Source organism: Mytilus californianus, unplaced genomic scaffold (assembly GCF_021869535.1).
Source record: "Mytilus californianus isolate M0D057914Y unplaced genomic scaffold, xbMytCali1.0.p SCAF_8, whole genome shotgun sequence".
Lineage (NCBI taxonomy): Eukaryota > Metazoa > Mollusca > Bivalvia > Mytilida > Mytilidae > Mytilus > Mytilus californianus.
Window position 1 is genome coordinate 18,896,842 of NW_026262734.1, and position 72,089 is coordinate 18,968,930.

The window sequence follows — 72,089 nt, forward strand, 5'->3', positions numbered from 1 at the left end:
AATCAGCAAATTCTAGATTTTTTATATTTTTCAAATGCTCTTAATCCCATAATCGATTAGTTTTCCCGACTATTTTAATTCGGTCACTGTTTTTTTAGCCTTACGTACACAAATGCTCATTTTGTGTACCAAAATATGAGTAATGCATTTTTGATTATTTTTTGGTCCTTCGTAAAAAGAGATCATCGATTATAAAGTTTTTTTATCCTGCAATCAGCAAAATATTGAACAAATGACAGGTACACAAATAAAGATCCCCTGTTACCAAGCTTCCATGTTGAAAGCGGTTATGTGGATATTTCTTTTTGAGTAACAGTTCATTTTGGTGTTCTCTTCGGGGTCCGCGTTTAAACTATGCCGATTTCTTTGAAAATTAGAGACAACGATTTAGATTTTAACAACTAAAGTTTAAAGTGTTGGTTGTGAAATCAGCGAAACTCTGTTTCTAAAGCTCATACACATAAATTTTATATTTTTCGACAATGTACATTTATTGTTTATATAAATATTTCGATTTCTCTTAAACGAAGGAATATATAAAGTTATAAGTGATTGAAAAACGCCATGGCTGCAAACGATAAATTACAGAGAAAAAGTCAACAAAACACAACATAGAACACTCAACACTGAGCAACAACACAAACCACATCAAAATTGCCGTACTCCGAGTAATCCGATCCTGTGCAACATCTATACCCTCTGATAGTTTTAATTGAAGAATACGTTTGTGTGTATACGGTTAACACGTTTAAGCTGCTCGCACAATCATTATTAGACACACAATAGAGGGACAGGAGATACAAAAGGGACATTTCAACTCACAATCGGAGATAGACAAGTTTAATCGTCAGTAACTGCGAGATATCTTAAATGTATCTAAGATCTCCATTTTTCTTTCTTTTTTTTTTTTTATTGTTTTGGTTCTATTGTTGTGCCTTTACACAACTGGGTGTTGTTAATCGCTCACAAATTTTCATTCCCGCCACATTCTTTAGGTGTCTGTCTCAAGTCAAGATTCAGTTATTTAGTGGTTTGCGTTGGTTCAATACTGTTATATAGAGATTGCTTTATCTATATCTATATGCATATTTATTATAAGAAAAATCTAAACTATCCTTTTGCCTGACGATAAATTTATTTTGGCATTGCATAAGTCATGTCTTCTTTAACCGTCTCGTTAAAACACTAAATCCCTAGGATGTTTGTTGATAGTTTTATTCTCTTATGCATTTGTTAGTATTAACTATTAATGGCTTTTAACTAGCTTTCAGTAACTTCGAGTTCTCTCAAATAGTACTTTTATGTTGATTTGACCTGTTAAAACAATTTTTAATATGTTTTTGTAATTCCATGTTTGCTTGTTTTTGTGTTATTCTGGTCTCACTGTTTTTGATATTTACAACGTACCATGAACAACAAATGTTCACCTATATTTGTTTACTTTTGACAAATTGTGACTTGGAATGAGAGTGGTCTCATTGGCACTCATACCACATCTTTTGATATCTTTATACCGTTTCCGTTAATTGCATTGTTAGATTTAGTCGTCATTTTTCTCGTGTTAAACTGTCATCTCGCATATGGCGACCTATGCTTTCTGATATCCACGTCATATGAACTCTGATAGAACATTTCCTTTTTCAGGTTATTCTTATATTTCAACCCAATTCATAATAACGAAAAACTATAAGAAGACAAAAAAAACTGTCTTTTGAAAACAACATAGAAACCAAATATAGAGCATGACGAAAAATATAGAGAAGCTCGTGTACGAGGAATGCCTTATATGAAATGAACAAGCCGACACGAAGAGGGAACAGTTGGTGTTTTTCTTGAAGCAGTGGGTTTTAACAAACAAGATTTATCCTTGCTCAAAAAGCTTCTAATATCTAGGTTGTCTATCCTTATTTATGAGACAACATAGATGTTTGAATTAAGGTTTGAAATGGGAATATGTCAGACAAGTCTAATGCAAGAGAAAGGAGACTTGTATACACTCTAGACCTTTTAATATCAACATCTGAATCATACGGCTCCTAGAGTGTATGTAGTTTGCAATAACTCTGAAGCCCGGATTCATGTCATTGTTCAATGTTCAGGTTACCTGCAACAACGTGACCAACTGGATAATATACGAGTATTAGAGGTGCAATTAAGTAATAAAATCATGAAACACGTTTAAATGCATTTAAATTGGTATAAGTATAATATATCATTGTACTGATCTTGAAATTTAAAGTAGAGAAGTATTTTCGATTGAACTGATATATGATGAAGGATATTACCTGTTTGTGGCATCGAAATCGTTGTTTGCAAAAGCAAGTCTTAGAAACATTTTCCCCCCATTTTAGCTCTTCCAATGCAACCAGTCTGAAATTCTAAAACGTCTGAATGGCAATATTTGAAATGCTAGCTGTAAGTGAGTATTGGTTTGTAATGGGATTTCAAGTAGTGGTTTCCAATCATAACTTGTACAGAAAATGAGAGTTTAAGGTTGCTCGGTTGTCTTTCATCATCTCGGATTCTGAAATACCTGATAACAATCTGTCTAGACCTTTAATGAAATGTGCAAATTTCGAGAAAAGAAGGTGATTCATACGTTAGACTTTTCAAATTAAGGTACATAGTTTGTCTTCCTCCATTTTTGGATTTTGAAATACCAGAAAACAATCGGTCTAGATCTTTAATAAAATGTGCTACTTTTGAGAGTAGTAGGTAATTCATGTGTAAGAATTTTCATTTCAATATAGAAAATGACATGACATATTCATGGTTGTATTTTACAAAAAAACAGAATACTTTTGTTTGATTAAATTTTTTCTAACTTTGCCACATAAGGAGAGGCAACTCAAATGTAAGGGCAGATAATTCAGATAAAGTTACTTTCACAATATAATGTGTTAGGAGTTTACCTATTTCATTATGTAGCAATAAAACAGGGCCCGTGACCCCATCTTTTCTGTTTCTTATCTGAAAGCATAATATTAGAGCTATTTTCTGATATTTTATCTCAAAATTCTATGGTGTAGTTTCGTTTTATGGCAGAAAATTAGGTTTTCCATGCATGATCTATACAAAATCTCTCAATTTTGCAAAACCTGTAGCGTAAAAATAAGCCCCGTGACACATTCCTTTTATAATTTTTTTTTAAAAAAGCATGATATAAACTACGTTTTGGCAAATTTTAAAAAAATTCTATGGAATATAATTTAGACACCCCATCTACCTTAATACAGAAAATGACATTTTTATTATAATGACGGATGTATTTTACAAAAAAACAAAACAACCCAGAATATCTCTGTTCGATTCAATTTTATCAATTATGTCACATAGGGGGAGACAACTCAAATTTAAGGGAACATACTTTCGATAAAGGAACTTTTACAATAGAATGTGTTAGGAATTGTAAGGGAACATACTTTCGATAAAGGAACTATTACAATAGAATGTGTTAGGAATTAACCTATTTTATTATGGAGCAAGAAAACGAGTCTGGTGACCCCCATTTTTTGTTCTTATCAGAAAGCATATTATTAGAGTTATCTTATCATATTTAAACAAAATTCTATGGTGCAGTGCACGTTTTATGACATACTAGATTTTCCATGCATTATCTATACAAAATCTAACAATTTTGCAAAGCCTGTAGCGTGAAAATAAGCCCGGTGACCCATACTTTTTATTATATTTTTGAAAAAAAAGCATGATATAAACTACATTTTGACAAATTATTTAAAATTCTATGGATGTTAATTTAGACCACCAAAGCTACCTTAAAGTTTTAGTGAATTAGGCCTCTTACGGATATGACGCATTTAAATTTCTTCTGTATTTATCTCTGTTTTTCATATATACATATAACCATGATGTAAACCATTTTAAGAAAATCATTCATATTAGTAAATGCTAATTTTTTTAATATTACCGATCCTGAGAAAAACTTTTCTTTTAGTGACTATCAGTTCAAAGTCGTATACCTTTAATATTTGCTACATAATGAATATTTGGTTCGATAGAAAAGTGCTAAGGAATTGTTCAAATCGATGAATCATGTACATTCTGAAAGATATATTAATGATTAAGTAATATTGCATTAACAAATTAAATAGAGACTCCATGTAAACTGATGTAATAAAAATAAAGTGTATTGCTGGATTTATGCAATTACCGTTTTTGTACCGTAGTAGTCTTCAGTTTAGTAAACGATAGGTACTACATGTAATAATGTGGCACTCACTAATTCAAAACAACCTAAAAGATGAATAACGTAAATTTGATTTCTATAAAATAGTCAACAAATATTTCTTTCTCTTTTTTTTATAAACAAATCTTAAATTTCCCAAAAGAAAATCGTCTACCATATCAATTAGGTTAAATTTCTACATACAAACGAATCAATAATATCTATATTAATTGCTTGTTGGTTTTAAAATTTATTGTTATTTATCTCTGTTTTTCATATATATATATAACCATGACGTAAACCATTTCCAGAAAATCATTCGTACTAGTAATTGCTAATTTTTTTATTTTTTTCTGATCCTAAGAAATAATATTTTTTAGTGACAATGAGTTCAAAGTCGTATACCTTAAATAGTTGCTACATAATGAATATTTAGTTCGATAGAAAAGTGCTAAGGAATTGTTTAAATCGATGAATCATGTACTTTCTGAAAGATATATTAAAGAATTCGTAATATTGCAATAACAAGTTAAATAGAGACTCTATGTAAACTGTTGTAATCAAAATAAAGTGTGATGCTGGCTTTCTGAAATCACCTTTTTTGTACAGTAGTCTGCTGTTTAGTAAATGATCGGTACAACATGTTATAATGTGGCCAGTGGCGGATCCAGAACTTTGAATAAGGGGGCCCGCTGACTGACCTAAGGGGGTAAGGGGGGCACTCCAGTCATGCTTCAGTGATTCCCTATATAATCAACCAAATTTTTCCAACAAAAGGGGGGGGGGGGGGGCGGTGCGGGCCCCCAGGGTACCTCTGGATCCGCCTATGGCGGCATTCACTAATTAAAAACAACCTTAAAGATGAATAACTTAAATTTGATTTCAATAAAATAGTCAACAAATATTTCGTTCTCTATTTTTTTATGAACAATACTTAAATTTTCCAAAAAGAAAATCGTCGACCATATCACTTAGGTAAAAGTTCTACATACAAACGAATCAATAATGTTAATATTAATAGCTCGTTGGTTATTAATACAATGTTTGTTTATTACTCGGTTCTTCATATATATATATATATATATATATATATATATATAACCATGATGTAAACTATTTCCAGAAAATCATTCGTATTAGTAAATGCTAACATTTTGAATATTACCGATCCTGAGAAATAATGATTTTTTAGTGACTATCCGTTTAAAGTCTTATACCTTAAATATTTGCTACAAAATGCATAATTTATTTGGTTCGCTGGAAACGTACTAAGGAATTGTTCAAATCGATGAATCATGTACTTACTGAAAGAAATTTAATGAATCCGTAATATTGCAATAACAAGTTAAATATAGACTCTATGTAAACTGATGTTATAAAAATAATGTGTGTTGCTGGCTTTCTGAAATCACCGGTTTTGTACAGTAGTAGTCTTCAGTTTAGTAAACGTAAGGTACTATATGTAATAATGTGGCATTCACTAATTCAAAACAACCTAAAGGATGAAGATATTAAATTTGATTTCAATAAAATAGTCAACAAATATTTCTTTCACAATTTTTTAAATAAACAATATTTGAATTTCCCAAAAGAAAATCGTCTACCATATCACTTAGGTAACATTTCTACATACACACGAATCAATAATGTTTATATTAATAGCTTGTTCGTTTAAAATTTATTGTTATTTATCTCTGTTTGTCATATATATATAACCATGATGTAAACCATTTCCGGAAAATGATTCGTACAAGTAAATGCTAAATTTAAGAAATTTACCGGTCCTGAGAAATAGTTGCTACATAATGAAAATTTGGTTCGATAGAAAAGTGCTAAGGAATTGTTCAAATCGATGAATCATGTTCTTACTGCAATATATATAAATGAATCCGTAATATTGCATTAACAAGTTAAATAGAGGCTCTAAGTAAATTGTTGTAATCAAAATAAAGTGTGATGCTGGCTTTCTGAAATCACCGTTTTTGTAGAGTAGTCTGCTGTTTAGTAAACGATAGGTACAACATGTAATACTGTGGCATTCACTAATTAAAAACAACCTTAAAGATTAATAACTTTAATTTGATTTCAATAAAATAGTCAACAAATATTTCTTTCTCAATTTTTTTATAAACAATACTTGAATTTCCCAAAGAAAATCGTCGACCAAATCACTTAGGTAAAATTTCTACATACAAAAGAATCAATAATGTTTATATTAATAGCTCGTTGGTTATAAATACAATGTTTGTTTATTATTCTATTTTTCATATATACATATAACCATGATGTAAACTATTTCCAGAAAATCATTCGTACTAGTTAATGCTAACATTTTGAATATAACCGATCCTTAGAAATAATGATTTTTTGGTGACTAACCGTGTAAAGTCGTATACCTTAAATATGTGCTACAAAATGCATATTTGGTTCGATGGAAACATACTAAGGAACTGTTCCAATCGGAGGAATCATATACATTCTGAAAGACATATTAGTGCTTTAATAATATCACAAAACAAGTAAGATAGAGACTCCATACAAACTGTTGAAATAAACAAAAGCATGTTGCTGGCTTTATTTAATCACCAGGTCTTTGTTTATACTTTTTTATGTTTTTTTTTCTTTTTTCACTTCGAACAGTTTTTGACATGTCCTCCCTCCATCTGGTTTGAAGTTATCTGGATCGAATTTATACCAGCGATAGACCTCATAATGAAGTATAACCAGATGACCTAGTGTAGGATTTCATCATTCCTATTTGAAGTTATCTTCCTTTTGTTGTTTTTTTCACCAATGCCCATCTTGTTGATTTCGAAGATATCGAGACCTTACTTGGACAAAGGTAGAATTCATCTTGAAGTATTACCAGATGAGGTAGGATTTCATCATCCCTTTTGAGAGTTATATCCCCTTGAAAAATATTCTATATTTGCATTTTCTTAAAAAATATTACAGATAGAATCGATTTAAAAATAGCTATATCGATTTTAAAATGGCAATATTAATAAATATAAACCATTGTTTTGTTATCAACTATTATAAGAGTTGTTTCCCTTGAATATTTATACACAATTTTTAAAACATTATACTGAAAATCTAATGCAGTGGAGACTTGGGGTTTTCGCCAATAATCGTTAGTTCATGTGACCTCTCATTTGCATCCAAAGTCAAAGGTCATAGACGGCAAAACGTTTTTACGCTGACATTTGAAGCTTACATTTTAAGAAAACTATTAGAAATGGCTGCATGCATACTGTGTATATGATGTTTTCTCTTAACAAGCTCTACATATAATACAGTAGGTCCAAAACTGTCCGACTATCCTTTGAAAAGTTACTACGAGATGATTTTTAAAAGAATAGTGTTTTGTGTTTATCTTTAAAAAGGCAACATATATCGTGATCAGTATTTTAAGACCTTCAATTTGATGCATATTTCAAGGTCATGATAAAATTAGATCTTGATATTCAAAGTGTATTTTGATCTTGACCTTGTGAAATCTGAAAGGTAAAGTGGTCCTGAGTTTAAGGATGGTAGTTTTTATGACAACTGGTTCTTAAGTTTGGTATTGCATCATATATAGATATAAGAAGATGTGGTATGAGTGCCAATGAGACAACTCTCCATCCAAGTCACTTTGTATAAGTAAACCATTATAGGTCAAAGTAAGGTCTTCAACACGGAGCCTTAGCTCACACTGAACAGCAAGCTATAAAGGGCCCCAAAAAATGACTAGTGTAAAACCATTCATACGGGAAAACCAACGTTATTATCTATAAAAAACGAGAAACGAGAAACACTTATGAACCACATCAACAAACGACAACTACTGACCATCAGATTCCTGACTAAGGACAGATACAAACAAAGACAGCGGGTTTAAACGTTTTAATAGGTACCAACCGTCACCGTGAAACAATAGTGTAACATCACAACATATAAAGACACTCTATAGAATATCAATTGAAATGCCTTAAGGTAGCTCGGATGTCTTCCTCCATCTTGGATTTTGAAAAAGCAGATAACAATCGGTCTAGATCTTTAATTAAATGTGCAAATTTCAGGAGTAGTATGCAATTCATGTGTAAGACTTTTCGTGTTAATATAGAAAACCATGTTTTTTTTTAACATATATACGGCTGTATTTTACAAAAATCAGATTATTAGGTCTTTCCACTTTTCCGTGGAAAGACCTATTGATTATGTTCTGATTTTTAGGTATTTCCACCTTTCCGTGGAAAGACCTTTTGATTTTGTTCTGATTATTATTATTATTTTTTTTTTTTTCCGCCTACTTTTTTTTCCTTGGCTGTTTTTTTGTTTTGCAAGATGTCGCTTAGACATATGGTATATGATATCGAACAGTTAATACGCTTTTGAAACTGACACCGCGTAACCAAAAACTTTTCCATGTAAGAGTTACCTCCCCGAACATGTTATTACTTATACGTTGCAACCGCATAAGAAACCGACTAATTTATTTTACCAAATTGCTCGTTATGTCCTCAGGATGATTTGATTAATTTTGACCGAAGCTATCCGGAGACTCCATATGAGAGTTATTTCCCCTTATGCATTTGATATAAGTGATGTGCATTTGTTACTGAAAAACCATAACTTATAGAGATCTGAGGTCTTTTGATTTGAGGTCCTCGGTCCAAAAAAAAAGAAAATAAGGTCAAGGTCAAAGGTCAAGGTCATATTCTAAATTTTGTTTTTGGCTTGTTATCACTTATTTTCAAAGATTGTATAAGATATCGACAAAATTTTTTTACAGAATTGTTAGTTGCGACATGTCGTAACACGTAAATTTTAGTTGAAAGGGTATGTAGACATTTAATGGGAGTTTTCGCCCCTTTTATATCTAATATTAGCTGTATGGTAATATAACTCATTAACAATATATAGTAGAGACCTAGAGTGTTTTGATTTGAGGCCCTTGTTTCATGACCTTGAAATTGGGGTCAAGGTCAAAGTTTGATTTGACGTTCTAGATTTTGACCTTTGCTTTAACTTTTAATGTATGCCTGATAAAGCTTACTTTGTGCATTAAGTTGAAAGCCATATGACCTTGAAAAAATCAACCGGAAATGACCTTTTGTAAACCGGAAGTAGCTATTTCTTGTCCATATTTAATGTAAAAGTACATAGAACCATATATTTTTGGAATCAGTGTCAAGTAAACTATCAAATGATACCGGAAGTGCCCTTTTTCAAACCGGAAGTAACAAATTATCTCCCTTATTTCAAACAAAAATGTATAGAAACCATATATTTTTAAATTCAGCGTATAATAAGCTATCATTTGGCGCTGAAAATTACATTTCTAACCGAGTTTTAATATTTTTCACATCAAAATATATCGTTTCGGGTGGAAAGACCTTTTAATTTTTTTTTTTTTTTTTTTTTTTCTTCCGCCTAATTTTTTTTCTTCGCTGTTTTGATGTTTCGCAAGATGTCGCTTAGATATTTGGAATATGATATTGTACAGTTTGTACGCTTTTGAAACTGACACTGCGTAACCGAATACTTTTCCATGTAAGAGTTATCTCCCCAAACACTGTTTTTCTTGTTATTTCTAAAACTTCGCAACCGTATAAGAAACCGACAAATTTATTTTTTCAAATTGCTCGTTATATCCTCAGGATGTTTCATTTAATTTTGACCGAAGCCCTATAGAGATTCCATATTAGAGTTCTTTCCCCTTTTGTATTTGATATAAGTGAAATGTTTTTGTAACTGGAAAACCATAGGTGATAGAGGTCTAGGGTCTTTTGATTTGAGGTCTTTGGTCCAAAAAAATGAAAATGAGGTCAAGATCAAAGGTCAAGGTCATGTTCAAAATTTTGATTTTGGCTTGTTATCACTTATTTTCAGAAATCTTATAAGATATCGACAAAATATTTTCACACAATTGTTAGTTGCGACATGTCGTAACACGTAAATTTTAGTTGAAAAGGTAAGTAGACATTTAATGGGAGTTTTCCCCCTTTTATATCTAATATTAGTCGTATGATAATATAACTCAATAACAGTATATAGTAGAGGCCAATAGTCCTTTGATTTGAGACCCTTGTTTCATGACCTTGAAATTGGGGTCAAGGTCAAAGCTTGATTTGACGTTCTAGATTTTGACCTTTTCTTTAACTTTTAATTGATGCATAATGAAACCTATAGGACTTTGTGCATTAAGTTGCAAGTCATATGACCTTGAAGAAATCAACTGGAAATGACCTTTTGTAAACCTGAAGTAGCCATTTGTTGTACTTATTTATTGTAAAAGTACATAGAACCATATATTCAAGTAAACTATCAATTTAGACCGAAATTGACATTTTTCAAACCGAAAGTAATAACTTATCTCCCTTATTTAAAAAGAAATGTGTAGAAACTATATACTTTTAAATTAAACGTACAATAAGATAATATTTGGCACTGAAAATTACATTTCTAACCGAGTTTTATTATTTCTAACATCAAAATATATCGTATCGGGTGGAAAGACCTTCAATTGTTCTCCGAACAATTGGTTTTTGATTTTTTTTTTATTCATTTTTTTTTTAAATTTTGCCATATAAGTGTAGATAACTCAGATTTAAGCATATTATTAGAGCTATATTCTCATATTTTACCTTAAAATTCTATGGGCGTAGTTTTCTTTTTATCACCCAAATTTGGGTTTTCCATACATAATCTATACAAAATCTGACAATTTTGCTCATCCCGTAGCATGATAAAAGCACGGTGACCCATTCTTTTTATTATATTTTTTAAAAAAGCATGATATAAACTACATTTTGACAAATTATCAAAAAATTCTATGGATTTAAATTAAGACCCCCATCTACCTTAACTCAATCAAAAAACATATTAGCACAAGTGAATATACACTGAACGAATAATTTGATATATGATACAATGTAAATACAATATCTGATTATTCATTGTGACCTCTTTGAACTATGGAATTGTACCATTTTGTGTTACAGTGTTGTACTTCAAAAGCAGATCATTTTTCACTAAGCAGATTTGGGGTATTAGTTGTCGTTTTAGAGATAATACAGACCTCCAAAAATTAATTGGATGGGGTTATTTAGTGCAAAAATCAAACTTTCTAGAAGACTGTGTTGTTCTTTATTGTTTCTAAATAATAAAATGCCTGTGCCAAGTCAGGAATTTGACAGTTGTTATCCATTCGTTTGATGTGTATTGAGCTTTTGATTTTGTCATTTGATTATGAACTTTCCGTTTTGAAATTTCCTCGAAGTTTGGTCATTTTCCTTTTTTTTCAAATGAAAGATTATCAAATCTATATTATAAATATAATATTTAAATTCAAACAGTTAAGTGACGTTAAAGATGTGACAAGACGCGACCTATTAGTAATAACAAACTGTCCTTTAAATTATAGTAGCACATTTAAATATAATGGTGGGCTAATGAAAATGTCAAACGTTGGCAATAAATCAAGCTCAACTCGCTTTAAATTGATGAAGGTTACATATGTTCCATTTGTCGTAATTACAAACCCGTTTTCTTTTCATGAATGTGACCTACCGAATAAGAGTATTTACAGGGTTTGTAATAACATGAGCAACACCACGGGTGCCATATGTGTTGCAGGATCTGCGTACCCATCCGGAGCACCTGAGATCACTCCCATTTTTTGGTGGGTTTCGTCTTTAGTTTCTATGTTGTGTCTTGTGTACTATTATTTTTCTGTCTGTCTTTTTCTTTTTTAGCCATGGCGTTGTCAGTTTATTTTGATCTATGCGTTTGAATGTCCCTCTTGTATCTTTTGCCCCACTTTTACAAATAACTGTTTTCCTCTGCAAGGTTCAAAAAAATTTCTTACAAAGTAGGAACAAAAACTGATTAAAGATACCATGATTATAATAGTTTACGCTAGACGCGCATTTGGTTTACAAAAGACTCACCGGTGACTATCGAATAAAACAAATTGTAATGTCAAACTTAGTCCGAAGTTGAAGAAAAATTGAAGATTCAAAATTCAGAGAGGTTTTGCAAATTATTTATTACTGTGATAAATAGTCCTTATTTTAGTATTGGCTCTGGACGAATTTATATGTGGGCGCGGTTTCCTTTCGAGACGCCACCTCAATTTTCGTTCATTTTTTTTTTTAATATCTGTTTAGCAGAGTATGGCCAATATATTTGAATTGTTGTACTCATAATCTTGTCATCTTCTTCTCTAATGTGACTACACCGAATTAGACTTATCATCGAATTTACATTTACTTGAGCAACACGACGGGTGCCATATGTAGGGCAGGATCTTCTAACCGTTCCGGGGGCACATGAAATACCCTTGAATTTTGGTGGAATACAATTACGATAACATCAAACATACATGTAGCAGCTAACCTTACATAACTAGATAAGATAAAAGCATATTAAACAAGATATGTTAGATATCCATTGCTGACTATGCGATATGGATTTTACTCAATGTAGAAGGCCGTACTGAGACCTATAATTGTTAACTGCTGTGTCATTATGTCTTTTGTGGAGGGTTGTGTCATTGACAACCATATCACATCTTCTTATTTTTTTATATCCACTATAAACCAATTACAATTTAATCTTGTCGCGTACGTCGGACGCAAGTAACTGTAGTTTTCTTTTACAAGCTCTTGGTCGATACTATGACTGTTGGTTAGTTCCTCAATGTATTATCAACTCAGTAGTCAATGCATCGGTAACGGCATGATTAGTTATATAATTTCAAGTCCAAACTCCTCTAGTCAAAGTTGTTCCTTCAATTATTTTGCTATTATTTGAAGGTTCTTTTTTATCATTTTGGGTTTTACCGTTACTGATGAGAGTTAATCCAGAAAATGATTTCATATTTGAATATACATAATACGTTTTAAAATATTTGACTCAATGGAAACAACACAATTGTTCAAAATCGTGTTGATAAGATTATTATTGACGTTAACTATGTTAACACATGATCAATTTATTTGTTATAGTTATCTACAAACTAACAGAAAAGTTTATTTAACTTGATAATGTATAAACCTACACTTTCTGAAAATATCGGGGTGTAAACATAGTATAAGCAATATTGTTTTCCGCGTTAAACTTGATTATATAGATGCTATCTATAATAGTTATGTTCACCACAATCGAGCTTAAAACCTTCTTACAACAAACTCTAGAACGAGTTATTAGTTTCTTAGTCTGAATGTTTTATATGAACATGATGAATACACATATGATACCTCAAATTTAGTATACCTGAAAATTGGAGTCAACAGTACATTACTCGAGGTTAAAATCGTATAAACCAATTAACAACGATTAAGAAGATTACCGATTTGTTTTTGTATTCGTATGAAGCAGAATTTCTTTCAGAACCTTCTAAAAGACAAAAAGAAAAAACACCTTGCGAAATTCTTTAACTTTACTTTCAGATATATTGATGATGTGCTATCACTGAAAACCCCATAATTCAGCCAATACTCATATATCTCAGTGGACTTGAAATTAAGGATACTACTGATACTAGAAGGACTGCTTCATACCTTGATCTTTTCCTCAATATTGACACAGATGGACGACTTCACACTAAAATCTATGACAAACGGGACGATGTCAACTTCCCAATTATCAATTTCCCATTTCTCAGCAGTAACATATCCTCTGCCCCATGGTATGGTGTTTACATATCTCAGTTGATACGTTATGCTCGAGCATGTTCACACTATACGGACTTCATATACCGGAGTGTACTCCTTACGCAGAAACTGCTCAAACAAAGTTATGAGGAGGAAAGATTAAAAATGAAGCTCCGAAATTTTTAAGGACACCATCACGAATTGGTTGATCCATATCATGTATCTTTGTCTAAACTAACTAAGGAAAGTTTTACCACGTCTTAGATTATGGTGTACCATTTACGTCGTCTGGTCTTTTAAGTACCGAACGTGACCTATTCTCGAAGATGTCTGTTTTGCTGAGTGTGAATTTGCATTGCTATAAGACATGGTCCAACATTCATGTATTTGGTTATGCTGTTGTATTTGTAATTCTGATCGAATATTGTTAAATGTCTTATTGTTTGTAGTTGTAATTCTATTTTTTTTATTTTCTATTTTTTCGTATGTAAAAGTATAGATACATAATCACCCAGTTCACTTGTAATATTTTAGTTTAAAGCAAATAAACGTACACGATTTATTTGTTTTACAGTTTAATTCAGAAGAAATACCGACATATCTAGATAATGTATCAAATTATCTAATTACTAAAACAATTCTATATTAATAGTCTTGTAATTGTTATAAAATACATTAAATACCATAATTTCAAACCTAATCTTGAACTACATTTTGTATATCAAATTGTTAGAAATTTGCCTGTGACATCACTTTTGTGGCGTCGATCTAGTCGTGTGAGAGACAATGCGTGGTTCCGGTGTGCTGTTTTTATGTGCTGCCCTAGGTTGTTTTACGTGTTCGTTTTTATTCTGTGGTTAGTCAGCACTTCGGTGTTGACATGAATATCAATTATATGGTCATTTTTTTTTTATAAATTTACTGTTTGCAAAAGTATGAATTGTTCTAAATACAAGTTGAAGAAAAATTGAAGATTCAAAATTCAGAGAGGTTTTGCAAATTATTTATTACTGTGATAAAAAGTCCTTATTTTAGTATTGGCTCTGGACGAATTTATATGTGGGCGCGGTTTCCTTTCGAGACGCCACCTCAATTTTCGTTCATTTTTTTTTTTTAATATCTGTTTAGCAGAGTATGGCCAATATATTTGAATTGTTGTACTCATAATCTTGTCATCTTCTTCTCTAATGTGACTACACCGAATTAGACTTATCATCGAATTTACATTTACTTGAGCAACACGACGGGTGCCATATGTAGGGCAGGATCTTCTAACCGTTCCGGGGGCACATGAAATACCCTTGAATTTTGGTGGAATACAATTACGATAACATCAAACATACATGTAGCAGCTAACCTTACATAACTAGATAAGATAAAAGCATATTAAACAAGATATGTTAGATATCCATTGCTGACTATGCGATATGGATTTTACTCAATGTAGAAGGCCGTACTGAGACCTATAATTGTTAACTGCTGTGTCATTATGTCTTTTGTGGAGGGTTGTGTCATTGACAACCATATCACATCTTCTTATTTTTTTATATCCACTATAAACCAATTACAATTTAATCTTGTCGCGTACGTCGGACGCAAGTAACTGTAGTTTTCTTTTACAAGCTTTGGGTCGATACTATGACTGTTGGTTAGTTCCTCAATGTATTATCAACTCAGTAGTCAATGCATCGGTAACGGCATGATTAGTTATATAATTTCAAGTCCAAACTCCTCTAGTCAAAGTTGTTCCTTCAATTATTTTGCTATTATTTGAAGGTTCTTTTTTATCATTTTGGGTTTTACCGTTACTGATGAGAGTTAATCCAGAAAATGATTCGGACGCACGGAATTTAACTTTTATTTCATATTTGAATATACATAATACGTTTTAAAATATTTGACTCAATGGAAACAACACAATTGTTCAAAATCGTGTTGATAAGATTATTATTGACGTTAACTATGTTAACACATGATCAATTTATTTGTTATAGTTATCTACAAACTAACAGAAAAGTTTATTTAACTTGATAATGTATAAACCTTCACTTTCTGAAAATATCGGGGTGTAAACATAGTATAAGCAATATTGTTTTCCGCGTTAAACTTGATTATATAGATGCTATCTATAATAGTTATGTTCACCACAATCGAGCTTAAAACCTTCTTACAACAAACTCTAGAACGAGTTATTAGTTTCTTAGTCTGAATGTTTTATATGAACATGATGAATACACATATGATACCTCAAATTTAGTATACCTGAAAATTGGAGTCAACAGTACATTACTCGAGGTTAAAATCGTATAAACCAATTAACAACGATTAAGAAGATTACCGATTTGTTTTTGTATTCGTATGAAGCAGAATTTCTTTCAGAACCTTCTAAAAGACAAAAAGAAAAAACACCTTGCGAAATTCTTTAACTTTACTTTCAGATATATTGATGATGTGCTATCACTGAAAACCCCATAATTCAGCCAATACTCATATATCTCAGTGAACTTGAAATTAAGGATACTACTGATACTAGAAGGACTGCTTCATACCTTGATCTTTTCCTCAATATTGACACAGATGGACGACTTCACACTAAAATCTATGACAAACGGGACGATGTCAACTTCCCAATTATAAATTTCCCATTTCTCAGCAGTAACATATCCTCTGCCCCATTGTATGGTGTTTACATATCTCAGTTGATACGTTATGCTCGAGCATGTTCACACTATACGGACTTCATATACCGGAGTGTACTCCTTACGCAGAAACTGCTCAAACAAAGTTATGAGGAGGAAAGATTAAAAATGAAGCTCCGAAATTTTTAAGGACACCATCACGAATTGGTTGATCCATATCATGTATCTTTGTCTAAACTAACTAAGGAAAGTTTTACCACGTCTTAGATTATGGTGTACCATTTACGTCGTCTGGTCTTTTAAGTACCGAACGTGACCTATTCTCGAAGATGTCTGTTTTGCTGAGTGTGAATTTGCATTGCTATAAGACATGGTCCAACATTCATGTATTTGGTTATGCTGTTGTATTTGTAATTCTGATCGAATATTGTTAAATGTCTTATTGTTTGTAGTTGTAATTCTATTTTTTTTATTTTCTATTTTTTCGTATGTAAAAGTATAGATACATAATCACCCAGTTCACTTGTAATATTTTAGTTTAAAGCAAATAAACGTACACGATTTATTTGTTTTACAGTTTAATTCAGAAGAAATACCGACATATCTAGATAATGTATCAAATTATCTAATTACTAAAACAATTCTATATTAATAGTCTTGTAATTGTTATAAAATACATTAAATACCATAATTTCAAACCTAATCTTGAACTACATTTTGTATATCAAATTGTTAGAAATTTGCCTGTGACATCACTTTTGTGGCGTCGATCTAGTCGTGTGAGAGACAATGCGTGGTTCCGGTGTGCTGTTTTTATGTGCTGCTCTAGGTTGTTTTACGTGTTCGTTTTTATTCTGTGGTTAGTCAGCACTTCGGTGTTGACATGAATATCAATTATATGATCATTTTTTTTTTTTATAAATTTACTGTTTGCAAAAGTATGAATTGTTCTAAATACTAAGGATTTTTCTTATCCCAGGCATAGATAACCTTAGCCGTATTTGGCGCAACTTTTTTGAATTTTGGGTCATCAATGCTCTTTAACTTTAAACTGACTATTTTGTACTGAGCTTCACTGATGAGTCTTATGTAGATGAAACGCGCGTCTGGCGTATTAAATTATAAGCCTGGAACCTTTGATAACTATTAGCATGTCGAAATGTATTATTGCGTAAACCCCTGAGGGTTTACGCAGTATATATTGGACGTCCTCCGTAGTCTTTCGGAACACGGGAAGTCTTTTCGGAATACATCTGTTCTTTTCTATGACCACCTGCGTAATAGGTAGTTAATTGATATAAATAAATATTCATTACCGTTATACGGTTGTTGAAGAGATAAGTGTTTATCGAGACTATAATATATATATTTGATATCCTCTGGGACTATTATACTAATATATTTCGTCCTAGATATCCTACATCAGTTACTGTAGTTAATTAATAGAAGATGATGTGTGAAGTTTTCTGAAGCACAAGCTGTGCTCCAATATGGGATAAGATTTTAGGTGAAAAAAGTGACTCTCAGTGAATAGATAGGGCGTTTTTATGATTTTAAAATTTTGCCATTTTAGCGAAATAAAAAAAAAGCGCAGTCCATTTAAGCAGCTTTTAAATTCTTAACAGAAAAAAGTACGGCCAGTAATTGCTCACCTCCACTTCATTTGAACTCTAGTGGATAGTTGTCTCTTTGGCAATCATACCGTCGCATATGTCCATATTTTTTATCATTGTTATATGAAAAAACAATGCCAGTTAATCCTGGAAATTAAGACGAAATTCAAAAGGCACCTTTTGGGTGTGCTAAATCAGTGAAATATTATAAGTGTCTGGCCAATTAAATGCAAAATTATGTTATATCAATACAGTTGATTGATGAAAACGCGTTAGACTATATCCTTAAAATTATTCTATAGATCTATATAAAACGATTCAAGAACACTGACTTCCTAATTCTTTAAAACTTATGGTCATTGCAATAAACAAAAATGTGATTTGATATATTTCTCGATGTTTGCCATCGAAAACTATTGTAAATAACTACCGGTATGTGGTTTTCGAGAAAAGATTAGCAATATTGTTTACGTACTTATTCAGTGATGATTATCTTATCAAGTCAGAGATCCGTTTGTCTTCTCTTTTGTTGTGGGGGAGGGGGTGGGGTGATGAGTTTTCAAAGGGACACTGACCTGTGTCGACTACCCTCTCCAAAAAATATAGTTCCAAATGGAAAAATCCATTCTTGTGCTTTTGTCATGTGAAACCCCTCCCCAAATAAACCTAGTTAAAACAAAATGTAGCAGGTGCACAGCTTTGTGTCTTATAAGTCTTATAGATGAAGTTTTGGGAATTCCGTCAATTCATTTAGAAGGATCGGCCGGAGTTGCGGCAATCTGTATTCATAAGTCAAGTTAGAGGGTCTAGTTGACAGAGGCCCAAGGCGTGTTTGGCGAAAAAATAGAACGGAATGTTATAAGCAAAATAAAAACACACGTAAAAAACCCAGCTTAATACAAATTATTTATCTTAAAATGAAAATCAATATCCTTATTCAAAGGACAGGCGGTCGCAAAAACAACATTTTTTTTTAATTGCGTACTGGACATGAACTACATGTATACTGCATTGGCCTGCTTCCTTCTCAGTTTCTATCACACAGCCGTTTAAAACAACAAAGCTACAGCATCTTTTTATTTGGGCTTATTTACAAAAGGACAAGCTAGAAATAAAAAAGTGAGATTTGTTTTGAAAAAGTATAAAGTTCCGGTTTTATACTGTTTCACTCCAAAAACTTGGTTTGAGTTGGTTGCCCGTGCATGGTATTTATAGTTTGATAAAAAATATCGTGAATATGATAGCCAATGACCAAACAACAAAACAACACCAATATTAAAAAAAAAAACATTAAATGTAATTATCTTTTTTTTTAAAAACGTATCAAACTTGTTTATATATATATATATATAAACAAGTTTGATACGTTTTAAAAAAAAATGGTTTAAGTGTGGGATTATCAAAAAAGTGTGCAGCTTAAAATTTTTAACTATTTTCAAACTGGCTACAAAAACAAATAATCATGATTAATTGATTAAATTTCTTCACATTTGCATTTGAACTTTAGCCTGAAAACTAACTCTTTTCTAAAAAAAAAAACCCCAGCACCTTAGAATGGAACATCCAGTGGGTGACTTAGCATGTTGTCTTTAGGGAGAGAGAAGATAAAAAAATGATTCCTTTAACAAGAATATTTCACTCCACATTGAACAGTAGTTACATTAAGTAAACAATCAATGTCAGTTTCTTATTCTTATACAACAAAAATAATATAAAACAATACATCTTTATTAACAATTATCTGATATTTAATGCCAAACAAGCATTTGGGTTTACGATTGCATTTCTTTTTTTAAAGAAAGCAACTTGTTGTATTGTTTATTTGTGTATTTCTCTGTCCCGAATGTTCATGCATTTATTTGTACTGTAGTCCTGTCATGTAATGTTATCATTTTAGTGTTATATTTTAACATTGCCATAAAAGCGCGAGGTTTGGATAGGCACAAAACCAGGTTCAACCCACCATTTTTTCTTAAAATGTCCTGTACTAAGTCACGAATATGGCACTTGATATCTTATAGTTCGTTTCTGTGTGTGTGTTACATTGTCGTTTGTTTTTATGTTACACTTTAGTGTTTCTGTTGTTCACTGTTTTCCTCTTATAAGTGATGTGTTTTCCTCAATTTAGTTTGTAACCCGGATTTTTTTTTCTCTCAATCGATTTATGACTTTCGAACAGATGTATACTACTGTTGCCTTTATACAAACTTAGATACAAAAAACCAACAAGTACATCGCAGGTCAACGTGGTAAACGTTTCATATTATACAGGCATCACTTGTGAGATGATTCCATTTGTTTATCTCGTATGCTTAATTTTTTTAACTTCATTTATATATTTCGGAGTTTAGTGTGACGTCCATTTTAACGGACCTGATACACATTTGTGTTTAAAAGCCAGGTGAAGACCGCCTCCGCGGATGCAGGATATTCTAGCTTTGTTGAAGACCCATTGGTGGCCTTGGGCTGTTTTCTGCTCTTTGTCCGGGGTGTTGTCTTTTAGACTCTCAATTTTTTCCACACTCAATTTTATACACAGTCAAAATTGATACAATCGGTTACTGTACACCATCTTATTTTAGCGAGCGATTCATTTTCGCGGTTTTCACGAGTAAAAAAAAACGCTAATATAAATCGTTGCGAGTATGTATAACTTGTATTTGTCCTAATTCGTCACATAAAGTTAATTTAAAAAAAAACGAAATTAAACCGCCGATTAATAGGCTATAAAGAGCTAAACGCGAAATAAAGTACCCGCGAACATAAGTGGTTTACAGTACTTCATAGCTAGATTACTTTTATTTAATATTTGAGTAGTGGTAAACATTGCGTTACTATGATTATTTCTGACGTTTAATTATGTTAACACATAATCAAACTATTTGTTACTACTTCAAAGATTTGTCGTTACCAAAATTGAAGAGTAATGTTTCTGTAGTGCATAACAACATGACAGGAAAGACATGGTATATTAATTCAAGTACATTTAAAAATAAAAAATAAATTTGTATTTTGATTGTTTTTTGTTTTGTTTTTTTACATATATCAGACCGTTAAGTATTCTCTTTGAATTGTTTTACATTTGTCCTTTCTGGGCCGATAAAAGCTGACTATGCGATGCAGGTTTTGCTCATTGTTAACGGTTGTACTGTGGCCTGTAGTTGTTAACTTCTATGTCATTTGATGTCTTTTGGAAAGTTGTCTCATTGGCAAATATACCACATCTTCTTTTTTTTTATTTATATCATATGAGTAAAGAAACAAGTCGAAAAGAAAAGGAATGCCCATTGTTTGTTGAAAAACACGTCCTCCAAACGTAACATATATGTTATCAATCATGAAATAAAGCATATTGGTAAATATTAATCAGTTTCAGAGAATTTTTGTTTGTATCAGAGTGATATTTTACAAAAAAAAGATTGATCCCTACCTTATACAAGATAACTGTTTCTACGGTCTACATTTTTTTTATGCAACAAACCAGACTAACTTTTCAATTTGTCTCATAGTTTGGAATTGGAAATTGGAATGTGTAAAGAGTAGAAAAGTCAAATGCTTTAATACTATTGTAAGATAAAAGAATCTTTGATTTTTTTTTACTCTAAAGTATCTTTGGATTTTTTTTATTGTACAATTCAAGCATAAAAGTTTAATAAAACAGTGGTTTTCATAAAAGTTTTAATTCTACACAATTGTTATTTCAATGTTATTCTTTTTTTCACATATTTTCAATGTGCAATAAAAGTGATGCGAAACAGCCACATATTCTCGATGATGGAAAGAAGACAATTATGGTAACATAACACAGTGTGTGAGAACAGAGGTGTGCTCCTCACAAGAAAAATTGTCCCAACATAGCTATCACGAAGAACAACTGAAATTGATAGAACAACTGAAATTGATAGAACAACTGAAATTGATAGAACATAAGTCGTGCGGTCAATATCACGAAAATGTTACAGGATGTCTTTATCTCAACTTACTAAACGACATGTTTTTGCAGTTTTAGATCTCATGTAACAATGACTCAAAACAATTCTAACTTCGAAAAAAATGGGGTCAATTAAAGTAAAATACACAGGAAAATTTAAATATTAGAATCTTATTGTGAAATTACGGAACATTTTTTTTTATATTTTACAAAATATAAAAACAAATGTTCACAGTACGAATACAGAAGTGAATATTTATCGTCATACACAATACTTATCAAATGGGTATATATTAAAAAAAAGTGAGACGAGATATAACACAAAACAAGTAATCATTGAATAACACAAATGCATTTCAAATTTGTCAACAGTTCAAATTAACACGAAAGTACGAATTGATAGTACTTGCAGTTACTGAAAGCTATTTAAAAACCAAACACAGTTGATAACAAAAAAAATCATATATCAGAAACTAAATGCAATTAAATTCCATCCCATGGGATTTAGTGTGCTAACGCCATGGACAGTCAAAGAAGTCATGACTTATGCAATGCCAAAATAAAAGTATCGACAGGCAGTAGGATAGTTAGGATTTAATCTTGTAATAAATATGTATCATGTTATATACGGATAAGGGAATCTCTATATAGAAAATAAACGTGAATGTGTATTTTAACATAAAAAAAAAACAATCGACAAGAATGCAAAAGTAATTATGTTTTAATTTGTTGATGACAAAATCGATATGTTTGCCAATGTAAATAATGTACAAAGATCGTATTACAACATTTATTAGATAACCTTTACTAATATTTTTGTTTAAGTGTCCGATGAGTTCACACGAATCATACAGTGATTTCCCCGCTTTTAGAACAATATTACTGTAAAATTTAGGATGTCAAATACCGTTTAAATGAGTTTTCTACAGATACAGCCAAATTTATTAATCAAATCTTTGTATCTATGAACGAATACATTACTTAAAACATTTACTAAAAATGTTTTAAGTAATGTATACAATAGGGAATGAAAAATCGTTTCTTTCATCGTAAATTCTAATATGGAGTTTATAATGCCTGATTTTGATTAACTTAGTAAGAAATGTATTCTGATTTCCTTTTCCCCCAGTAGGTTCACTCGGATAACTAATCAACCTTTGAGACTTAAGATAACCGCATATAAAAAAACTTCCTAGATAGAAACCACACTACACATTATTGATATAATATATGAATAAACATCAAAACTGTCAGTCGATTTCTAACTAAAATTAAGACTGTATGGTTTAGGTAATCGTGCAGAAACGTATATAAATTGTTTATTCACTGCATATTGGACCTTAATATTTTCTGCTTATTTTCCTCATTGAGAATAGTAAGGGGATATAAACTTCAATGACCGAACTGTTTGAAAAATGAGTTTATATTGTGATATTATAAAACAAAAAAAAGAAAACAGCACAATCACGTAGAAAAAAGAAACCAAACATAAAATTTGAAAAAAAAGATGCATAAATTACTTATCGAAAATTTGAAGTAAAATTTGTTTACCCTGATTTTTGCGTGCTAAAAATACAAAATAACCTCATAATAATATACAGAATAAAAGCCTCTACATTTCTCGTTTACAATTAAATTATCTGAGATATCTTCTTTCAAAGGTTACATTTGACATGTTTGAATCAAACAAATGATTTTATGTATATAATACAATCGTAATAAGAAGATACAAGCACAGAATGTTCTTTGTTTAAATAAAATAACTTATAAATGCTCGACATTTATGCCTAGAAATATCTTTGTTCACTAAAAAATGTTTTCTGTTATGTCGTAAATACCGTACACAGGACATTCACTATGTACCGTACTTTTTGTAACGTCCCGTCACCTTAATTTGTTACTATAGCTCATACATTTATCCGATTATCAAGACGTTAATCGAGCACGATCCAAGATGGGGGATCATCCCCTTACAACCTTTATTTTATTAACTATTCAATGGAATTTCTTCGACTGTTCGTATGGAACGTAACTGTGTATGACTTTGATGTAAATTATTGCTTTCTTCATTTTCCACATTAGACTTACCTAAAAATACATGTTTATATTCATATTATACACTTACATAAAAAGTGAAACATTCTAATCCCTCTTCATCTATCTGAAAATATATTTGTCTGATTTTCAAATGGAAACATGTTTCTTAACTTAAAGACAGATTGAAAGAATTAGTCAAACCCATCACCGAATGTGTACTGGGCATAAGCACCACTACAGTTATCACTTGTGAAGCTGTGGTTAGTTTTTTTTGTCGTTTTTGCTTTTGACAATGGCATTGTCTGTATTTTTTCAACTTGTGGTTGTCTCTTTGGTATCGTCTGTCTCCGTTTTCCTATTACAAGGATCATGGTCATGTTATTTATTTGTAACTTGAAGCAAGATGTACATTTTCAATGTTTTGTTTATGGCTGCACATAGAGGCGGATACATTTTGTTTCTTTTGAGAAAAAAGAGAAATTTTCATAAGCGTAGGTGTTTGGTATTGCTTTAAATTAAAGCATTTTTGCCTTTTATATGACAAACATATTCAATACAAATATGCAAATAAAGAAAATAAATTCAATCTTTTCCATAGATCATATAAACTTATCTCAAAATGTCTTGTTACCTTTTCCTAGGCTTTTTTTGGAATCATAATACTAAAACTTATGTATTACTTTAAACAACTTGCAAAATTTACTATGATAAACATATTTTGTATATAGCTGCACATACAAGCGGACATCATATCTTTTTTTTCGGACAGAAAAAAAAACTTACTTTCAGATTTCCGACATTTCCAATATACAATGATCACGACAAGAAGCAGAAGCAGTATGATCACGGGAATCACTAATGATTCATATATGGGTTTCACATCTGTATATGTAGGAAATAAAATAAAAGTGTTGATTATTTTTTTCTCCGCATTGTATAATGGAATGCAAAGGTGTTTTACGTAGGAATAGTTTCATTAAATGTTTCATTAACAGTTAGATGATTACAAAACAATAATGGTTTAAAGTGAGAACGATACATAAGTGTCTATCAAAACCATTAGTAGGAGAAAATATTGATACGTGTGATTCAAATTAAAAAGTAATCTGGAAAATTTTAACACTAGATACTATACAGCAGAGAGACAGGCTTAACTCTATGTAACAGTTGTAGGAAAAAGCAGGAAATACGCGAACTGTGAACACGATAATGATTTTTTTTTATCAATACGAAATCGTATCAAAATCCTTAGTGATATAAAAGCTGAAAAGCAGTTATTCCAGTCAGTATCATTTTAGTTCCACTGCATATACAGAAAAAAAATGAGAAAAACGATTTTTGTTTCAGTTTATTCCAAAAACGATTAATACCGTAAAAAACAGATCACATTTCTTCGTCTGGATTACGTTGTTCTGGATACTGAATAGATATCATAAACAAAACGACCTTCTATTGTCTCCAAATCTAAGTTTGACAGATTTTTTGGTGTTTTGTAGGTTGTTTAAAATTATTACTACCAATTAAAATATTGGGAATGCTAAAAGGTACAATTTAAAATTTACTACCCATAATTTGTAACAAAAAGTCATATGATTCTAATATATAATTATGTGATGTTCAATGGATTTTTTTAATTTTTATTTTTGAACAATACATGTACAAGTTGCAATATTCATTAGGGCAAAGAAATATTCCCATTCCAGTAACCCCCGATCAGCAGTGAAGAGCGTGATTTTCACGTGGTAAACAAGATAAAAAGTCCTTTGTTAGGTATTGGTAGCTGATTGGTTGCATAATCAAATTTAAAAAACAACTTTATACACGGTTTAAGCATGTTGATATTCAAATTAAATATATGCGTAAGCATATCTGTTTATCAACATAATCTACGGATGAACTGAATAAAACAAAGAATATGGTGTATGCTTGTCAAGGAGACAACTCTCCTTAAGAGACCAAAATGACAACGAAATTAACAACTATAGATCACCATACGGCTGTCAACAATGAGCAAAGCCCATACCGCATAGTTAGCTATACAAGGCTCCAAAATGACAAAAAAAACCAATTTAAACGAGAAAACCAACGGCCTTATTTAATTACAAAATAATAAACGAAAAACAAATATGTAACACAGCAACAAACGACAACCACTGAATTACAGGCTCCTGACTTGGAACAGGCATATACAGAATGTGGCGGGGTCCTCTAATGGTGTATAGCTTCCCCACATGACACATGAGGCCAAGATGAACCCGGAATGCAAATTCAAAGGGTCAAACACATGACAGGATGGTACTAGTAGTTAGTTTCCTCAGGAAAAATAAATATCAAAATTCCCACATTTAAGTCAGTTTTTTGCATCTTATAAATCTCAGTAAACTTGAGATTAAGGAGTTTACGAAAATTGTTTACTCTATACGTTATGTACAACTACAATTTTTTTATAGGCATCTTTGTCAATTTAATTTCAACTATACAAACGTGTTTGTTGGCGTCCTTATGAGATTTATTTGCATGTTTATTTGGAATTTTATAGTCAGCTGTGGTGTATGGCTGTTATGTATTTTTCAACAGTTTTGGCTGCTTGATTCTTATTATTGTCACATTAACGTAATGTATATGTTTGGGTTGCTCCTCCAATTGTTTCATTTTAACTGAACTAAACACAATGGTCATATAAGTGGGAGGTTTAACCTAGCATTTTATTCGGAAAATGCCTGTACCAAGTCGGAACTATGACAGTTGTTTTCCACTCGCTACCTTGGTTTATAACGTGTGATTTTGTCAGATTTTATGGACTTCCCGTTTTTGAATTAACTGTTTTTTGAATTGTTATACTAGAAAATCTGCTTCATATCTTGATTTTTTTCTCAGACATTGACATAGACGGATGACTGCAAACTAGATTCTATGTTGAACGTGATGATTTCAACCTTCCAATCGACATCTTCCTATTTTACAGCAGTAAAATACACTCTGCCCTCATCAAAACTCATGGAAAGCCAACGGGGTCAAAATTCCTAATTCGTAACTTGTCAATTTGTAACTTGTAACTGTGTAATTTCAAAATTCTTTATTCGTCAATTGTTAATTTGTAACTTGTAACTTTGAAATTTCAAAATTCTTAATTCGTAAATTGTCAATTTGCAACTTTGCTAACGATCATTATGACGACAGATGGCGCTCGGTTTCTTCTTCGGTGTATAAGCCTCCTGTAAGTAGGAGCACTTCCATATGGAATATACCAAAGTAATTTAAATCAATTATGTACAGCACACTGTCATACATATAAAAGAAAACAAATAGATAAATATATTGTTTGATTTATATGACATGTTTACCAGGGACTCGGTTTTATATAGAGGTGACCTCGAATAAACATGCATGTTTACTGTACTGGTCACCAAACCTGGGAGGGGTGTTTCCCTTCCTGTATTAAGGTATATACAGATGTGTCGCTGGAATCGGCTCCCTTATCAACTTCGCAAAATTACTGTCACTTGGCAGGAAATTTCTTCTTAATATTTGACCGGGTTAAAATTAGACCGTGGCTAAATACATGAAATATAAGACTGAGCTGGAAAATTCATACTAATATTGTTCTGAGCAGCAACTTTTGGACTAAATGTATGATGGGAGAAGTGGGTTGACACCCTTTATTCCTTAATTTGTCTTTGATCATTTGGCTCACTGCTTGACAGAACAGTCAGACGGAATACAACATGGTTTCGTCAATTGGATATTAGGATGATGCATCGTGGGATAGCGTCAGTTCTTGACATATGACATATGAAATGCAAATTTCAAAAAAAAAATAGCTTTATTGATTGACATCGTGAATCAACTGTTAATTAACGATCCAATCGACGAAATATTAGATTTGGTCAGGTCGCCAGGCTTTAAGGAGAGGCGGCAACTAGAGGGGTTCATACCGGGAGTACTGGGCGTTAAGCAGCAATTGAGAGGGAATCGGGAATATTTTGGTTTTTTTTGTTGTAAATTTTTATAGAACGAAAAATCAGGTAGCGGCAATTCCTTAGCTCCTTGACAAGAAAAGTTCAGTAGGCATGTATATTAATATATATATATATATAAATATATATATATATATATATATATATATATAAACAAGTCTAAATTGAAAACAACGTTCAAACCTATGATTGCGTTGGATAAAAACCGCAATTTTTATACGTGTGCATGCAAAACAAATTTCTTGGTAGAGGGGTCTAAATACAGCACAAACAACATTTTCCAAAAGACCAAAAAGGTGGAAAAGTATATTTTAACAAAACGCATTTGACTAACAGGTCGAACAACTGATGTTCTTAAACCATGCTGACTGCCATTGGCGATTGCCAAATAAACGTATCACCAGATGTAAAAAATGGATCTTAATTATTAATTTAATACCAAACAGAAAACAATAAACTTGCGGTAAAGATGGTATACTGCAAACATGAGGTGCACAAAATTGTACACCATATCCGGATTTCGACAATTAATGTCTCTTCAGTGATGTTAGGAATCGAAACGGTATTTGGAAGGCCATATAATTTACCTCAATTTAGGATAGACTCTTGAATTTTGAAGAGTCGAAATAGGATGAATGGATCATATAAACCCGATGGAAAATATAATACAAGCCCAAACGAAAAAATACAAACAAGTCTAAATTGAAAACAACGTTCAAACCTATGTCTGTCAGCCCTTCCCCTCCTGTCAGAATAAAATGGTCCGATAAAAGCATTTGAGGATTAATAGAAATCGTTTATTACCTGGGTTTTCTAGTAATGATGTAGCATTTTATAGCCGACTATATGGTATTAGGTTTTCTCATTGTTGAAGGCCGTAATTTGCCTATAATTGCTTACATCGAATTTATTTGAACTTTGATGGATAGTTGTCTCATTGGCAATCATACGGTTTATTACCACATCTCCTAATTGTATTTACCCGAATAATGCAGTAGTTATATTCCGCTGACAAACGACTACTTCATTAACCTCGCAATTAGGAGAGATAGATTATGTGGAGGGAATGAAATATTCGGGATGAATTTTTATATAGTTTCCGTTCTCGAACGAAACGCCACCTGTCGTCTTCAGAAAACAAAATAAAACTGGAATGCTGTAAACATGCAATTTTTTTATTTTGCTTTCTTTTAGATGCATTTGTTGTACATAATTTATTTAAATTACTAGGTTTATACTCCATATGAATGTGCTCCTACTTATAGGAGGCTTATACACCGAAGAAGAAACCGAGCGCCATCTGTCGTCATAATGATCGTTAGCATAATACAACGATGACATTTAACACATCGACATTTAAAGAATCGACATGTTACAAGTTACAAAACATCAATATACAAATTGACAACTTACCAATAAAGAATTTTGAAATCACACGGTTACAAATTACAAATTGACAATTTACAAATTAAGAATTTTGAAATTACAAAGATACAAGTTACAAATTGACCATTTACGAATTAAGAATATTGAAATTACAAAGATACAAGTTACAAATTGTCAATTTACGAATTATTAATTTTGACCCCGTTGGCTTTCCATAAAAATGATATGTTACAAAGATTTATATTCACACTATCTATACGGACATCATTAGCAGGGTTGTGATTCTGCTTCAACAGAGTTATCAGGATGAACAACAGAAATCAGCACTATATAATTTTTACGGTCAACATTTCTCTTAAATCTTAAGATACCAGAGTAGTCATCTAATCTGTAATTTTACAATCGGTAAGAATTTCTGAACAGTCATAACACATGTAATTCATTTAGTGGTCATCTTTATTGCAGTTTTTAAATTATAAGTAATACAGGCTTTGTTACGTCTTTTGATGTAAAAACTCGCTGTTCAATCTGAGTAAATGCATACTAAAAGACTGTTGGATACATCGTAGCTTTTTCTTTGGTAATCATTCCACATCTCATTTGTGTTACCATTGGATTCTAATAAGATTTTGAGTGAGTCGGTTGAGTTAAGGCATTATTAAATTCCTTCAAAAATAATCATTGCAGATACGATAATAATCATATTTATAGTATTAACAGTACCAATTTTACTGCACCAGACAGGCATTTTGACAATTATCGTATCTTCAGTGATGCTCAATGTCAACATATTTAATAGTCGAAATTCTTATACAAGAGGTCAAACTCGGACAAGGAATCGGAAGCATGAAAAAGCTACATTCCTAAATTATGTCCTTACAATCTTTCCATACCGTGTTACAATTATAAACATTCAGTTAGTTTACCTATATCATTTTCGTATAACACACGAACATGTAGTACCCTTTACACATACACAGTTTGCTAGTTTGCTTGTGCAGATAATTAAAATAATAGGACAATAAAGTAATAGATAATATATATGATCTAATTATAACAGTCACAATAAGAAATGATAATAACACAGACATACTTACCATAATCGAGGTTACAAGTATATACATTTTGGTAGTTCGTACGTAAACTCTTTTTTTCAAAGGTACAGTTGAAAAACCAAGTTATGTTGCATTGTTGATGAACCGCCGTTGTATCCTCATATACAATTTTATAAAATGTATCATTTTTATTTTCGTTTTCATTTGCTCTTAATATTTTTGTCAGACCCTGCGAAAAAAAATGTGAGTTAAATTATAATGCCAAAAAAAAAAAGAAAATAATAAAAAAAAAACATTATGAATGTCATTCTTTCTATGAGCGGATGATACGGGTATTGAATTTTTCTTCAACAATTTAAAAATACTAAAGGAGTAGGTTCACGAAGGGTCCGTATTGCTCCTAAATATCCATGACATTTAACTTTAGCAATAAGAATAAAAATTCGAAGATAGAATGTGAAGATATATCTGACAAATGCAAAGTCAACAAGCTTTTGATGCATTAAAACAATTATGATGTCATCATAACGTCATAACTGTGCTTTCTAATGAAGACAATGTAAATTTTGATTAACATTTCAAATGACATTGGCCACATACAAAGACCGCCATAATTGTTTTTTAGGATGTGTATTTGACCCATATGCATCTGTTTATAACAATAATGCATGTCGGTCGTAGGTTGTGGCCAATGTTTGTAAGAAGGAACCCTGCAGAAGCAAAAAAAAAAAAAAAAAAAAAAACCGCAAAAAAAAAAACCAAACAAACCGCAAAAAAAAAAAAAAAAAAAAAAAACAGGCAAGTAGGCTTAAAACTAGTGAAATGTAATATTTTTGAAGCTGTCAATATTGTTAAAACGAACAGCAGACAACACACGTGTCTTCTTTTTCTAAATTTTTATATTGGAGATCGTAACTATAGATTTTTATATATGGTATACGAAAGTTGGATTTTCAGGACCAATTTGAAGCCATCGTGGGTTTACTCCTTGTTATTGATTCGTTACATATTGACATGTGACATATGTTTTTGTACTTATTTTCTTTTTCTAAATGCTTAATTCCTTTTTGTAATGCATATTTTTTTGTTATAAATGCTTAATTTCTGTTTAATGCTCAATTTCTGTATAAGAGTTCATTCTGTTTAATAGATATGCTTAAACCGATGGATATCTTTTGAAAACAAGTTGTGTTTTCTTGTATCCAACTCTGAACATTTGAATTTGCTTTGTAAAATTTTTCTTCAGATTAATATAATGATTGTTCAGTTGAAGTTAACTTATATGCTAAAATGATATACAAGGCATATAACGCAAGGGCCTTTGGTTGGTAAACAACAACAAACAGTTATAAAATTGTTGTTAACAATGACATGTATTATAATAAACTTAAAAACTTACATTGTATTGCAAATAACAAGTTGGTAAAGGATGTATCTTCATGATTGTCAGATTAACACGTATTGCGTTATCTTTAAAGTGGCTGTTGTCAATAATTTCATCATCTAAAGGTATATCTAAAATTGATATTTAAAAAGGAAAATAAATATATTGTTGGGTTGCTGTCTGATAGACATATCACACATTTGATTCCTTTATGTTCTTACAAAATCCTTATGGGAGCTTTTTCATAGTATCTGACGAAATATATAATAATGTCGTTAACATTTCTTTTGGTATAACCCTATGGTTGACTAGGGGCGAAGTTATATGGTCTCTTTGACTTTCGTTACTGTGGTAAAACTCATGGTATTGTGCAGTGCATGTTCATTTGGCCGTGCTGGAAGCACAAATAGCCAAAAACATCTGGTCGAAATATGGATGGTAAATCGGATGCCCAGGTAGATTCAGCGCCACTATCTCTAAACGTTAAAGAAACCGTGATACATTTACTGAGGCCTGTAGCAAGAACAAAATTCTGCGCCTATTCAACAAAGCTTAAAGTTCTAATGGCAGTGAAAATTTCTCGCCCTTCATCCCGGTTTCTATCATTATTACACTCTTAGTTACACCCGGTGTTGCGGTCATAAAAGTTTTGAGTACGATTATCGTACTCAGACTCAGACTTCAACCAATCAAAATACTGGATTTGGTGTTTCAAGGACAAATTTTGTACTCCGAGTATTGAGTAAAGTTTTATGACTGAGGATTCAGGTCTAACTCCGTTTGGAGGTAATAAGATTCCCTTATTTTTGTTCTATTGTGTTTGACTTAATATGAATTTGGCTATTCTTTTTCTGTCGGTATTGGTAATATGGATCCTAAAGTTTCTACGTATTCATACAAACCTGAACTTAATGTTTCGGTATGAGCATTCTTATTGAAAGTAAATTCAGAAAAGCGCTTCAGACACACAAAAAAGCATGAAGTGTTATTTTCATTGTTTAATCTGAATGGAGTCACAAGTTTTAACACCAACAAAATACTGTGGTCTGCAGTTTATGTTCTGAGTTTGCGAAACAATGCTTCTTCGTGTATTATGAAAACTTCAAAAACAAAGAATGCTTATGTATCATTAAGCCTATCAAATGATTTTCTTTAAGGCATGGACCATTTGACTTTCTGGGGGGGGAGGGGGGGGGCTGGGTTTTTATATCAAGCCAGATTTTTTTTTATCATGCAAACCGAGCAAGAATATTTTTTTTCAATCAATCCAAAGCAAGAACATTTGTTTTCAACATTTGAATGAAATATGACGAGTCCAGAACCAATCCTATATATACTAATACAATACATACTGTACTCTAAGTATTTGATTTTTTTTCTAAGACTCTTATTCTATTTTGTCCAATTCGATATTTTATCATAAATGTCTCCAATATCCAAGCAATTAAATTCTATGCGCATGGATGCTTTGAACTTTCCTTCTCAACTGAATATTTTAATATTTAAGAGGCTAAGGATACCTGATGAGGAAAAGCCTTGATAGTTAAACCTTAACCGAAACACCTAAAACAACAAATATTTACAAAGAAGACATTTATGCTAAAATATCGAATTGGACAAAATAGAATAAGAATAAAAATCAAATACTAAGAGTATGTATTAGTATATATAGCAGGGGCGATTCCAGCCATTTTTAATACCATTTTGATTAAGTAATATTATATGTACAAAGTTTAATATACTCACACACATGTCCAGCTTTATTTAGCATCAGCATGGCTGTATAGTGCGCTTTTCCACATAGACATGTATATTCGTTGTTAGCATCAGCTTCGGTGAAGTTTTTTACTCTTAGTTCAAAGTTAAGAGTTGATTTATATACGTTCATTGTGTATTTAGACTTATCTGTTGTATGTCCGTTTAATCCAATTAACTTGTACCCCTGGCCCCCAGTCCACTGTTTTGTCTGATCTATTCGACATGCATCTTCCGAAACAATACATTTTATCACAACGTCTTCGCCAAATATAATGGGAACTGTTTGAACTTTCCAAACGACTAATATATCAATTAAAAATGTATCATGTTAATTGCAATATATTATACAAGTTACGAATGTCGTTTAAACAGAAAACAAATTATACACTTCTATAAAGTTTTTATTATGTGCAGAAAATTTCTTCAAAAACTGTTACGATAATACTTAGTCTAGTGTCTGCTCTTACGGGTTATCAACAAGGGTGGCTGGGGGTAAGGAATATGGTAACATTTTGCCTTCTACCAACAAACAGTAGAATCCTTGCCAAAGTGGTGCGTCTGTGTACATAAACTTATCATATAAACCAGGCTGAAAATTGTGTATGCCAGACGCGCGTTTCGTGTACAAAAGCTTAAGACTCGTAAGTAAAGCTTGAATCAAAATGACACAGACAAAATAAAATACTAAGTTGAAGAGCATGATTCCGCTTTTGCAAAATAAAGTTAAGGTAATGTATTCCTAGGATAGAAAATCCTTATTAGTTCAAAAATTCAAAGTTTTGTGAACAGTTATTATATAATTATGACAACATCAGTGATAATTAATGCCAACATAAAAGTGCTGACTACTTGGCTGGTGATAACCTTGGAGAGGAATCTTCCACCAGCAGTGTGTGTGAGAGAGAGAGAGAGAGAGAGAGAGAGAGAGAGAGAGAGAGAGAGAGAGAGATTTGAGGGGTCATTTTTCAAGACTAAATTTTGGGTTGGTTCTAATATACCCTCATTTGGCAGTGGCAGTTACTTTTTCCTGGGCTTAATCCTGGATGACTTTTATTAGTGACGATTCACTTTGTAAATAAAACTTTCGAATTAATCATGTTAATAAATGATTAAAATAAAACACAACAAAACCCCCCCCAAAAAATAACAAACCCTGCATTCATTTCTTATATTTACAGATTCTGAATTTGAAAATAAAGCTTTCAACAAAAAAATCGTTGCAGACAAACATGACAAGTGTGATATACCGAGTGAACTCATATGTTCGTCATAAAGGTGCCATTTGCATTATGTAGGTGTTCATTCACGTGTAGCTTATAAAATATTTATTCAATTGCAACAATACTTATGTTTTGTAATATATTACAGAATAAAGTCAACAACATTTTCAAGCAAATATAGGAATTTTGTAAACATTAATCGTTTAATGCAAGTATAGGAACAATGAAAATAGTATTGTTAATCAGGTGCTTGAAACTTATGTATCTATTATTGGGTCGCTTATACTTAAATTTGAAACATATAACAGAATGAGTTGATTTTTATTGCAGCTACTAAAAAAAATAATCACTTAGTATTTGTATGATCTGGACACTTACTGTAAATATCATTATTTCTTTAACAAAAAATAATGGCTCATCTCAAGTGATCGAAAAAAGTGCTTTGCTCCTTTGAAGACATTTATCAAAGTGATAGCAAGAGAGTTACCCGAGTCTTGAATATGATTTAAAAAAAGTTATATAACACTGCTCCATACAGAAAACCCATAGTTTAATGCATCTTTTGTTAACCTATCAAATAAGAATTATAGTTTATAATATATGAGCAATTCAAACCTCAATTTTGTTCATAGATTCCATAACAACAACGTATTTTGAAGTTTCAGGGGTATTTTTGTTGTTGTATGTAAATGATATTACTTTCCGTCCGCATATCTTCACAAACCAAAAAGTATTAAGTATTAATAACAATAATACAATAACAATTATAAAGAAGGAAACATTAAACAATTCCAAAAATTGTCTTGTGTGTAATTATTTAATAATTACAGACTAAAGTGTTTTAGGTAATACATTGACTTTGCGTCTATCCTCTCAAGAATTTTCGGGAAAAACACTATGCGATAACAGAATCGCTCTCCGGTTTGTAAATTTTAATGAAAATCTAACAGCAACAATTCCTTTACACGAACATGTATCTTAAAAACAAATGCTACTAAAAGAAATTGATCCATGTGTTTACTTCCCAAAAATAAGAGACGTTTTTTCATAGTAAGCGGTCACTATAATTTGATTGAAATATTTAATTCATGAAAAGTACATTGACGCTTCTCGCTTGTCGATCATTGAATACGCTAAGGTCGTGCTACAATGTATGTATAATTAATCACTAAACGCGAAGCTTTATACAAGAGGGCCATATTTATTTCATGAATCTGCCAATATCGATGAAAGAGTTTGTTGAAATAAGACCAATGAGAATAAATTATAAACCCATCTTACCTGATGTCTGTGTCGGAATGATACCGACAATATAAAGTAGAAGGGCAAAATGTCCATATGTCAACATTCTGGAAAAAAAACAATAAGAAAGCATGGAGTCAGTATCACTATAAGTACAAAGGGATTTGAATAATAAATAACCAAAAACGTTTCGCTTCTGTTTTGTTGAAAGATATAATAGATACAAATGGTGTAGGGCATACGTTAATGGACCAGCGACCCAGCAACCCAACATCACAAAAAAAAAAAGAACACAATGAACAGTCTTCAACAATAGAAAGGTTATAAAATACAATAAAAGCATTGAATAAAATTTAACGGAAAAGATCAACGCCGATTGCGGATACCATGAAGGTTTAAAAAGGAAAGGTAAAACATACATAAGAAATAAGACAATTAATTATAAGTTACAATCAGCTTTGCCATCTCCCCCCCCCCCCCCCCTTTTTTTTTTTTAATAAAACTAATACTTAAAAGATTTGTTAAAATCATAACTTGTTTCTAATTTTAACAATTTACCCGATATTATTCCCGTTTTTGTGATTTTGGACATATATGAAACAAAGGAATGTTTCTCTGAATTAATACTTTCATTCTTTCACAATTTTTATATATTTATATCTAAAAAACATAATATTTAACATAAGTGTTTCTAATTTGCAATTGTTCCAACATAGCCAGACATACATGTACAACAATGGAAGGCCAATACTTCATAGCTAGTTGCGATTATCTATTCAAAGGGTTTGTTCGGGAGCAGTCATTCAAAATTCACTGGGGGAGAGGAAGGATGTATATGTTGTGTACAAGTTATCATTTTGTACAAATTATAATTTGGACACAAAAAATGTACAAATTATAATTTGTATTTTGACTTTGTACATATTACAACTTGTACAAAAAGTGCCTGTACAAATTTCAATTTGTACAAAATTTGACTAAAATTCACATATAAATTTTGTTATAAAAAAGCATTGATACACACAATAAACCTTATTTACAAAACACAAAAGTACCGAGGGGGGAGACAGGAAATGCAACTGATACATGCATGCCAGTAAATTCTGATAGTACAATAGAAATTGGCCTAACTGACAATTCTGAAATAATAAGAAAAGTTGAACCCAGTGACAATTCTGATAGTATATATAATAGAAATTGGCCCAGTGACAATTCTGATAGTATATAATAGAAATTGGCCCGAGTGGCTATCAGGATGACACTGACATTCAAACACCAATAATGCATGCCAGGAAGCGTGAGCAGTCTGGCCACCAGATCCAAGCCGAATATCTAACCAAGAAAACGAAACGGAAATTATCAGAACTTGCTGTTGGGAATAATGTCATTATACCAATTCCTCAGTATGATCGTGCCCCAAGTGATCCTCGAAATATCTTAGGTGTACAAAATGATAACTTGTACACAACATATATATATATAAGGGAGCAAAATGGTAAAAAATATCAGGGTCAAAAGTTAAAACAATCGGGATGAACAATTAATGCTCCAACAAAATAGGCAAAATATATCTTCTCATTTTTATATGATGAATATGTCAACGCAACGTAAATGTTTGAAATTATACCATATTTAAATGTGCATGGAGCAAACTAATTGTAGCCCATATTCATGAGTCTAATTTGAATACAGTTGACAAATAAGTTTGTTCCCAGGTTGAGTTTATCTCTTAATACAGACTTCTCATAAGCTTCTCCAGAATAATAAAAAAAAATCTTGCATCGACTTACATTTACGTTCCGCTATTTAGATGATGTCCTTTCACTGTATATTTCAATGGTTGATGATTTGGTGATGCCATTGAACTTGAAAGGAAGGATATCACAGACACAGTTTAATCTGATTCATTTCTTGGAAAGTACATCTACAAAATGACAATGAAAATCGGTTAAGAACTAAAACATGACGGCAAATGACATAATGCGATTTGCTAATATAAACTTTCCGTTTCAATGTAGCAATATTTCAGCTCTGCAGATGGAGTAAATATCTCATAGTCAATATGATAGTCAACTGCTGGCGTTTCCTACTAAGATTTCCTTTGAAGAGGGGTATTAATGAATCATAGGTTTTAAATAGTAAGTTAAGCCATTCCTTCGAAAATTTAACGGACGCCATCATAATTGGTATACCATTTATGAATACATAACTGTGTTACAGATACCAGTGAATAAGTTCCCTTTATTGTAGCTATATTCCATTACTTGAAAGTGACCACACTGGATGGAACTTGTTATCAAACGTTTGCTTACTAAGAGTATCACAACGAGTTCTAGTTGAGCACATGAGTTTAACCCTAGTTTTCTGTTAAAAGGGTCCAAGTTGGGTTTGCCACTGACGATTGTACCTTACAAAAACAGTTTTATTTCTGTCTGAAAGAATGCTAAATTTAACCATTAAATGTTCTAAGAGTTAACAGAGAAAATACAATATATTTAACAACAGGTGCAAACATGACGTCATTTACCGGCAAATTACAAGCTTAAAAAGTGCTTATGGCGCCATGATAAGCTTCTGGTGTTTCTCGCAAAAATATATACTATCCATTCACCATGTACTCGTTTCAGTATCACCAGAGACGTCCGAAATTGTGACATAGCTTGTACTATTCTTATGTATCAGCCCTATCTCGCAAGCAAATTATGCGTTTGTAATGCTAGGTTATCTGTAAATGGGATTTTTTCCTTCCAAACGAGACACACCTTGTAAAATCTTCTTGAATATACCATTATACGGCAACTTATTTATTTTCAAATATCCTACCTGTTCCCATAAATAATGTTTCATGAATGCCTTAAAAATATTAGATCGGTGGACTTTAAAAATATATTCATGGATATTTTGAAATCTAAATCTACTTTCATTTTAAGATCGTTAACACTCCGCTGATCCGTTTAAATGTTTATCTTGTAACTATTGTATTGAGGTTGAAAATAATATTTTCTGAAAATATAATTTTAAAAAATGTAGAGTTTTTCTACCCTCAGACATAAATGACCTAGCCATATATTTGGAACAACTTTAACGTAATGGTTTAATTTTCAATATTCTTCAACTTTGTATTTGATTTGGTCTTTTTGACTGTTTTGATTCGAGCGCTACTAATGAGTTTGATATAGACGAGACGCGCGTCTGGCGTACCAAATTATAAGTTATAATGATTTTTTTTAAATTTATATTTATATATAATATATATAATTTTTATTTGTCCGTCTTGATTCAGAACATCAATTTAATTTCTCTTTTTTTTATGAAGTTTTTTGAAATTGAGCTTTTCATTGATACATTATTTTTATTTTATTTTTTGTAGCATTTGTCCTCTAGTTTTTGTCTCTGGCGTACTTTAGATGTCAGACCACCAATTCATCCCCTCCAATTTTGAACATATGTAAAAGTGGTCCTTTTTTGACAACAACTGTGTTTTTGATGTTATTGTTTAATTAAATTAACCAACACATTTGCAGAAATGAAACTTTCGGTGAAAGAAAAATATATTACGACCATTTTGAGCCAACATTTACTTGTCCATCAGTTTGCATTAAAAAATGAGGATTAGTGCGCTCCATAGTAAACTTATTTAAGATTTCCAAAAAACCAGGGGTTATTTTCAGAAATAATTGGCCTCCGAACGGGTTTTATTTTATTACAAGACTTTAAAGATTGGTTGAAAATTGGCATGTAGAAAGGTGATAAATGAAAAAGCATAATTTTCATAGTTGAAAGGAGTGAAAAGATACGTAGGAAATCGTTTTATGACCTCTTCAAGTTGTCTTAAACTCTCGCTGTCCTTGAATATAAACCCTTAATTTTATCAATGCTTATGTAAGTTGCATATTTGTCTTAATGTAATATAAAAAATAATAATAATAATACATCAAAACTGTAAAATTATATCTAAAATTTCTTAAAACAAAAACAAAAACCGATCACTCTAGAAACATTTAAAAATATAAATAGAAATATATATGGAAAGCCCAAAAAAAAGAAATATATAGCGAAAACCTACTTAAGACCGCTTAAATGACGGTGAGACCCCCCTGTTCTTTCAATGTCCATAAAATTCGACGATTTCATAGACTCTGTATATATAAAGATTGTGTCAAAAGGATTTCCCAGAATAATGTCATCTTCGATATCTACGGAGGGCTAAGATTGTCATTTTTCTGCTAAAAATTGTCAAAATTTCAGGACAAAGGGCACAGGGCAATGGTGAGAGCCCCCTGATCTCTTAATCTGCCTAATATTAGGCAGACAGTTAGTTAATAGGTAGAAACAAACGCAACTAAAAGGAATTTGGGTACAGTGAGTGTCTTCTATGTTTACGGAGGGCCCAAACTGCTATAGTTTGATATTCAAAATATATAGCGAAAACCTACCTGAGACCGCTTAAATGACGGTGAGACCCCCCTGTTCTTTTAATGTCCATACAATTCGACGAATATATAGACTCTGTATATATAAAGATTGTATCAAAAGGATTTCCCAGAATAATGTCATCTTCGATATCTACGGAGGGCTTAGATTGTCATTTTCTGCTAAAAATTGTCAAAATTTCAGGACAAAGGGCACATGGCAATGGTGAGAGCCCCCTGATCTCTCAATCTGCCTAATATTAAGCAGACAGTTAGTTAATAGGTAGAAACAAACGCGACTAAAAGGAATTTGGGTACAGTAAGTGTCTTCTATGTTTACGGAGGGCCCAAAGTGCCAATTTGATATTCAAAATATATAGCGAAAACCTACCTAAGACCGCTTAAATGACGGTGAGACCCCCCTGTTCTTTCAATGTCCATAAAATTTGACGATTTCATAGACTCTATATATATAAAGATTGTATCAAAAGGATTTCCCAGAATAATGTCATCTTCGATATCTACGGGGGGCTTAGATTGTCATTGTTATGCTAAAAATTGTCAAAATTTCAGGACAAATGGCACAGGGCAATGGTGAGAGCCCCCTGATCTCTCAATCTGCCTAATATTAAGCAGACAGTTATTTAATAGGTAGAAACAAACGCGACTAAAAGGAATTTGGGTACAGTAAGTGTCTTCTATGTTTACGGAGGGCCCAAAATGCCAGTTTGATATTCAAAATATATAGCGAAAACCTAACTGAGACCGCTTAAATGACGGTGAGACCCCCTGTTCTTTCAATGTCCATAATATTCGACGATTTCATAGACTCTGTATATATAAAGATTGTATCAAAAGGATTTCCCAGAATAATGTCATCTTCGATATCTACGGAGGGCTTAGATTGTCATTTTTCTGCTAAAAATTGTCAAAATTTCAGGACAAATGGCACAGGGCAATGGTGAGAGCCCCCTGATCTCTCAATCTGTCTAATATTAAGCAGACAGTTATTTAATAGGTAGAAACAAACGCGACTTAAAGGAACTTGGGTACAGTAAGTTTCTTATATGTTTACGGAGGGCCCAAAGTGCTAGTTTGGTTTCAAAATATATAGCGAAAACCTACCTGATACCGCTTAAATGACGGTGAGACCCCCCTGTTCTTTCAATGTCCATAAAATTCGACGATTTCATAGACTCTGTATATATAAAGATTACGTCAAAAGGATTTCCCAGAATAATGTCATCTTCGATATCTACGGAGGGCTTAGATTGTCATTTTTCTGCTAAAAATTGTCAAAATTTCAGGACAAAGGGCACAGGGCAATGGTGAGAGCCCCCTGATCTCTCAATCTGCCTTATATTCAGCAGACAGTTAGTTTATAGGTAGAAACAAATGCGACTTAAAGGAATTTGGGTACAGTAAGTGTCTTATATGTTTACGGAGGACCGAAAGTGCGAGTTTGATATTCAAAATATATAGCGAAAACCTACTTAAGACCGCTTAAATGACGGTGAGACCCCCCTGTTCTTTCAATGTCCATAAAATTCGACGATTTCATAGACTCTGTATATATAAAGATTGTGTCAAAAGGATTTTCTAGAATAATGTCATCTTCGATATCTACGGAGGGCTTAGATTGTCATTTTCCGGCAAAAAATTGTCAAAATTTCAGGACAAAGGGCACAGGGCAATGGTGAGAGCCCCCTGATCTCTCAAACTGTCTAATATTAATCAGACAGTTATTTAATAGGTAGAAACAAACGCGACTAAAAGGAATTTGGGTACAGTAAGTGTCTTATATGTTTACGGAGGGCCGAAAATGCCAGTTTGATATTCAAAATATATAGCGAAAACCTACCTGAGACCGCTTAAATGACGGTGAGACCCCCTGTTCTTTCAATGTCCATAATATTCGACGATTTCATAGACTCTGTATATATAAAGATTGTATCAAAAGGATTTCCCAGAATAATGTCATCTTCGATATCTACGGAGGGCTTAGATTGTCATTTTTCTGCTAAAAATTGTCAAAATTTCAGGATAAATGGCACAGGGCAATGGTGAGAGCCCCCTGATCTCTCAATCTGTCTAATATTAAGCAGACAGTTATTTAATAGGTAGAAACAAACGCGACTTAAAGGAACTTGGGTACAGTAAGTTTCTTATATATTTACGGAGAGCCCAAAGTGCTAGTTTGTTTTCAAAATATATAGCGAAAACCTACCTGAGACCGCTTAAATGACGGTGAGACCCCCCTGTTCTTTCAATGTCCATAAAATTCGACGATTTCATAGACTCTGTATATATAAGGATTACGTCAAAAGGATTTCCCAGAATAATGTCATCTTCGATATCTACGGAGGGCTTAGATTGTCATTTTTCTGCTAAAAATTGTCAAAATTTCAGGACAAAGGGCACAGGGCAATGGTGAGAGCCCCCTGATCTCTCAATCTGCCTTATATTCAGCAGACAGTTAGTTTATAGGTAGAAACAAATGCGACTTAAAGGAATTTGGGTACAGTAAGTGTCTTATATGTTTACGGAGGACCGAAAGTGCGAGTTTGATATTCAAAATATATAGCGAAAACCTACTTAAGACCGCTTAAATGACGGTGAGACCCCCCTGTTCTTTCAATGTCCATAAAATTCGACGATTTCATAGACTCTGTATATATAAAGATTGTGTCAAAAGGATTTCCCAGAATAATGTCATCTTCGATATCTACGGACGGCTTAGATTGTCATTTTTCGGCAAAAAATTTTCAAAATTTCAGGACAAAGGGCACAGGGCAATGGTGAGAGCCCCCTGATCTCTCAAACTGTCTAATATTAATCAGACAGTTATTTAATAGGTAGAAACAAACGCGACTAAAAGGAATTTGGGTACAGTAAGTGTCTTATATGTTTACGGAGGGCCGAAAATGCCAGTTTGATATTCAAAATATGTAGCGAAAACCTACCTAAGACCGCTTAAATGACGGTGAGACCACCTGTTCTTCCAATGTCCATAAAATTTGACGAATTCATAGACTCTGTATATATAAAGATTGTATCAAAAGGATTTCCCAGAATAATGTCATCTTCGATATCTACGGAGGGCTTAGATTGTCATTTTTCTGCTAAAAATTGTCAAAATTTCAGGACAAAGGGCACAGGGCAATAATGAGAGCCCCCTGATCTCTCAATCTGCCTAATATTAAGCAGACACTTAGTTAATAAGTAGAAACAAACGCGACTAACAGGAATTTGGGTACAGTAAGTGTCTTCTATGTTTACGGAGGGCCCAAAGTTCCAGTTTGATATTCAAAATATATAGCGAAACCCTACCTAAGACCGCTTAAATGACGATGAGACCCCCTGTTCTTTCAATGTCCATAAAATTTGACATATTCATAGACTCTGTATATATAAAGATTGTATCAAAAGGATTTCCCAGAATAATGTCATCTTCGATATCTACGGAGGGCTTAGATTGTCATTGTTCTGCTAAAAATTGTCAAAATTTCAGGACAAAGGGCACAGGGCAATGGTGTGAGCCCCCTGGTCTCTTAGTCTGCCTAATATTAGGCAGACAGTTAGTTTATAGGTAGGAACAAACGCGACTGAAAGGAATTTGGGTACAGTAAGTGTCTTCTATGTTTACGGAGGGCCCAAAGTGCTAGTTTGATATTCGAAATATATAGCGAAAACCTACCTAAGACCGCTTAAATGACGGTGAGACCCCCCTGTTCTTTAAATGTACATACAATTCAACGAATTCATAGACTCTGTATATATAAAGATTGTGTCAAAAGGATTTTCCAGAATAATGTCATCTTCGATATCTACGGAGGGCTTAGATTGTCATTTTTCTGCTAAAAATTGTCAAAATTTCAGGACAAAGGGCACAGGGCAATGGTGAAAGCCCCCTGATCTCTCAATCTGCCTAATATTCAGCAGACAGTTAGTTAATAGGTAGAAACAAACGCGACTAAAAGGAATTTGGGTACAGTAAGTGTCTTATATGTTTACGGAGGGCCGAAAGTGCCAGTTTGATATTCAAAAAATATAGCGAGAACCTACCTAAGACCGCTTAAATGACGGTGAGACCCCCTCACTACAAAAGTCAAAAAGTCTGAAAAGACCAGTTTTTGTCTGAATTTGCATGAATTTTTACTCGACATTCTTAATTTGTCTGAATAATTTTTAAAAATTCTTGACATAGTATGAATTTGTCTAAGAAGGTTCTTGATTTTTCTTGACAAGTGTCTTAACAGTATGAACATTGTCTTAAAATTTCTCGACACTTCCTGTATCATCTGATAAGAGTCTGGATTAGTCTCGACCAATTCCTGACTGTCTTAAGTTTGTCTCGATCTGTCTTGACATATTCTTTACATTCTTAATAATGTCTGAATATGTCTCGACATATTCTTGACATTCTAAATAATGTCTGAATATGTCTCGACACATTCTTGACAGTCTTAAATATGTCTTGACACTATCTCAACAGTATAAATTTCGCCTGAAATGTGAACAGACTTATTCTGCACTGTTTATGACATTCTATTGCTTTTATATACTCCTTTTTATTATGGCTAAACTAAACTTTGAAGAATCAAGGATTAATTTGGTATAGTAAGATACCCTTTTGGTGCAACTAAGTTGGAATACCCTGAATTATCCCCCATGTAGTTTAATTTTGATTTATTTTTATTAAACATTTAAGTAATTGTTTTCACTTGGAATATAAGTCGAAGGTATTGACAAACAGCATTTAAATTTTTGCCGTTCGCTAAACTGCCAGTCAAATTTGCTTTACTAAAATAGGTGTCTTGTATCTCTTTTGGACCCCACAATTCATCTTTTTGGTTTGTGTGGATAAAAAAAGAGGGGGGAGGGCTTTCGTTTAGGTCAAAGAATTTGTTCCCATCTTGATTCAAAAACCTTATTCATTTTTTAGAACAAGCCAAAAACATTTTTTATTCAAATTTCAGTGTTGAATTTTATAATTTTTTATCAAAAATAAATATTTGTGATAACTCCTTCCTGAAAAGAAAAAAATGTTTAGATCTATATTATGCATGTCTGTTTGAGAACCATTTCATAAGACCGATGATTTCTATAGAAATCATTGATGGGACCCATTATAAATACATTTTTTTTATTATTCCTGGAGTATATAATAATTTTCTTTTAATCTTTGGGAATTATTCAATTTGTTTTTATGTTAAAATAGTTAACTTCATAATTTTGATGAAGAAAATCCATTTCAATTCAATTTTTTTTCATCAAAATGATGATTTTCATTTTCATCTATCAACAAACTTTTTAAATTGTAGTGGCATGGTCGGTCAACTGATAAGTTGTATGGCTGATTACAGGTAAAGCAATAACTTCTATTTGACAGTTGCGTGTACTCTGGGGTGTGGAATACCTTAATTTTATGGGGAACATCCTGTCCATGTGTAATACTTAATATATTCCAACAGATGACATTACACAAATTTTTCTTCTGTTAAATGAATGATTTGTATATCATCATAATTTGCTATTTATATAAACCACATTTTGGTATAATAATTATTTACCATATCAACATTGAATATTATGAATGTAGAATGAAATATGTTTACAGTATGATTGGTTTGAATCATTTAATTTATAAGATTTAGGAATCAAAATTTTTAATTATTTAAAAACCCACATTGAAATTGTTTTATATCAACACACCCACATTTGAATTATTTTATACTTTAGATTTCATAGCCATATTTGAATTTGTAAAAATATTTATATACCCAAATTTTCAATTACTTCATGTACTTTACATGCCCAACTTTTATTTTTGTTGTAAAGAAGTGTAACTTGAAACAACAGTATATCATATAAAGAGAAATAAAGATTAAAGTTATATCATGAATATTGGTCATGATTTGTAAAACTCAGAACTGTCAAGTAAATTTAAGACACCATTCAAAATGTTCAGAATATGTCAAGCCATACTGAGAAAAAATAAGAATGTCGAGAATATGTCGAGAAATTTCAAGACAGTATTCAAATTTCAAGAATTTGTCAAGAAATTTTAAGACCATATTCAGAATGTCGAGAATATGTCGAGGATATTTCATACAAATTTAATATAAATGAGAATTTGTCAAGAAAAATTAAGACACAAGTCATAGTTTTGGAGAATGTCGAGTAAAAGTTCATGCAAATTAAGACAAAAACTGGTCTTTTCAGACTTTTAGAATTTTGTAGTGCCTGTTCTTTCAATGTCCATAAAACTTGACGAATTGATAGACACTGTATATATAAAGATTGTATAAAAAGGATTTTCCAGAATAATGTCATCTTCGATATCTACGGAGGGCTTAGATTGTCATATTTCTGCTAAAAAAAATTTCAGGACAAAGGGCACAGGGTAATGGTGAGAGCCCCCTGATCTCTCAATCTGCCTAATATTAAGCAGACAGTTAGTTAATAAGTAGAAACAAACGCGACTAAAAGGAATTTGGGTACAGTAAGTGTCTTCTATGTTTACGGAGGGCCGACAGTGCCAGTTTGATATTCAAAATATGTAGCGAAAACCTACCTAAGACCGCTTAAATGACGATGAGACCCCCTGTTCTTTCAATGTCCATAAAATTTGACAATTTCATAGACTCTGTATATATAAAGATTGTATCAAAAGGATTTCCCAGAATAATGTCATCTTCGATATCTACGGAGGGCTTAGATTGTCATTTTTCTGCTAAAAATTGTCAAAATTTCAGGACAAAGGGCACAGGGCAATGGTGAGAGCCCCCTGATCTCTCAATGTGCCTAATATTAAGCAGACAGTTAGTTAATAGGTAGAAACAAACGCGACTAAAAGGAATTTGGGTACAGTAAGTGTCTTCTATGTTTACGGAGGGCCCAAAGTGCTAGTTTGATATTCAAAATATATAGCGAAAACCTACCTGAGACCGCTTAAATGACGGTGAGACCCCCTTGTTCTTTCAATGTCCATAAAATTTGACGAATTCATAGACTCTGTATATATAAAGATTGTATCAAAAGGATTTCCCAGAATAATGTCATCTTCGATATCTACCGAGGGCTTAGATTGTCATTTTTCTGCAATAAATTGTCAACATTTCAGGACAAAGGGCACAGGGTAATGGTGAGAGCCCCCTGATCTCTCAATCTGTATAATATTAAGCAGACAGTTAGTTATTAGGTAGAAACAAACGCGACGAAAAGGAATTTGGGTACAGTAAGTGTCTTTTATGTTTACGGAGGGCCCAAAGTGCTAGTTTGATATTGAAATTATATAGCGAAAACCTACCTGAGACAACTTACATGACGGTGAGACCCCCTGTTCTGTCAATGTCCATAGGCCTTTGTCCTGAAATTTTGACAATTTTTTACTGAAAAGTGACAATCTAAGCCCTCCGTAGTTATCGAAAAAGACTTTATTCTGAGAAAACCTTCTGATACAACCTTTATATATACAGAGTCTATGATTTAGTTGAATTTGATGGAATTTGAAAGACCAGGGGGTCTCCCCTTCATTTAAGCGGTCTCAGGTAGGTTTTTACTATATATTTTGAATACCAAACTGGCGCTTTGGGCCCTCCGTAAATATAGAAGACAGGAAGTTTACCCAAATTTCTTTACTCACGTTTGTATCTACATATTAACTAAATTTCTGCATAATATTAGAAAAATTGAGAGATCAGGGGGCTCTCACCATTGCCCTGTGCCCTTTGTCCTGAAATTTTGACAATTTTTAGCTGAAAAGTGACAATCTAAGCCCTCCGTTGATATCGAAGATGACTTTATTCTGGGAAATCTTTCTGATACAACCTTTATATATACAGAGTCTATGATTTGTTTAGATTTTATGGACATTGAAAGACCAGGGGGATCTCACCCTCATTTAAACGGTCTCATGTAGGTTTTCACTATATATTTTGAATATCAAACTGGCGCTTTGGGCCCTCCGTAAATATAGAAGACAGGAAGTTTTCCCAAATTTCTTTTAGTCACGTTTGTATCTACCTATTAACTAAATTTCTGCATAATATTAGAAAGATTGAGAGATCAGGGGGCTCTCACCATTGCCCTGTGCCCTTTGTCCTGAAATTTTGACAATTTTTAGCTGAAAAGTGACAATCTAAGCCCTCCGTTGATATCGAAGATGACTTTGTTCTGGGAAATCTTTCTGATACAACCTTTATATATACAGACTCGATGATTTAGTAGAATGTTATGGACATTAAAAGACCAGGGGGGTCTCACCCTCATTTAAGCGGTCTCATGTAGGTTTTCACTATACATTTCTTTTTTGGGCTATCCATAAATATTTATATTTATATTTCTGAATTTGTCTAGAGTTTTCTTTTTGTTTTAAGAAATATCATATATAAAATAAGATCTTTGAAGTCGTTTTATTAATAAAAATCTACATTACATAAAGACAAATATGCAACTTACAAAAGAGTTTATATTCGAGGACAACTAGAATTTACGACAACTTGAAGGGTCATTAAAAGATTTTTACGTATTTTATCAGTCCTCTTAACTATGAAAATCATGCTTTTAATTTTATCAAGAATTTAATTTTTTTATGATTTTCAACAAATATCGAACCGACTGCGATTGGGTATTGAATATCGAATATCGAATAACGAACCGGCTGCTAACTTCACATACATATTTTTAATTGGTGATCTGACACATAAAGGCTAATAAAAAGTAACAAATGATTTTCAAATGTTATAGTTTTAAATTTTTTCAGTCAAAGTTCACAGTGCGGTTTTGACTGTATCAATATCCATTTTGATATGCCCCTAATGTTTTGTTTATTAAGCTTTCAAACCTTAGACCTTATCTGTATTTAATGATATCTTATACTACGTTAGATAAAACACCAAAAAAGGGGATAAATTAAAATGTACCACTCGTGATCCTGAGTATATCATAACACGGAGTTATACATGTAAAATATATTATCTTAACTCATTTACATTTCTAGGAATAGTATCGTTGGTTAAAAGCTACCGCCTGGAGACCGTGTATATTTCATATGGGGTTAGTAGGCGGGGCTTATTCTAATACACGGTTAGTAGTGGTGTTGCGTCCCATTATAAAAAAAAATACGGCGTTGATGAAAAATCTGAAACGTTTCTACAAACAAAGAAATTGATGATGAACGATTAAAATAAATGCAGAAAGCACATTAAAAGCTAACAAGTTGTTATTGTTGGCATTTGTTTTTGTATAGACCAATAGAAGTAGCTTCTTTACATTGAAGACTTGATGACTTTGATAGGCCACTGGTCTAAATGCCACATGTTAAGATAATCTGTAAGATAAATTCGTTACACAGTGTGCTAGTTCGCTCTCACCCCATATGAAATTTATTGACCCCATATATATCGTATTAGGTCACTACCAAACTATGTAACTAATAAAATCCCATTAATCCAATGGGAAGCAGATTAACAATACAAAAGAGGGACTTGACTATAACATAGCACGATGTCAAAAACATATTATCCGAAGAATTCAACACTTTTTAAGGAATCTTTTATTCGTCGTCAGCTTCATACATTTTATCCATTGTCAAATATTTGGATATTTTATTCTGTAATTTGACTTAAGAGAGGTTCGTCAGATATTCTTCCCTTTTTAATTGTAATGCTTCAGCAATAGCCGCCATACTTTGCTGTCATGTATGTCCGATTGCTTTATATTGCTTTTATAATGAGAACAATAAGCAGTTGACTAACGTGGGCTCAACTACGGATGATAAAGAAAAAAATCATGTTATTCAGGATTGAGAGAATGACTAATGTTGAATGGTTGTTGCATTTGTAAGCACATGCTATTTATTTATTTACCAGATACTGTTCCGACATTTTCATGTACCAAAAACAAAATGATATATTTTTGTCTGTGCACTAAAGAAACAAAGAGTGTTTCATAAACTGTGACGAGACATGTATTTTAAAGGATAGAATAAAAAAGTAAAGGGAGATAACCAAGATATGTTGAAAAAAAAGCAGCGGGAACCAAACTTTTCTAAGAATATTGGCCAAATACAATGTAATTATTGTCCTCAATATTTAACAAGGTTTAGTTGAGGATTTTTTTTATTAAAGTTTACTCTCGAAAATGCTACAATAGTCTCTATTTGGAAAACAGTTTTTTTGCAATATCAAGATGCGATTCATATAATATTTGGTAATTGATTACTTAATGAAAGCAATTATGATTTGCTTCCTAATGATATGGTTGATATACTAATTGATTATTAATGTGATACAAAAATGTGCCAAAACCTGCAAACTTATTTTAGACCGTAGAAGACGTTTATTATACCGATAATAGATGTAAATATGTTTTATGATTTAACTTTTGTTTTATAATAGCTTTTTGAGAATGTGTAAATTCTAGTTCCTTTTTAATCCGTCTCTCATAATTCTTTTTAGAATGGCATTAATTTTTTTAATAAAGTTTATTTTTACAATGTGAAATGTGTATACTGTACTATTGATGGTGAGACGTTAATAAATTATTATTGTATTATATCGTATTTTTTATAATTTCTTCTACTCTCTGTTACTAGTTCCTAATTAAATAAATCAGGCTAGCCTTCGCTAAAATAAATGAAAGTTTCACGGAATTTGGCCAAAGACTGAAATTTTCGTTTTCAAAATTTAAAATCTATAAAGGGATGACAATAATCCAGATTTATTAAGATAACAGTAAGAATATTCGAGACCTGGTGTCATAGCCCAGTAAACAATCCAACGTTGACATTACGTTGTGACAACGTAATACTATCGTTGTGACAACGTAATTTTGTGGACTCCAAGGCACGTGCTGACAACCATCCACACAACGTTGGCACAACGTAATTTGTGACGTAATTTATTACCATTATGTGACGTTGTAACAACGTCGCAACACAACTGTAAATGTCTCTTGTCCTCATTTGATTGATAGGAGCAATATAATTCCATTGAAGAAGTAAATAGGGTCTATATTGTATTCTTTTGACCTGTTTGTTTTATGTTGTAAATTTGTCTATGTAGGAAAGATGGACACAATGTCGATATGTACTCTATTTCCAAACTGCCAGCTGTGTATAATTTAGTCACAAAAGGTTTTTGTTTTACCTTTTTGCCAGGTTTCAATGTCAAATGTATAAATATCTCGTTTTCCCAAAAACTTTGCACTATGCTTTACATTAAACCTGTAGTTTTGTCCAATTCATGTTTCACACAGTTGTTTAAGGTTAAAGTCTTAGTTTTTAACTTTTGCAATACTGAAGTACAAGAATTACACATTTCCATTTAACAAAAGCAACTTTTTCTTTAAAAAATTAAACACATAATACTATTCGAAAAAGTAGATTTTGTATGATGGCCAACGAGACAACCCTCTATCCTAAAATCAAATATTGATGATGTTAGCAATTATAGGTAACTGTACAACCTTCAACATGACATCTTGGTACATGCTGCAACTTCTGAATGTTTAGGGTTTCAGTTTTCTAGAATATAGATTTCACTATGATGTTGGAAATTCTAGAATGCAGATTTCACTTTGACGAAAGAAAACATTTTTTAATGAATTATTCAGAAATACAACAAAATACCACATATACCTTAATATTTACTGTAGATTCATTCAACTGGATTCACTACACAATGACAAGCTAGGAAAAAAGTTTGGAAAAAGGCCCAAAAGCTGACTGTCTAATTTACAAATATATATATTCTACACAACTTATACACACTTCTAAAAATATCCCAAATAAAGAAAATACCTGAAATTCAATCAAACTAACTAATGCTTTTTTTCCATTGACCAACTAGAGATAGACCTATCCAAAAGTTAAGACTTCTTTTTTCTTAGCTACATGAACCAATAAAAAAATAATAATATGTTTCTGAATTTTTTTCATTTTTATTCCAAATTTTATTCTTGAGTTGGTTGTATACATGTCATTCCAAATTTTGGTTTTCTGCCCTCTGATCAGCTGGTCTTGTGTTGGTTTCAGGTCTCTGAAAAAAAAAAAATCATAAATTATAAAATACAAAAAAAAAGTTGATCCCCACTTATGAAATACAGCAGTTCTTAAAAAATATCCTGTGTGTAAACATAATCAATATTTTTTCTATTGCTGGTCGTATAATAAATCTTGCAGATTCAACATAATGTTGTGTTGATACTGAGATGTTTGTATCTTTGCCAATTTTTGGTTAACCTTTGTTCTTATTTAAAAAAAAAAATGTTGTTAAATTGAACATGTATTAATGAAATTATGGCTGTTCCAGAAAATACTATGTCAGCCCCCCAGGGACGGCCCTTTTTTTAACCCCAGCACGGACAGAATTAACAATAAATAAGAACAACACTCCCTTTGCATTTTGGTATTTCAAATACATGAGCCACAAATGATGTTATTAAAGGACATAACTAAAGAACAGTTAAACAGATGCTCCCTCCAAATTCAAACTCTGCGTTTTATGATAATAAGCATTGTGTATAAATTTCATAACATGTCGTTCAGGCAAACTAAAGTTAGAGAACAGAAACCAATTTTGAGTTGAATGTATGTACGTACAGTACAAGAGTAAAACTATATCACTCAGTGAAGGAGGGAATAAAAAGAGCTGATCAACTGATGTTACCTTTTTAAAACTTGGTCCATCTTTTTGAGCTAACTGGTGCATGCTTAAGTGTTACTGCAATGCATTCCTCAACCTCAGACACATTGGATCTGTGGATTTTTATATTAGACACTGGAAAAAAAATATATAAATATATTCAATTATCTTCTATATTCTTCCGTCTGTTTACATGCGTGTCAGTCCAACAAATATTTGGGAGAACTTGGTAAGTGACAAATTAACATGCATTCCGAAATTCATAAGTTTTATGATTGATTACGACATTGTTTCTGATCACATAATTAGTGAGAGTTGATTATAGCTCGTCATTGATAAACATGTAGATTTCATACCATAAATTAAACAGCAAAAAAGACGTCCCTATATACTGGTTTTTTTAACACCAGTAAACTGGGTTTTACCCTGAAAACAGGAAAATTTTACACAACTTTTCCCGACTGGATCCTATTCAAGATAATTATGACGTCTTGGAAGGCTTTTTTAATTTTTTTCTGTGACGCCTTCCTATGACGACCTAGTCCCAAAAATTATGACGTCTTGTTAGGCTATTTTAATTTTTTTCTGTGACGCTTATCTACGAGAGTCTTTATTGGCACAATTGTCTGTTCCCATGTAAGACCCAGTGACACATTGATTGATTGTTGGTTGCTTAACGTCCAGTGGCAAATATTTCATGCATGTTCAGGATGACCCCCAGTGATACATGTAGTATTATCATTAATAGGCTGAGTTTGTAATATGCCAAGTTTGTAATGGGCCGAGTTTGTAATGTGCCCAGATGTCTAGCTTCGCATTTGTGATATTGATCAGACTTTTATGCTTCCAACATTATCAAAAAATAACAGTGCAAAAGACACTTGCAGCCTTAATATGTAGGGATAGTAGCTCTTGTCATGGATAGAAAATAAGTGCCTGTTGCTGTGCACCTATCCCCCCTTTTATTTAACTTTCTACAGTTAATTGCATATATCTTAAAAAACAACACAAGTTTATCGAGCAATTTGAAGAATGGATTCAAATAACACAAATTTTGGATAAAATATCTTGTATCAGTGCAATATATTGACAGTAAAAGAAGAAGTATCATATTTCAACACGGTCACGGACAACAGACTTGAAAGAGGCGCCCAACACGGAAACAGCTGTTTTATTTTCTTCAATCATACTTGTTTTTATTATGGAGAACCTTTTTGGCGTAATGTGCAGTTATTATATTACCTTTTTCTTTGTTCTGGAATCTGGATCGTGCTTAATTTCACTACAAGTTTTATCACTGTTTTTAAAAATCAAGCGGTGAAAGTGCGCTAACTCAGACTTTGTATAGTATGGAGCGGTAAAACCCGAGTACTGCTGAACGTTCCACTATTATAACCAATCGTAAAAAAAACGATTATGAAATTAAAATAATAAATGATGACAAAACTTTAATGATATATTAAACAATACATATTCATATAAAATATATATATTAGAACATTAAAATTGGATTTGTAATATTTTCTTGGACATTTTGGTGCAAATTATGTCTGTGCCGGAAAAAAGGGGTATATTTTGAAAATCGAAAAAATCGTGAATCTATCCAATATACTCTCATTTTTCAATAGCAGTCCAAATTGCCCCGATCTTCATCTCGGGCGGCCTTTATTACAGGACCTACCTACTGTATTAATTGTGAATTTGTCCTTGTCCTGAACATGCATGAAATATTTGCCACTGGAAGTTAAACAATCAACAATCAATCAATTAATCATTTTAAAACCCTTGTTTCGCCTATTGTTTTAGCCAGCGACATCTTTAGAACTCTCAAAGTACTCCAAATCAATAGAACGATTTATTAAGGTATCGACCATTCATCTCCGTGGGACGAACCATTTGTTTTATCACTTTAATTTTACTACAATTTTTTTCATAACATACAGGATCATTTTTAAACTGCATGTTGAAACTACATCCCCTCCTCCGCCCTTAATTTTCAAGGAATCAAAGTTTTTATCACTTCCCTCCCGAAACAAATATATATTTTTCTTAAAAAAGTATGAATTTAAACATTTTATTTCCCCCCACCCCCAAAAAATATACATATAAATTGGTTTACGCCTTACTGATACAAAAATTTACAGAGAAATTTTTTATTCAATTCTATGTAATGTAAATGTAAATTACGTGTACATGTTGTTTACTTGCGTGAACAATTTTCATGTACAGGTAATTAAAACCGATGTACAGATGAGAACAAATTTAATGTGAAACCAGTGTTAATTACATGAAACTAATTGTAAACAGGTTTACAGTACGCAACGTTTGGTGTGAACACGGCCTCATTCTAGATAATGGATTTTGTCTTTTAACAAGCCACTTACCGAATCCGAATAAAATATTAGAAAAAAAAGATCATTTGGACGAATGAACTAGACAAAATGTGAAAATATAAAACAAGTGCAAATTTCCAATCGAAATCTAGTTAAAAAACTAAATGTCAAGAAATAAACAGCGAAAAATAAATAGTTCAATCTAATAAGTTTAGGCAAACTGAGAAAAAGGGAAAACAGCATATATTATTTCATTGTAGGTACAATTGTAGTATTGTTGAAGAACCAGACGATGAGTGTACATTTTATAGTATGCATTATTTCTTGCTGAATGACGTTACACTACAAACCAGTAAAAGTCTGAAATGGCCTATATCTGTACACGAGTGTACTGATTTTTACTCGACCAGTCTGAATTGGTCTGAATTTTACTCGACATTACTCGACCCCAGTCTTAACCATACTCGACTGTACTGATTTGTACTTGACCCTTATCTTTGCCAGTGAAAATAGTCTGAACTATTATACTCGACCAGTCTGAAACAGTCTTAACCCATTCTCGACCTGTACTCGACCTATTTTTTCAGTCTAAACCATACTTGACCAAAGGTCTGAACAATACTCGACCAGTCTGAACCATACTTGACCAAATAACCTCTACTTTTTCTAAATTTCAACTGTTAAAATAAATTTCTTTTTAACTGACATGACAACAGCCACAATAAAATAAAGATATATTATAAAATCAGATTTGTACATTCTTACATGATTCTCAGATTTATCGAATAGAGATAGTTAAATCAAATTATCTTATATGATAATTTAATTATATTAATTTTAAAGTTTTAGAGTTTTGTTAAAAAAAGATTTTCTTTTACCTAAAAACCACACCTACACTGAGGGTAATTAAACCTTATTAAGGTGCTTCTTGTTTGGCATGTGTTTTTTTTTTTTAAATTAATTTTCCTTAATTCCTAAATAAAAACTACATAGGTTTCATGGTTACAAAAAATGTACAATAGTTATATAATTATCTTTTTAATGAGGTAACAAAATCACTGAAATTGTTTAACCTTATTTTATAAATATATCTATTATTATAATTTGGGATATATTATATACAATATATATCAAAAAGGGATAAAAATTAAAGAAATTAATAAAATTGTTCTTCTGATTAGTGGTAAAGTATAAAGTAATACCTCCTGCTTCGGGCAAACTCATGAAAAGATCACACCTGGTCAGAGAGTATTAAATTCTTAATAACATTCATTCAAAATTGCAACATCCTGTGAAACTTAAATCGCAAGGCCTTTTGAATTCACTAGATAAGTAATACACGAGTTGAAGAAAAATAAAGCTTTCTTTTTACCTGTTAAATACACATGTACTGAGGTAATTAAACCTTATTAAAGTGCTTCTTGTATGCCATGTCTTTAATTTTGACAAAAAATATTTAAATTTAATTGAAATAAATTTTTACTGCAACTTTGGAACACATTTTCTTTTTTAAAAGTTTATCACAGGATTACTATGGAAGTTCTCTTATCATGATTATATTGAATTCTTGGTTTAACAAAACAAATGTTTCCTTTTTTAAATTAATTAAGTTGCTTTATATGCTATTTTATATATATTTTAATTAAAAAAATGTTCACTGCATTATTAACTTAACTCAACTGACACCATAAATCTATACGAGGCTTAAGTTAATGGTGAAAATTTTCCAGTAACCATAAAATACATCTGAAACATTCAAAAAATTTTGAATACCATTGAAAATATTAGTCACAATTCAGTTTTGAGATTATTTGATCAGCTTGTTTTATTTTTATTTCAAAGGTGATATATATGTATGTATATAAGTGTTGATGAATATGGTGATGAAGTTATATTATGTTTATTGTGAAATTTTGGTTTCAATGCTGCATTGTATATTGAATACATTTTTAATTTCAAATTGTTGTTCAAATTTCTAGCCAGGGGAAATAGCTGTTGTTAAAAACAGTTCCTAAATTGATGAAATACAATAGATAGATACAAAAAATATGTCTAGGTTGGTTAAGACTTGGTCGAGTATGGTTCAGACTAGGTCGAGTATGGTTCAGACTAGGTCGAGCATGGTTCAGACTAGGTCGAGCATGGTTCAGACGCGTATATAAAGGTTAAGTACTGGTCGAGTAAGGGTCGAGTACAAGTTCAGACTGTTAGGTATGGTTCAGCCTACAGTCGAGTATTATCAAGTAAATTTCAGACCAATTCAGACTGGTCGACTAAAAATCAGTACAGTCGAGTACAGATATAGGCCATTTCAGACTTTTACTGGTTTGTAGTGTTACTTCCGCTACATTCGAAACCACGTTTTCTGTGTCTGCTAGATAGTTTTCGTTATTTTGCCTTATTGATCTACATCAGACACGAACATATTGCTTCAGGTATTCTGATTCACAGACACTCCAATCATCAATCATACTATTCGGTCAACATTTGATTTAAACTTTTCTTACACCAGGCACCCTAAAAGACGTTGAAACATTCTGATGCTTTATGATCTAGAAATTTACTGTTGATTGATGTTCAATCATCTTGCTCCAGTTTTTATACTCTTCCAAATTGTTTTTTTTTTACTTTTGTCACTTGACAATATTAAGCACTTTTGGTAAATTGTAATAACGTCCTTTTTCTCGGATGTAAATTTTCTGCGTTTTGGTCAATTTGGCACACGCGAATACCATGTATGGCAAATGTTTGTCTTAGGTCACATGTACAAGCTGCGATTGAGATTTATTTGTTTGAGATCTAACTAAGTGTATACTGCAAATTCAGAAATAATTGCGAGATTTTTGTTAATGCGAATAATGCGACTGGATGAGTATCTAAATAATAACTGAAACATAGATCTGTATGCAAAGTTTTTCGAAATCGCAATAATAAAACTTGCATTTTTGTCCATTTTTGAAAAATGGCAATAACAGATGCACGCAATAATTTCTGAATTTACAGTATTTGATTGTCTTTGGTAGGAATATATTCTAATTTGAGATATATTCAATTGTGAATTGAGATTGAAGATACATATTACACAAAGACACTGTGACACTAGGGGATACATTAATATCAAAAGAAGAAAAATGGGATGATCACACTTTAACGGAATCCAAAAGAAATTACAGAACTGTCATAGCAGCAATTATATCAAACTTTCTTAAAGGAGAGGAATGGACATTTGCAAAGAAAAACACAACTTCAAAATACTGATGGATTCAGTATAGGATTATGCCAAGAAATGGGTTGAATGGGAGAAAGAAGACGTATAAACTCTTTCCGAATGAATCAGGCTGTGAGGTCGTTGATACAAATCAGAATTAAAAAACTAAATGGGTCTATGAATACATATGCTACATCTATACTTTAAAGACCCAAATGATGCAAAACATATTTGCTACCTCCATGACAAATATGGTGTTGTCTCCGCAGATAAAGCCACAAACCACATCGTTGTTGTGTGTTAATCACATTACAAACTGTTTGATAAATGAATCAGGTATTTACAATTCACTTGGAAACTAAACATTGTGTCATAGATCAAATTCGTTTGTTCAGTTTATGTTCACTTGTTTTTGTTAATATGTCTTTTGATTGAGTTAACTTGCCATTTCAATTGATATCTTATAGTGTGTCTTTCTATGTTGTGATGTTACACTATTGTTTCAGGTAGGGTCAAGGGGCGCCAATTAAAACGTTTAAACCCGCTGCATTTGTTTGCACCTGTCCTAAGTCAGGAACCTGATGTTCAGTGGTTGTCGTTTGTTGGTGTGGTTCATAAGTGTTTCTCATTTCTCTTTTTTTTATATGGATTAGACCGTTGGTTTTCCTGTTTGAATGGTTTTACACTAAACATTTGTGGAGCCCTTTATAGCTTGCTGTTTGGTATGAGCCAAGGCTCCGTGTTGGAGGCCGTACTTTGACCTATAATGGTTTACTTTTACAAATTGTGACTAGGATGGAGAGTTGTCTCATTGGCACTCATACCACATCTTCTTATATCTATATACCCCACGACACTTACTAAGGGGGACATCCTGGAGAACCATAGGTCTGTTCTTTGTTCCTTTGGAATTTCAACCAAAGATAAAGAACTGGACCTTCCTTTACTGTATTAGATACCTAAATTACAAACGTTATATTGCTGGGTCTTCCAAGAGCTCCACGAAAACTCTTTCTAAATTATCGACATTAATTTCATCAGCAATCAAAGCCGGGCTTCAAAATTAATGTGAAACTACCTATTCTAGAGGTGGCGTAAATCAGATGTGGATACTAAAAAATTCCAAAGATCTGTTAGAGTACATATAATCTAAGACTCTTTCATTTTGCAATAGTGTTAAAACATTTGACTTTCTACCCTTTACAAAAGTATTCCCCTTTCCAAACTAAAACACAAATCGAAAGAGTTGGTCCTGCTTTGTTTCATTGAAATGAGACAAAATTAATCTGAAGAGTCTTCAAACTGGTAAAGGTTGAGACTATCGGCCTAAACAACGACTTGAATGATGAGGAGAAACTTTGCCAGATAAAAAATAACATTTGGTGGAAAAAGACAAAACGAGTGGGTAAAACTCAATATATATACAGATTATTTGAAGAAGGTAGCCTAGATACAAGGAAACTAGCTCTAATCCTAGAGTTGTTGTTTGAGGAGTCTAATGAGTTACAGCAGAACAAACCACACGAACACGAGGTAATGGGTATTGCAGAGCCGATCAAAGGGATTGAACAGAATATTGTCATTGATCAGGTGACAGCAGCTACCATTACAGTGCCAGTTATCATTAAAAATATTGTGACTAATGCAGTCATTGAAACAGGAGCGGAGGTGACAGTTCTAAGTAATCAGCTGATTACTGAGGATAAAGGAAGAACAACAAGACATTTGGAGGTTGCTGAGGTCGGAAAATAACAAGACAACTATAATAACTAGACAAATTACTGTGGTGGATGTTGAGCTAGTAAGTGAACCTTTTAAAATGATTATTTATTAGGCTGCGACCAAGTAGATGAAATGGACATCACAATCAATCCTATGCAAGGCCTAAAATTTTAAAACTTGTGGATTTAATGTGAGACTAAGAGTTACACTGATGAAGAAGCCAGAGCTGGGGTATATCATTGACGAAGAAGTGGATTGTTAAAATACAATTTTACCTGATAAGAAGGAAGCTGAAAATATGTTCTTTCAGGAGGAAGACATAAATCCGTTAAAAGAAACTTTTTCCATGAATAGTTCACTTAGACCAAACCAAGAAAGAACTTGAAATTGAAAAGAAAAGAAAACTCAAGTCACACAGAAAGATTGGAGAAAATATAGAAAAGGAGATAAAAAAAAGACATTGTGTCAAGAACCATGAATCTGTAGTGTGCTTGTTCCAAAAATAAAAGACTTAACAAATTTTATAGACAGACACAGAGCTCTAATTTGTTGACATCATTTATATGTTTATTGTTTTTATATTCGATTGATACAATTTTAGCATGATACAAATTATTATTTACATCTATACACATGACTGATCTTGATTTTAGCGACCTATTTTTACACGCATGGTTATTGTGCTTCGTGTGTATAAAAAGGGAATTTTTCATCGTACGTGTTCGTTCATTCTTTGAAATTATCAGCTGATGTAGGTCAAGTTTCTTTCACACACGCAAACATATTACAGAAACCTTTAAACATATGTTTTGTGTCTGTTATTTGTTGAATTGTTTTTAAATCATATAATTATTATTTCCTGAAGCTGTTTATTTCTTTATTGTGTGAAACAAACTTTGCAAAGCTATTTTGCATAGTAAAAATAAATTGCGAATTGAAATCTTAAAACGATTGTTGAAATATAGTTCGAGAACAATTTTTACATACATTTTACAATATGCCCTATTTTGTCTCTTGCTGAGTGACACAACAAAACTCTATTCTGAGGTCCGTTTCATCATAAACCACGTGTTCTACTGTCTGGTATTTATTTCATTGTTATATTGCGTGATTGATATCAAACAACGAATTGTTTTAGATATTTCTGTCACAAACACTCTCACTCAAAAACACATTTCATACCACATCGGCACGGCGGTATCTGGACTTTGTACATATCTCAAAAACGTCGTCCTTGATTGATTCTGTTCCACATAAATGGAACGTTGTCATTTGTGAAAAAAAATTAAAATGGAACATTGGGGTAAAATGCAAGTTTTGTCTGATTACAGGAAAAACGTTTCTTTTGATCATACATTTATTCATTGTCTTCCTTTGAACATTCTATTATTTTATATTCTTATGTTGAACTTCTATGTACCTAGCAAATAGACAGAAGTATAATTATATTATTTGTATGTACTAACAAATACTAACAGCTATATGTTTACATGTTGTATTACTAATATTAAACGAGGCCGGCGTTAGGTACCGGTATTCAATGTAATAGTGCTAACAAATGTACAGATTTCAATAACAATACAAATATTTACTCTTATGTTGAAACGAGAATAATAGATTGCTCGGTTTAAAAAAAAAAATAATCATAATAAAAAAAATAATAATAAATATAATGATAATAATAAGAATAATAATAAAAGAATACTAATAAAAATAATAATTATAGTAAAAGTAAATGAATAATAACTGTAATTTGAAAAAAAATGACACCGGAATAAAAATGTACAATATATCAATTGATTGTCCTCATCTCATTTTCAAAAAATCAATTAGAACAGTTTTAGTTCGTGAATAATGATAATGAATCATAGATAGGAAATGTATTCTAGTTACAATATATAAACGCTTTATAACAATACTTCCTGAATGTGTTGCGAATACATTGTAGCTTGCTACACGTTAGCAGATACAAACAGGATATTCCAGAGCGAATTATAAATCTTTCAATGATTTAATCAGTATAAAGATGCGCTGATATGTTTAATAAAATATTTGCTTGCGTTTTATTTGTTGTTCATCTTTTTAAGAAAGGTAAGCTCATTCTTAAATATGTTATTTGATAATTGGAAGAAAGGCAAATAGAACTAAACGAACAAATGATAAAGATACTTGTATATTATTGAATTGAAGTTTATATTTCTGTTTAATTCTGTTTGTTTCGGGTTCCTGTGAAGTTGACGTAAACAGTTAATGTATTGTTATTTTTCATGTTTTGTAAGGAATTTGAATGCTTGCTTGTTCCCCTTGAAAGTTTTCTATTTAAAAAAACCCACAAAAAAACAATAAAAAGGGGGAAAAAATAAAAAAAAAAAACACGCTTAAAAATCAATATTGTACGTGATTTTAATATTTTTTGTAGTTGACAAAAAAACTTTGATAGATAGATAATCAGCGGGTAAAATAGAAGGTCGAAATGTGATTAATTTTTCAACTGTTAATTAGAAATCATTGTAACAAACTTTTAATATCATTTCTAGAGGAAATGTTCGATTATATGTGGAACTTGTTCAATTAATTTAAGAAATCTCCATTAGGCTTATAATTTTGTCTACAAAAGATGCACCAGTGACGCTCAATTCTAAACTTTAAAAGGCCGAAAAAAAGTACGAAGTTGAAAAGCATTGAGGACCCAAAATTCAAAAAGGTTATGCCAAATACAGCTTAGGTAATCCATTCCTAGGGTAGAAAATCCGTAGTATTTAGAACAATTCAAAATTTTGTAAACAGTTAATGTATAAATATGACCATAAAAACGATAATTCATGTCAACACAAAAGTTCTAACTACTGGGCTGGTGAGAGCCTTGGGGAGGAAACCTCCACCAGCAGTTGCATCGACCCATGTGGTTGTAAATAAACTGATAAAAATATTTGATACTAGTAGTTGAATGCTTACAAAACTTTACTTGTTTTGAATTGATTTGAATTGAGTTTAAAAGTAAATCAAAGAACACAACTTGTAATTTTATTAAAATAATATTTTTTTTTCTGCAGCTTATAGTATAGAAAATGTGGTGGATGTATACGCAGTGGAAGGGGAAACTATAACTTTAAAATGCGAAAACAATGCCATTGATCATTGGGAAAATATAAACAACAGAGGTTTCATCATATATTGTAAGGAATTGAGAGACCATATTTCTCCCTCAGCACGACTTAAATTAACAGAAGAATGCAATTTGCAAATACAAATTCTCACTCATGACTACAGTGTCACTTACCGTTGCATTATTTCAGGGGAAGTTCCACTTTCTAAAGACTTTAACATCATTATACTTAGTAAGTATGAACTTATCATGTTCCCGAAATCGGTATCGTTCGTTTTTTTTACTGAGCTGGGGGTCTCTAAGTATTAGACGATAGATTTTTCTTAAACTTCTGTAAAAAACTTCTGTGTCAATATACTTTCTAATTTCAATATAAAAATTTGGGGTCACGGACCTTTTTTTTCTCTCGTTAAAATACATTGAAATTAACGAAATCACAGTTATTTTAAATGGGTTATATAAAGGAAACTTAGTTTTATCTTATTGATGAAACATTAAACGATAGAATTGGTTAAAATTCAATGAGAGAATTTCTGTTCATTAATACTTCTGAAATATCGAATAAAAATAGGGGGTCACGGGCCTTATTTTCTTGAAAAATCCAGAACAAAACTCCAATTGTCCTATCAGTCAGTATAATTATCTGCCTTTGATCTTAAAAGGATTTTTCAGAAAATTTTAAATACACTTTACAACACTGAATGTTTCTATAGTTTAATCTTAAAATTTCAAGTTTTAGAATGATTCTTGGTAAAATAGTTTTAAAACAAGAATAATTTTGCAACATGTCCAGAAGGGATAATCAGAGAATGACACCCGATCTACCTTAAATATAATATTGTTGTCTGTTTTGATTACAAACACTAAAATTACCAAAAATGTAAAGGTTCATAGTCATATAGTTATATAATATACGCATCAGTGCAGAAAAAATAAAATTATCTATGCTTAGAACGGTTTGCATATGATGTAGCAGTGCAAATAGTATGAAGAGTTTGCTGTACAAACAGAGCAGTTGTTAATGCGATAGAGAAAGAAAATGCCAGTCTCAAATTTGTATGTATTGCCAGTTTTCTATTCACAGATTATTGGCAGCATTTTTGTAGAAATATAAGAAAATAGATACACTCAAAAACACTCAAAGGGAGAATATCACTGTGAATGAAATGGTTAATGTTCTTCATGGTGTCATTGGAAAAAGTGCATTATGCTATACATCAGCTTTTTCATGTTTTGAAGAAAGAAAAAAATAATAGGATATTAACACGATAGGGTCCTTTAACCGCATCACGGATGAGCGGCTCACCATAAAATGACCAGAACAGAGTCATAGAGTTTTGGCTTGGACGGGTGATAAAGCTAGTTTATAGAAGAAGTCCTTTACACATCCAAAATGAAATATTATTGACAAAGATCGAAATATTATTGACAAAGATCGAAATATTGAAGGATGTCGTATAAATTAAGATACAATTTAATTTATATTCTAGAACCACCATCAAAGATGAAAGTTTTAGAAGCTAATATGACCGAAATAGTTTTAGGTATCGAAGGCCAACAATTGACACTGACATGTAATGTCAATAGCGGCAAGCCAGAGGAGACGATATTTTGGATTAAAAATGAAACAGTAGTATCATCAGGGGGACCAGGAAGTTTGCGGTACACATTTATTCCACAACAGGAAGATAACCTTCAGAACTATACGTGTAAGGCAAATAACAGCTTGAATAGTGTACCGTTAGAAGAAAGTGTGCAGTTAAGATTAACATGTGAGTTTGTTCCTAATATTCTTGAAATGGCACTTAATATACAAAGGGAGAAAAGATACCGAAGGTAAAACAAAAACCATACAAAATAGACACCACAATCCCCCCCCCCCCCCCCCCCCCCCAAAAAAAAGACAACCAAAAACAGCCATCAAACCACTAAACAAAATAAAACACTGACCAACACGAACCCCAACAAATCAAAGGATGAAAGAGGGTGCTCTTGAATAATAAGCAGGTCCTGCTCCACTACTTATATCTGCCGTTTATATAAAGTTCGTATATACTTTTACCAAGATAGCTGGGCAATAAAAGCTTTGTTATAACATACTAAGCGAAGATATCCTGTTTCAAGTATATTTAACTGGGTTGTAGTTTTTTATCCAAATTAGCAGGTTACATTGCATTTTGACCATTACTAAACGTAGAATTAGAATTTAATTTTTAAGTTTCATTTATAAAAATGGTTAATTCATCTTTAGCTATAGGAAATATACTCTCTTTTGGCCATAAAAGAATTACGAGTACTCTAAAAATCCTCAATTTTAATATGATAGCCTTATTGTTGGAAAGAATTCAAAAGCGAGGGACGATACCCATGCATAAATGATACTTTAATTTGGTTTGGTTTGGTTTGGTTTCGATTGTTTGGTTTTTATTTTCTTCTTGTTTTCTTTTTGCGGCATGTTTCAAATAAGATTATTGTTTTAAATTCAACATGATTGCGTGCTACAATTGAAAATGTTGAAGGTTTACTTTGCGTATTATAAATGATTTACAGTGATTCCTCGCATATCAGTTCATATGAAGGTAGTGTGTTTTCAAAAGAACATGACAGCTTCACTTCACTGTTCAGAAACATCAGGATGGCCAGTTAATAGTTACAATTGGATATATAATGAAGCTGAGATAATCGAAACATCAAATGAACTAATGCTTACATCTTTAAACAAGTCAGATGACGGTCGATACACATGTATAGCGAAAAATGATGCTGGTAGCGACAATGCCTCCCTGGTTGTACAACATGATAACTTATGTAAGAATGAAGCTTGAAGTGTAACTTGGGTAAACAAACGCATAAAAAAATATTTGATGGCTAACTACGTATACAAAATTGGACGATTTTTCGGATTATGAGGAAATTGTTATGCCTTTAGAACTCGTTGAACTGCATCTGTAAATCGACAAAATATACACATGTATTTGGCATTTAAAATTACATGTCCGAAGAAAAACCATCCGCAGACTATTAATTAGAAATATCATTTTGCTGCTGTAGACAATTTTGTTTTAACGCTTTGAAAATATTAATGGGTTCGTTTTTGCTGTTCAATTCATTAAGGTATACTATGATCATGAGCGATCTGTAAAAAAAAAACCTTGAAAAATAACTAGTTCAAAGCATCGAAGTTGCGATTATTTTGCCGTTTTGACCCCTTTTCACGCTACATATGTTTTTACATAAACGCCGAAATATTTACAGCAATAACATATGATTTGTAATCAAAATTATGTGGTCTGATTTTTCGAGAAAATGCAATTTAAGTGACATTATGTTTACATTGATACAATTATAGACCTTTTTCAAAAAGTATTGATTAATTGTTTTTTTTCTGAATCTATAAATGCTACATTTATCAACTATAGTTCTAAATGCATACAACATTTCATCAAAACTCGAAATATCTTCCAATTACTGTACTTTGCTTTAAAAAGATAAGTATACATACAGCAAAGTACTACGAATTCAGTTATTGAGACACAATATCTTATTGCGGAAAAAAGGGCAGACGACATACTTTAAATTCTAGTTCCGATGGATTATTCAGTATATATTATCTTGATTGATTCGACCATCGGTATGGTTATTTAGGACTATCGATAAATTATAGAGAGAAAACATTCTATGCATTAAAGGGGTACTAGCTGTCAAATTCATGATCCCCGAGTTGACTCAAATTCTCATATTTGATTTATAACAATGTTAAACATTTATCCAAACTATAAAAAGTCTAAAATAAACAATTTACAGGGCATGGGCTCAATTATATGTAGCTTCGTTTCGTGTGTATTTTAGTCTAGACGCCATCTAATTAAATATCGAGTTGACCTCGGACGACCTCCGATGACCATATAAGCGATATAAACATAAATATAGATATAAATAGATATCAAAATCGTGCAATTGGATTTTTCTAGGTCTGTTTAATTTCACTTTTTAGATTAAAAATATATGTTAATCATCGTTTTTACCTGTATACGAATGATTTTTTGTGGATCGAATCAGTCAATCAAATGATTTACCTTTGTTTCACTTTCAATGTTGACATTCTTTTCCTTTAAATAACTTTACACGGACAATTCATTCGTTATCCATCTCTAGCTAAGGGGTTAAATTGAAGTTCACATGAATACGGATTCAATGAGGTCGAATTATTCACTTGCAAGTGAATAATTCATCATCAATGTTTATTAGCTTATTTTGACAAAATTGAAGCAGACTGGCTGCTAAAAGCGAATTATTATTTCACTATTTCACTTTCATTAATGATTGAACGAAAAAAATCATATTTTAGATTTTTTATATATCTCGTAGCTAGTGCCTGCCCCTTAAAAGGGTAAAATTCAATGAGACATCAATTGACCACACCAACATATGTTTTAATTACCACTTTTTTTAGCTCGGTTCTAAATATGTATTATATTACATGCAGTTCTTTTATGTCATATTTGCATATAGTTATCATAATATCAACTCATAATAGATATCAGGATTAAAATTGTGTATCCTAGCTGCGCTGTTCGTCTACAAAAGACTCAACAGTGACACACGAATAAAAAAGTTTAAAAAGTCAAATAAAGTGCGAAGTTGAAAAGCATTGGAGACACAAAATTTTGAAAGGTTTTATTAAGTAAGCGAAGACCTTTAAAACAAAAAGAATAACTATCATTGACGTTATGATATTCCGAAAAACAATAGTTTGGAAGTGTTGTGAGATTTTCTGAACATATTACGGTAAAGACAATGAACATGTATATGTAACTTCCAAGAGACTTATTATAATTTTTTCACTTTTAAGGCATTTGTGAAATAAGTTTAACATAGATTTTGATATGTCCTTTCCATGTCGTCATCTGGTAAACAGTTAGCGCTGTGTTTACAAAAACAAGTGTATTCTATTTTCATTTTTTATCACAAATAGGTCGATATTTTGACATTTTGAATTTTTTCTTCAGATTAAAGTTCGACTAGCCAGACAAAGGGAGACAACTCTAATAACATTATAATCCCGGAATCTGTTAATCATGAGTAATTATTAATTACTGGAAATGCGAAATAGTCTGAATGATAAAAATTTGCAGTCTAGATAACAGTCATACACAATTATTAGATATTACTTATATAGATGTGATGTTATTTGCTGAAATCCTGTCAACTAAATTCCTTTTGTAAAATTATAGGTTATAATAAAAAGGAAAACAAGATTTTCTATGTAGAAGTCTGCTTATAACATTGATATGTGACTGTTTAATCATGAATAAATCGTTTTCCTTGTATTATTAATTCATTATAGGCCAACAGAGAAAACTTCCCACAATCCACTTATATTCTGACAAAACTAGCATTTATATAAGCTGGAAAAGAGGTAATATATCAATAGAAAAGCAGCTGTTTGAAATTGAATATCGACAACAGGATTCAAACAGATGGCGAATGCTTTCGACCAACAACAAAAAACAAATGGTACATTCATTCGAAATAAACGAGCTCATACCTTCAACTGAATATATTATTAGAATGTCAATGAATGGAAGTAGAGGATATATTGTGGCAGACGAATACAGAATTAAAACTAAAGGTAAGTTATGTAACTTTATTTGAATATCACAGAAGGCGGGAAACTAATATTAAGTATGCGACGGCGGAGTTAGCTCAGTGTATTAAGCTTTATATTTCAGTAAACAAACGAGTTGTATATTTCATATCTGGCATACAGAAACATTATGGTCGCTTTTTCCGTCTAGCCTAATTATGTCCCATGTCCTTGACCTCGTTTTACGATCAGTGATCAACATTATTTTAGGGGATAAATTCTGTTTAAAAGTACTATAGATAATAAGTCTATTTGTTGTATACAATGACTGTATGGTGAACAGGGGTCATTTTACCATTACCTTATTTCCATGGCTCTTATGTCAATGCAAAGTGGTTGTGATTAGTTAGTTTTTACAAAAACAAGGTCAACTATATTGGGTGTATAGAATGATTGTAAGGCATACATGTTCAAATGACTGAGTTCATTTCATCTTGACATCATTTTCATTGGCTATCGGTCGATGTAAAGTTATTATGTCATCCGATCGACATTGTCGGGTGACATATTGCTTTTCTTCTGTTTCTTTTTCCCTATTATTATTATTTTTCTTCCACCTTATTTTGTCCGGCAGTTATCTCCGAGCCAATGGAAACAATCTTCATAATTGTTGAGCATAATGAGGACCACCATCAGTAGAGTTGAAGTGAAACTTTGGAACTTTAAAATGGCCGCCGTTTCTATGGAAACAGCAAAAATGTGTTGAATAAATGTTTTGTTTTTGATGACTAATTTGAGAATGCCTGAACAAAAAATCATCAAATTTTGATACAACATAGGTATCCACTATATAAAGGTTTTGGATGATTTGGAGAATCATTGGAACTACTGTAATGCCATGGAAACTGGGGAAAGGTTTACCATTATAACCCTATAGGAAAAACCTTTAAGTAACATTTACTCGCTCAACATGGTAGGTCAAATCCCACGAAGCTTTAATGGTATGTTCCCTGTCATATGCCAAAGTTCTCCATCTCCCTGTCTGTAACTAAGGAAGCCGACATTTTGAATACCGGAATGTATTGACATGTAATTTCTTCAATAATAAGCAAAATCTCACATTTTGTACCAAGAAATCTTCTTTTTATCAAATTTTATTACATTCTGAAGAAGCCAGAAAACGCCCGGTGTTTACGTTTGATTCCGGAAGCATACTTATGACGTCACCTAGTTTAGGCGCCAAAGAAGATAACATCATTTACACTGAAATAATGACTAAAATTGCATGATTTGTTTGTTTTGCATTAGAATAGAGATAACTGTATTGTATTTGAAGCTTTGCTGACGTCCATCGGTAGTTTTACTGTCGCAAAAATCCGTTTACCTGTCTCCGCTACGCGTCGCCAGGTAAACTAAATTTACGACAGAAAAACTTCTGATGGATGTCTGCAAATCTTCAAATACCATACAGTTACCTCTAAAGTGGTAGGTGTTTTCAGAATTTTGGAAAATAGTCACCGTTACCATGGAAACGGCAAAAATGTCCAAAACTTTTAAAATGCTCCAAACTTAATGAAACTTAATAGAAATGATAACTAGCATATGTAGATGAGACTTTTGACTTTGGAATTTCCAAAGTGGCTGCTGTTGCCATGGAAACAGCAAAAATATTCCATATGTTCTGAAAATTTACAGAAAGATGTATAGCCATGCATATATGTGGATTCAATGTTTGAAATTTTGAAAATTGCTGCCGCTTAGTGGCAATGGGGGAAGGGTGACATCCGCTATTGCTTTCAATAGCAATATTAGTTTTTATTATAATTGCTTCTCAGATACTTAAGTAAAAGGTCATCAATTTTCGATGGAAAGAATGACTGTAAGTTGTAGATGTTTGATTACCATGGTTCAAGTTTTTTTTCTCTCATTAGAACCGTTTCTCACATTCTATTGGTAATATAAGAGCAAATAATGACTATAAGGTTACATGTCTGTCTAAAGGGGTTCATCGACATTGACCTCGTTTTCATGGCTTTGTGGTCAACGTTTCGTTTTCGTGATTAGGTTAGTTTCTCAGTTACTATTAGTAACAGGTCAACTATATAAGTGGAAACATGAGTGTGACATGTTTCATCCGACCTTGATCTCATTTTATGGATCATAATAATCTGTTACGCAGTCAAAATATTTCAACATGTTCACTCTTGTCAAATTTTAAGAGGTATCTACCGAATTTTGTATTATATTTGATGACTGATGTGTTCATTCAGATCACTGATTTTTTTCATGGTGAGTGTTAAGCATAAAAGACACAGGAGAGCAAGAATATATATTAATGATTTTTTGAATTGACGTAGACGCTTATCCTTCCGCCGCACCAGTCTTATTTTCGTTTGGCATTCATGTGATTGCATCAGGCTTTTGTTTTATTTTCCATCTTTAAAATTTCTGAATGGATTTATGAGATTTGAACATCAGTAAACTACTGTTGTCTTTTATTTAATACAAATTGTATTCCGCAAATCTATGAAAATCGTTTTGACTGTCAAGAGTTAAAGAATATGTAAAAAAGAAATAAAACAAGACTCTTTCATCGTTAAAATGGCATAGGATATTGTATTATATTTTCATTACAAATAGGTGACATTCTTATCATTTCAGGAATAGACACGGATGAATTTCCAACCAAATATATTGTACTTGCTGTAGCTTTTACAGCTGTGGTAGTTTTTGGAACAGCATTCCTGATCAAGCGACTAATCGGTTTGTACTTTCAATATTGTTTTCATTTTATTTAGTGTGCATATACATGTAACTATTCAATCAAAAGGCCTTTCAGTTTACATTGAATATTGTAAAAAAAGAGCCAGAATACCAAGGAGACAATCACAAACGATAATTCTAAAATCAAACCAATATCTTAATAATGGCAAATAATAAACAAACGATATAAGGAAGAATGAACAGTTTACATTATACTACATAATTTTTGGTGTTTA

The 72,089-nt window shown here is 32.1% G+C and overlaps 1 protein-coding gene and 1 long non-coding RNA gene across 5 annotated transcripts in view; one reads left to right on the forward strand and one right to left on the reverse strand.

Annotated features, from left to right (window-relative positions):
* Positions 1-21,697: 21,697 nt before the first annotated feature.
* Positions 21,698-38,986, reverse strand: LOC127711108 (uncharacterized). Of its 3 annotated transcripts, none has more exons than XR_007986501.1 (8): positions 38,896-38,986; positions 37,863-37,996; positions 36,112-36,179; positions 33,599-33,910; positions 31,868-31,983; positions 30,511-30,697; positions 24,834-24,932; positions 21,698-24,101 (listed from the first exon to the last, which is right to left on the reverse strand). It is a non-coding gene; the product is annotated as an uncharacterized LOC127711108 (long non-coding RNA). The 3 variants fall into 3 exon arrangements; XR_007986499.1 differs by having other exon boundaries at positions 38,835-38,913; XR_007986500.1 differs by having other exon boundaries at positions 21,698-24,174; positions 38,835-38,913.
* A 23,347-nt stretch (positions 38,987-62,333) lies between these two features.
* Positions 62,334-72,089, forward strand: part of LOC127710938 (netrin receptor DCC-like) — a 16,432-nt gene continuing 6,676 nt past the window's right edge. The window contains exons 1-6 of one of the 2 annotated variants that reach the window (XM_052216893.1): positions 62,334-62,488; positions 63,451-63,735; positions 64,994-65,275; positions 66,054-66,311; positions 68,851-69,135; positions 71,752-71,853. In XM_052216893.1, coding sequence (XP_052072853.1) covers positions 62,434-62,488; positions 63,451-63,735; positions 64,994-65,275; positions 66,054-66,311; positions 68,851-69,135; positions 71,752-71,853 — 1,267 coding nt within the window. In that variant the 5' untranslated portion in view covers positions 62,334-62,433. The remainder of the gene's footprint in view (positions 62,489-63,450; positions 63,736-64,993; positions 65,276-66,053; positions 66,312-68,850; positions 69,136-71,751; positions 71,854-72,089) is intronic. The other variant, XM_052216894.1, reaches the window with a different exon arrangement.